At 47.3% G+C, this 72,089-nt stretch overlaps 1 long non-coding RNA gene across 3 annotated transcripts; it reads left to right on the top strand.

The window, feature by feature from the left end:
• Positions 1 to 24,192: 24,192 nt before the first annotated feature.
• On the top strand, positions 24,193 to 66,963 carry LOC130294462 (uncharacterized). 3 transcript variants are annotated; one of them, XR_008848507.1, is made up of 5 exons: positions 24,193 to 24,530; positions 37,102 to 37,307; positions 37,708 to 37,810; positions 61,511 to 61,730; positions 66,949 to 66,963. It is a non-coding gene; the product is annotated as an uncharacterized LOC130294462 (long non-coding RNA). The 3 variants fall into 3 exon arrangements; XR_008848506.1 differs by lacking the exon at positions 66,949 to 66,963 and adding an exon at positions 62,674 to 64,225 and having other exon boundaries at positions 24,195 to 24,530; XR_008848505.1 differs by lacking the exons at positions 61,511 to 61,730; positions 66,949 to 66,963 and having other exon boundaries at positions 24,384 to 24,530; positions 37,708 to 37,851.
• The last annotated feature ends 5,126 nt before the right edge of the window (positions 66,964 to 72,089 follow it).

Here is a 72,089-nt window from a genome sequence, read left to right as displayed (position 1 = left end):
TAAAGATTAGCAACATTAGAGCAGCGATCCTGAATATGTTTGCCGCTCTGGCAGAACGCTTATCTGGGATCCCTGCTCTCATAATCAGTGGGGTCCTAAACATCTGACCCAAACATTTTTCTAGGTATCCTTCTAGACCAGTGGTCTCAAACTGTGGCCCTCCAGATGTGGCAAAACTTAAACTCCCAGCATGCCCGGACAGCCAAAAACCTGTTTGCCGTCTCCAGAGGATCCACTCTGTCCCTGGAAGGTAAATCAAGGCCTTTTGTGCAGTGGTCTTCAAACTGCAGTCCTCCAAATGTTGCTAATCTTTAACTCCCTGCATGCCCGAACAGCCAGAATACTGTCTGCCTTCTCCAGAGGATCCACACTGTCCCTGAAAAGGTAAAATCAAGGCCTTTGTGCAGTGGTCTTATAAACTACAGTCCTCCAGATGTTTCAAAACTTCAACTCCAAGCATGCCCAGACAGTCAACGCTGGGAGTTGTAGTTTTGCAACAGCTGGAGGCACACTGATTAGGTAACACTGCCGCAGATTATATAGGTTAGTCTGTGTCACTTTGCGGAATGTCTGCACAGAGAATTTCTGGATTTATCAGACAATCCAATGTGTGAATATAGCCTTACCCTCCTTGGGAAGAAGATCTGAAATAATACTAAAAGAAAACCTGCTCTCACCGAATTCCACCCAAACCAGTCTAGGTGTAGCGGACGCTTTATATGGGTACTGTGTGGTGGTATTATTTAAATACTCTCATCGATCTTGGTATTTGCCACTGTACGGTGGTATTATTCTGACATCATAAGGCGGTATTATTCAAATACCAGGTGGTATTATTCTGACACTGTTGTTAGGCGGTATTATTCAAATACCAGGTGGTTTTTATTCAGATACTGTAAGGTGGAATTATTGAAATAGCAGGTGGTATTAGTCAGACACCATAAGGCGGTCTTATTGAAATACCAGGTGGTATTATTCAGACACTGTTAGGTGGTATTATCATTCAGACACTGTAAAGAGGTAATACTCAAATACCAGGTGGTATTATTCAGACGTTGTAAGGCGGCATTGTTCAAATACCAGGTGGTATTATTCAGACACCGTAAGGCGGTATTATCATTAAGACACTGTAAGGCAGTATTATTCAAATACCAGGTGGTTTTATTGTGACAACATAAGGCGGTATTATTCAGATACCAGGTGGTATTATTCAGACACCGTAAGGCGGTATTATCATTAAGACACTGTAAGGCAGTATTATTCAGATACCAGGGGGTATTATTGTGACAACGTAAGGCGGTATTATTCAGATACCAGGTGGTATTATTAAGACAACGTAAGGCGGTATTATTCAGATACTAGGTGGAATTATTCAGACATTGTAAGGTGGATTATTCAGACACCATAAGGCGGTATTTTTGGGCCAGCATGACTCTCCTACTACACTCATCTGGAATTACAACCTAAACATTAATACGCTTTGTCTGTGTTGCTTCCCCAATTACGGCAGAACTTATGCGCCCGATGACATCTACACCGAAAGGAACCGCATCCTAATTTACAGAGAACTGTTTTTCGGGAGAAAAAAATGGATTACAAGCCAAATAAATTATGCGGGCAGGACACTCTCGGGTTCCCTTTATTGCGGTGTAATTAGACCTGGCGGAGCGGCTTGTTTTCCTCCTGCTCCTTTTAGGTCTAAATATTTAATAAGCAGATTCGGTGAATTTAACAAGACAGATTAAAAACACCACCCCGGACAATTGACACCCTCCGCTTTATGTTTTACACAGAGAGCAATTATGGAGCCTGAAATGCGCGGTGAGTCTCCATGGCTGGAAGCGGCAGCGCGGCAGAAAGCTCTTCATTGTCAGGAATTCATATTCTTCTTCTCCCTGTCTGTATGCGTCCGCAGGCTTCACGTGTCTCGCTCGCTGCCACTCAAACTCCATGCCGGACGGGACAATGAACGTCTGTTTCATGGGCGGCGAGATAATTAAACATCAGAGCGAGGAAAAAATCCGTCCCTTGTGGTCATTTCTAAAGCCAAAAATACAATCACAATCCTTTAATTTCGGCTGGTCCTAACTGGGTGCAGCAGACCCGCTCCAGATCTGAGCAAGTTCACCATGGCGGCGGCCTCTATGCGGTCGCCATTTCATGCCTTTGCTTATGGCTGTATTTAGGAGACGATTTATTTGTGTTTTTACGCTTCTGGGATGCACAAGTAACTGTGGCTTCTGCTGCGAAGTGGCTCCAGCTGTTGCAAAACTACAACTCGGTATTATTCAAACACTGTAAGGCGGTATTATTCAAATATCAGGTGGTATTATTCAGACACCATAAAGGTGGTATTTTTCTAATACCAGGTGGTATTATTCAGACACTGTTAGGCGGTATTATTTAAATACCAGGTGGTATTATTCAGACACCGTAAGGCGGTATTATTCAGACACTGTAAGGCGGTATTATTCAGACAACATAAGGCGGTATTATTCAGACAACATAAGGCGGGATTATTCAGACAACATAAGGCGGTATTATTCAAATACCAGGTGGTATTATTCAGACACCTTAAGGCGGTATTATTCAGACACTGTAAGGCAGTATTATTCAGACACTGTAAGGCGGTATTATTCAGACACTGTAAGGCGGTATTATTCAGACACTGTAAGGCGGTATTATTCAGACACTGTAAGGCGGTATTATTCAGACACTGTAAGGCGGTATTAGTCAGACACTGTAAGGTGGTATTAGTCAGACACTGTAAGGAGGTATTATTCAAAAACCAAATGGTATTTGGTTCTATCTGGGTGCAGCAGACTCGCTCCAGATCTGAGCGAGTTCACCATGTCGGCAGCGCCGGCCTCTATCCAGTCGCCATTTCATGCCTTTGTTTATGGCTATATTTAGGAGACTATTTATTTGGGTTTTTACGCTTCTAGGATGCACAAGTAACTGCTGGTTATGCTGCATTCGTCTTACACAGTGTTCCCCAACCAGGGTGCCTCCAGCTGTTGCAAAACTACAACTCCCAGCATGCCCGGACAGCGGCACCCTGGTTGGGAAACACTTGTCTAACGCGTAGAACTCCAGCTGTATGTACAGAACCACGGGCACGCCTGGTCATGTGAAGAGCGGTACTCGGGCATGCCTGGTCACTGATGTGTAATGGTCTCCCTGCGGTTCCAGCTTTCAGTGTGGGATTCAGCGACAAAGCTGAACAAATGGCATTTACCACAATGATTTCATATGTAAACTTCAGGGTGTCCATTCTCTCTGGTGATAATTTACGCCTGTGCGTTGGCTTCTCAGATTTACGGATCATTTACATGCCGCATTGAGGCGCATAATCTTATTGGTCTGTGGTGCTGGGAAAAAAGGTCTGTAATTATGCCGGCTGGTCACAAGATGGCAGAACTTGGCTTCACCTACAGCAGTTACCTTACCTGGGTCCTAACAATGGCTGTAAGTACTCAAATACCCCCAGGACTTAAAGAAACCATATCATCAGAGGGCAGCATAAAACTGGTCGTGATCCTGGCACACTATAGATTAATCATCACTTATAATTGAAAATGTGCAATATATCTCAGTACCAGCAAAGTGGACTGTATAGCAAATAATAGTCAAGCTATCACCGAATAATACTGCTATACAAGGAATAACAACCATCATACTGTTACTGAACAATACTGCTATACAAGGAACGAAAAAACCCATCATACGGTTACCAAATAATACTGCTATACAAGGAACAAAACCCCCTCATACTTTTACCAAATAATACTGCTAAACAAGGAACAACCACCATCATACTGTTACTGAATAATACTGCTACACAAGGAACAAACACCATTATAGGGTTACCGAATAATACCGCTACACAAGGAACAACCACCATCATACTGTTACCGAATAATACCGCTACACAAGGAACAACCACCATACTGTTACCAAATAATACCGCTATACAAGGAACAACCACCATCATACTGTTACCGAATAATACTGCTATACAAGGAACAACCACCATCATATTGTTACCGAATAATACTGCTATACAAGGAACAACTACCACCATCATACTGTTACTGAATAATACTGCTATACAAGGAACAAACACCATTATATGGTTACCGAATAATACCGCTACACAAGGAACAACCACCATCATACTGTTACCAAATAATACCACTATACAAGGAACAACCACCATCATACTGTTACCAAATAATACTGCTATACAAGGAACAAAAACCACCATCATACTCTTACCAAATAATACTGCTATACAAGGAACAACTACCACCATCATACTGTTACTGAATAATACTGCTATACAAGGAACAACCACCATCATACTGTTACCAAATAATACCACTATACAAGGAACAACCACCATCATACTGTTACCAAATAATACTGCTATACAAGGAACAAAAACCACCATCATACTGTTACCAAATAATACTGCTATACAAGGAACAACTACCACCATCATATTCTTACTGAATAATACTGCTACACAAGGAACAAACACCATTATATGGTTACCGAATAATACCGCTACACAAGGAACAACCACCATCATACTGTTACCAAATAATACTACTGTACAAGGAACAAAAACCACCATCATACTGTTACCAAATAATACTGCTATACAAGGAACAACTACCACCATCATACTGTTACTGAATAATACTGCTATACAAGGAACAACTACCACCATCATACTGTTACCAAATAATACTGCTATACAAGGAACAACTACCACCATCATACTCTTACCAAATAATACTGCTATACAAGGAACAACTACCACCATCATACTGTTACTGAATAATACTGCTATACAAGGAACAACTACCACCATCGTTACTGAACAAAACCCACTTTATGAAGACCAATATTCTAGAAAAGACAAAAAATACAACCAAAAATGAACGCCACATAATGACTAAATTATCAAAATATAGATCCTGCATAAAGCCCAGCATATACAATAGACAAATAATACCGCCACATACGGACCACATATTACTGCTGCGTAACGACTCCATACTGAAAAAAACACTATACACAGATCAACATTACACCATCCAGTGAGGTCTGATCGCGGGGGTCGGATGCGGGGCGGAGACTCATGATGTCACTGCCATGCCCCCCTACCGACGTCACAGCCACGCCCCCTCAATGCAAGTCTGAGAGTGGACGTGGCTGCGGTCACGTCCCCTCTCATAGACTTGCACTGAGGGGCCATGACGTCACGAGCCTCTGGCGCTAAACCCGACGCTCTAAACGAATGCCGGGTGCAGCTCGGAGATGGCGATCGCGGGAGACCCCTGCGATCAGACATCTTATCCTCTATCCTTTCGATATGGAATAAGATGTCTGGGGGCAGAGTACGCATTTAAGGTGAAAGCCTGCGATAGCTGTGAGCTGTGTCTGTGTCCTGAAGACACAGATGCAATCGGTGGCACTCCTGTGCAGTACAATGCTAGAGATCCACATTCGGTTAGGTTAGTACAGGAGCAGGGCCTCCTGTCTATCGCCTGGCTCCCTGCTCCTGTACTGTAGCGAGTGGCCATACATACAATATATACATAGCTGCTCGGCCCTAAACTAAGGAGCAAAAAAGAACAAGATAAAACTGGCAGAAAACATAGGCAACTACATAAGAATAATGTAGAGAGAGAGCTCACAGTGTCACTGCTCTTACAGTAAAGAATCTGTCTGTGATGATGGTGAAACCTTCTTTCCTCTAGATCAGTGGTTCTTAAAGGGGTATTCCAGGCCAAAACTTTTTTTTATACATCAACTGGCTCCGGAAAGTTAAACAGATTTGTAAATCACTTTGATTAAAAAAATATTAATCCTTCCAATAGTTATTAGCTTCTGAAGTTGAGTTGCCATTTTCTGTCTAACTGCTCTCTGATGACTCACGTCCCGGGAGCTGTGCAGTTCCTATGGGGATATTCTCCCATCATGCACAGCTCCCGGGACGTGACATCATCATTGAGCAGTTAGACAGAAAACTTCAGAAGCTAATAACTATTGGAAGGATTAAGATTTTTTAATAGAAGCAATTTACAATTCTGTTTAACTTTCCGGAGCCAGTTGATATATAAAAAAAAAGTTTTTGCCTGGAATACCCCTTTAACCTGGGTTTGATCGAACCCCAGGGGTTCGGCGAGTCAGTCCCGGGGGAGGTCTCAACAGGACAGGGAAACCAAGCAATTGCTTGGGGCCCCGAGCAGAGCCGTTGTTTGCCCGTCCTGTAGCGACGGGGCAACTCCCCCCATCACTATTAACTCCCTGTGGCCCCGCGTTAAGTTTAAAAATGCAGGGCCGCCGGGACATAGCGCACGCCGGGACGCCACTGACGTCTCATGCGTGCGCCCATGGAAACGAAGGCGCCGAGGACTGGAGGATAGAGAAGGAGGAAGACGCGCGCGCGCTGGCCAGCTTGGTAAGCGACCAGCGGCACGTCATCTTCGGTGCTCCGACCACCGGTCCCGAGACCTACTGCTATAGCCGTAGCGGTGGTCGGAGCACTGAAGTGGGCAGTACACAGGCATACACTGTATATGGCTGGAGGCTGAATATCTGTGGGGGAACACTGCCTACATCAGTGGTCTTCAACCTGCGGACCTCCAGATGTTGCAAAACTGCAACTCCCAGCATGCCCGGACAGCCGTTGGCTGTCCGGGCATGCTGGGAGTTGTAGTTTTGCAACATCTGGAGGTCCGCAGGTTGAAGACCACTGGCCTACATAATGTGGGGGAACACTGCCATTGTTGCGAAAATGACATGAGAGTGGCACGCGCCAAGGTAAAGCCGCGCATTTCTGAACTGGTCTCTGAAACACAACAGCAGAAGTCACTGATTTGCAGTAAATATTCATTATGTATTTGTGTGAAAATCATGTTTTCATGGTTTTGTTCATTTTGTGCTCCTATGTATAAATATATACTTATATATATACCTCCTATGCTTTGAATTTGAAAAAAATCATATTTTGTTTTTCCCAATTAAGAGGGGTTCGGTGAATGCGCATATGAACCTGGTGGGGTTCAGTACGTCCAACAAGGTTAAGAACCACTGCTCTAGATGTAGAGGATGCCCCCTTGTCATGGTTACCAGCCTAGGTATAAGAAGAGCCCTATAAAGATCCCTGTACTGTCCCCTTCATATACCTGTACATTGTGATCACATCACCGATAAATAACCACAAGTCTGGTGAAGTCTCTGCCGGGCAATGACTGAAGGGTCTATAATACTACAACACCGGCAACATCTAATACCAGCTTCATCTACATGTTCTATGACCCCACTAATCTGCTGCCAAGAATAAATCCTGTGGCCAGAACTGAGAGACACTGTCCGGCAGCGCACACGTTCCCCCTGGCTCATCAAGCGCTGACGGATGGGCCACCACAACATTACCACCATTACGATTTCACACCTAACAAATCCCACATGAGCAGCGCTCATCATATCATCTGGCCTTTACAGGAGAAAAGCAGCTAAGTGCACTTCAGGGACCCCTGCAATTGGGGCTTATTTATGGTGAGGGCTCCTGGGTGGGATAGAAACATATGGCATGACATCCGCAGCACGAAACCGGGTCCTGCTGAGCTGAAGCTGTGATTATCCCAAGGAAGACCGACAATCCTCAATCATAAGAGGAAATCTAGACACCAACAGCAATCCAGTGGAATACTATAATACTGCCCTATACAACTGCTATATATATATATATATATATATATATATATATATATATATATATACACACATACACACACACACACATATACGCACACACACACACACTATAATACTGCTCCTATATACAAGAATATAACTACTATAATACTGCCTCCTATATACAAGAATATAACTACTATAATACTGCTCCTATATACAAGAATATAACTACTATAATACTGCTCCTATATACAAGAATATAACTACTATAATACTGCCTCCTATATACAAGAATATAACTACTATAATACTGCTCCTATATACAAGAATATAACTACTATAATACTGCCTCCTATATACAAGAATATAACTATTATAATACTGCTCCTATATACAAGAATATAACTACTATAATACTGCTCCTATATACAAGAATATAACTACTATAATACTGCTCCTATATACAAGAATATATCTACTATAATACTGCTCTTATATACAAGAATATGACTACTATAATACTGCCCCTACATACAAGAATATAACTACTATAATACTGTTCCTATATACAATATAACTACTATAATACTGCTCCTATATACAAGAATATAACTACAATAATACTGTCTCCTATATACAAGAATATATCTACTATAATACTGCTCCTATATACAAGAATATAACTACTATAATACCGCTCCTATATACAAGACTATAACCACTATAATACCGCTCCTATATACAAGACTATAACCACTATAATACCGCTCCTATATACAAGACTATAACCACTATAATACTGCTCCTATATACAAGAATATAACTACTATAATACTGTCTCCTATATACAAGAATATAACTACTATAATACTGCTCCTATATACAAGAATATAACTACTATAATACTGCCTCCTATATACAAGAATATAACTACTATAATACTGCTCCTATATACAAGACTATAACTACTATAATACTGCTCCTATATACAAGAATATAACTACTATAATACTGCTCCTATATACAAGAATATAACTACTATAATACTGCTCCTATATACAAGAATATAACTACTATAATACTGCCTCCTATATACAAGAATATAACTACTATAATACTGTCTCCTATATACAAGAATATAACTACCATAATACTGCTCCTATATACAAGAATATATCTACTATAATACTGCTCCTATATACAAGAGTATAACTACTATAATACTGCTCCTATATACAAGAGTATAACTACTATAATACTGCTCCTATATACAAGACTATAACTACTATAATACTGCTCCTATATACAAGAATATAACTACTATAATACTGCTCCTATATACAAGACTATAACTACTATAATACTGCTCCTATATACAAGAATATAACTACTATAATACTGCTCCTATATACAAGACTATAACTACTATAATACTGCTCCTATATACAAGACTATAACTACTATAATACTGCTCCTATATACAAGACTATAACTACTATAATACTGCTCCTATATACAAGACTATAACTACTATAATACTGCTCCTATATACAAGATTATAACTACTATAATACTGCTCCTATATACAAGAATATAACTACTATAATACTGCTCCTATATACAAGAATATAACTACTATAATACTGCTCCTATATACAAGACTGTTACGCCGAGCGCTCCGGGTCCCCGCTCCTCCCCGGAGCGCTCGCTACACTTCCCTCACTGCAGCGCCCCGGTCGGTTCCACGGACCCGGGGCGCTGCGTTACCACCTCCGGCCGGGATGCGATTCGCGATGCGGGTAGCGCCCGCTCGCGATGCGCACCCCGGCTCCCGTACCTTACTCGCTCCCCGTCAGTTCTGTCCCGGCGCGCGCGGCCCCGCTCCCTAGGGCGCGCGCGCGCCGGGTCTTTGCGATTTAAAGGGCCACTGCACCGCTGATTGGTGCAGTGGTTCCAATTAGTGTTTACACCTGTGCACTTCCCTATATCACCTCACTTCCCCTTCACTCCCTCGCCGGATCTTGTTGCCCTAGTGCCAGTGAAAGCGTTCCTTGTGTGTTCCTTGCCTGTGATTCCAGACCTTCTGCCGTTGCCCCTGACTACGATCCTTGCTGCCTGCCCCGACCTTCTGCTACGTCCGACCTTGCTTCTGTCTACTCCCTTGTACCGCGCCTATCTTCAGCAGTCAGAGAGGTTGAGCCGTTGCTAGGGGATACGACCTGGTCACTACCGCCGCAGCAAGACCATCCCGCTTTGCGGCGGGCTCTGGTGAAAACCAGTAGTGACTTAGAACCGATCCTCTAGCACGGTCCACGCCAATCCCTCTCTGGCACAGAGGATCCACTACCTGCCAGCCGGCATCGTGACAGTAGATCCGGCCATGGATCCCGCTGAAGTTCCTCTGCCAGTTGTCGCTGACCTCACCACGGTGGTCGCCCAGCAGTCACAACAGATTGCGCAACAAGGCCAACAGCTGTCTCAACTGACTGTTATGCTACAACAGTTACTACCACAGCTCCAGCAATCATCTCCTCCGCCAGCTCCTGTACCTCCTCCGCAGCGAGTGGCCGCTTCTGGAATACGACTATCCTTGCCGGATAAATTTGATGGGGACTCTAAGTTTTGCCGTGGCTTTCTTTCCCAATGTTCATTACACTTGGAGATGATGTCGGACCAGTTCCCCACTGAAAGGTCTAAGGTGGCTTTCGTAGTCAGCCTGCTGTCTGGAAAAGCCCTGGCTTGGGCCACACCGCTCTGGGACCGCAATGACCCCGTCACTGCCTCTGTACACTCCTTCTTCTCGGAAATTCGAAGTGTCTTTGAGGAACCTGCCCGAGCCTCTTCTGCTGAGACTGCCCTGTTGAACCTGGTCCAGGGTAATTCTTCCGTTGGCGAGTATGCCGTACAGTTCCGTACCCTTGCTTCAGAATTATCCTGGAATAATGAGGCACTCTGCGCGACCTTTAAAAAAGGCCTATCCAGCAACATTAAAGATGTTCTGGCCGCACGAGAAATCCCTGCTAACCTACATGAACTCATCCATCTTGCCACTCGCATTGACATGCGTTTTTCCGAACGGCGTCAGGAGCTCCGCCAGGATATGGACTCTGTTCGCACGAGGCGTTTCTTCTCCCCGGCTCCTCTCTCCTCTGGTCCCCTGCAATCTGTTCCTGTGCCTCCCGCCGTGGAGGCTATGCAGGTCGACCGGTCTCGCCTGACACCCCAAGAGAGGACACGACGCCGCATGGAGAATCTCTGCCTGTACTGTGCTAGTACCGAACACTTCCTGAAGGATTGTCCTATCCGTCCTCCCCGCCTGGAAAGACGTCCGCTGACTCCGCACAAAGGTGAGACAGTCCTTGATGTCTACTCTGCTTCTCCACGTCTTACTGTGCCTGTGCGGATGTCTGCCTCTGCCTTCTCCTTCTCTGCTGTGGCCTTCTTGGACTCTGGATCTGCAGGAAATTTCATCTTAGCCTCTCTCGTCAACAGGTTCAACATCCCGGTGACCAGTCTCGCCAGACCCCTCTACATCAATTGTGTAAACAATGAAAGATTGGACTGTACTATACGTTTCCGCACGGAGCCCCTTCTAATGTGCATCGGATCTCATCACGAGAGGATTGAACTGTTGGTCCTCCCCAATTGCACTTCTGAAATCCTTCTTGGACTTCCCTGGCTTCAACTCCATTCCCCAATCCTGGATTGGTCCACTGGGGAGATCAAGAGTTGGGGGCCCTCTTGTTCCAAGGACTGCTTAAAACCGGTTCCCAGTAAACCTTGCCGTGTCCCTGTGCTTCCTCATGTAACCGGTCTCCCTAAGGCCTATATGGACTTTGCGGACGTTTTTTGCAAAAAACAAGCTGAGACTCTACCTCCTCACAGGCCTTATGATTGTCCCATTGACCTCCTCCCGGGCACTACTCCACCCCGGGGCAGAATCTATCCTCTGTCCGTCCCAGAGACTCTTGCCATGTCTGAATACGTCCAAGAAAATTTAAAAAAGGGCTTTATCCGTAAATCCTCCTCTCCTGCCGGAGCCGGATTTTTCTTTGTGTCCAAAAAAGATGGCTCTCTACGTCCTTGCATTGACTACCGCGGTCTTAATAAAATCACGGTTAAGAACCGCTACCCCCTACCCCTCATCTCTGAACTCTTTGATCGTCTCCAAGGTGCCCATATTTTTACCAAACTGGACTTAAGAGGTGCTTATAATCTCATCCGCATCAGAGAGGGGGATGAATGGAAAACGGCATTTAACACCAGAGATGGACACTTTGAGTATCTGGTCATGCCCTTTGGTCTATGCAACGCCCCTGCCGTCTTCCAAGACTTTGTTAATGAAATTTTTCGTGATCTACTATACTCCTGTGTTGTTGTATATCTGGACGATATCCTGATTTTTTCTGCCAATCTTGAAGAACACCGCCAGCATGTCCGTATGGTTCTTCAGAGACTTCGTGATAATCAACTCTATGCCAAAATAGAGAAATGTCTGTTTGAATGCCAATCTCTTCCTTTTCTAGGATACTTGGTCTCTGGCCAGGGACTACAAATGGACCCAGATAAACTCTCTGCCGTCTTAGATTGGCCACGCCCCTCCGGACTCCGTGCCATCCAACGTTTTTTGGGGTTCGCCAATTATTACAGGCAATTTATTCCACATTTTTCTACCATTGTGGCTCCTATTGTGGCTTTAACAAAAAAAAATGCCGATCCCAAGTCTTGGCCTCCTCAAGCGGAAGACGCCTTTAAACGACTCAAGTCTGCCTTTTCTTCGGCTCCCGTGCTCTCCAGACCTGACCCATCTAAACCCTTCCTATTGGAGGTTGATGCCTCCTCAGTGGGAGCTGGAGCTGTCCTTCTACAAAAAAACTCTTCCGGGCATGCTGTTACTTGTGGTTTTTTTTTCCAGGACCTTCTCTCCGGCGGAGAGGAACTACTCCATCGGGGATCGAGAGCTTCTAGCCATTAAATTAGCACTTGAGGAATGGAGGCATCTGCTGGAGGGATCAAGATTTCCAGTTATTATTTACACCGATCACAAGAACCTCTCCTACCTCCAGTCTGCCCAACGGCTGAATCCTCGTCAGGCCAGGTGGTCTCTGTTCTTTGCCCGATTTAATTTTGAAATTCACTTTCGGCCTGCTGATAAAAACATTAGGGCCGATGCTCTCTCTCGTTCCTCAGATGCCTCTGAAATTGAACTCTCTCCTCAACACATCATTCCTCCTGACTGCCTGATTTCCACTTCTCCAGCCTCCATCAGGCAAACTCCTCCAGGAAAGACCTTTGTTTCTCCACGCCAACGCCTTGGGATCCTCAAATGGGGTCACTCCTCCCATCTCGCAGGTCATGCGGGCATCAAGAAATCTGTGCAACTCATCTCTCGCTTCTATTGGTGGCCGACTCTAGAGACTGATGTGGTGGACTTTGTGCGAGCCTGCACTATCTGTGCCCGGGATAAGACTCCTCGCCAGAAGCCCGCTGGTTTTCTTCATCCTCTACCTGTCCCCGAACAACCTTGGTCTCTGATTGGTATGGATTTTATTACTGACTTACCCCCATCCCATGGCAACACTGTTATTTGGGTGGTCGTTGATCGATTCTCCAAAATGGCACATTTCATCCCTCTTCCTGGTCTTCCTTCAGCGCCTCAGTTGGCTAAACAATTTTTTGTACACATTTTTCGTCTTCACGGGTTGCCTACACAGATCGTCTCGGATAGAGGCGTCCAATTTGTGTCTAAATTCTGGAGGGCTCTCTGTAAACAACTCAAGATTAAATTAAATTTTTCTTCTGCATACCATCCTCAATCCAATGGACAAGTAGAGAGAATTAACCAGATCTTGGGTGACTATTTACGACATTTTGTTTCCTCCCGCCAGGATGACTGGGCAGATCTTCTACCTTGGGCCGAATTCTCGTATAATTTCAGAATCTCTGAATCTTCCTCCAAATCTCCGTTTTTCGTGGTGTACGGCCGTCACCCTCTTCCCCCCCTCCCTACCCCCTTGCCCTCTGGTCTGCCCGCTGTGGATGAAATTTCTCGTGATCTTTCCACCATATGGAAAGAGACCCAAAATTCTCTCTTACAGGCTTCTTCTCGCATGAAGAGATTCGCAGATAAGAAAAGAAGAGCTCCTCCCATTTTTTCCCCTGGAGACAAGGTATGGCTCTCCGCTAAATATGTCCGTTTCCGTGTCCCGAGCTATAAGTTGGGACCACGCTATCTTGGTCCTTTTAAAGTTTTGTGTCAAATTAATCCTGTCTCTTACAAACTTCTTCTTCCTCCTTCTCTTCGTATCCCTAATGCCTTTCACGTCTCTCTTCTTAAACCTCTCATCCTCAACCGTTTTTCTCCTAAATCTGTTCCTCCCACTCCTGTTTCCGGCTCCTCGGACATCTTCTCTGTCAAAGAGATTTTGGCCTCTAAAAAGGTCAGGGGAAGAACTTTTTTTTTAGTGGATTGGGAGGGTTGTGGTCCAGAAGAGAGGTCCTGGGAACCTGAGGACAATATCCTGGACAAAAGTCTGATCCTCAGGTTCTCAGGCCCCAAGAAGAGGGGGAGACCCAAGGGGGGGGGTACTGTTACGCCGAGCGCTCCGGGTCCCCGCTCCTCCCCGGAGCGCTCGCTACACTTCCCTCACTGCAGCGCCCCGGTCGGTTCCACGGACCCGGGGCGCTGCGTTACCACCTCCGGCCGGGATGCGATTCGCGATGCGGGTAGCGCCCGCTCGCGATGCGCACCCCGGCTCCCGTACCTTACTCGCTCCCCGTCAGTTCTGTCCCGGCGCGCGCGGCCCCGCTCCCTAGGGCGCGCGCGCGCCGGGTCTTTGCGATTTAAAGGGCCACTGCACCGCTGATTGGTGCAGTGGTTCCAATTAGTGTTTACACCTGTGCACTTCCCTATATCACCTCACTTCCCCTTCACTCCCTCGCCGGATCTTGTTGCCCTAGTGCCAGTGAAAGCGTTCCTTGTGTGTTCCTTGCCTGTGATTCCAGACCTTCTGCCGTTGCCCCTGACTACGATCCTTGCTGCCTGCCCCGACCTTCTGCTACGTCCGACCTTGCTTCTGTCTACTCCCTTGTACCGCGCCTATCTTCAGCAGTCAGAGAGGTTGAGCCGTTGCTAGGGGATACGACCTGGTCACTACCGCCGCAGCAAGACCATCCCGCTTTGCGGCGGGCTCTGGTGAAAACCAGTAGTGACTTAGAACCGATCCTCTAGCACGGTCCACGCCAATCCCTCTCTGGCACAGAGGATCCACTACCTGCCAGCCGGCATCGTGACAAAGACTATAACTACTATAATACTGCTCCTATATACAAGACTATATCTACTATAATACTGCTCCTATATACAAGAATATAACTACTATAATACTGTTCCTATATACAATATAACTACTATAACAATGTGATTTTTATGATGGTCTCCGGTATTTTGTGTCTCTCCATTCATCCTCCACAACAATTCTGGCTCCAATGAGTTCGGGCAGTATGACTTGTGCTGAGTTTTAGGACGTCCTGTATATCAGAGCTGTATAGGAGCGGGTGAGACCCCATGAATATACCGCGGTGACCAGAGGTCAGTGGGGAAGGATTTAATCAGATTAGAATCTTGTGACCATTTAGCAGTAATAGCCTGATGTTATGGATCGGGCTGGATAACAGGTCGGCGTTTATCTTCACATATCATAAAGAAATGAGTCCATGAGCAGAAAATGTTATTTAAATGGGATAAATAGTGCGGTGATGTTTATTTTGTGTATGTGGTAATAGTCTACACATGGTCACATGACCTGTACATGACCTGTACTCCCTAATAGGACGGAATTCTCACCATAAATTGCCGCTTGTTTCATGGACAATCACACGATGATTAGTCATCAGCGGCGGCTCGAGCCTTAATATACAGCACGGACAGAAAGTATTCAGACCCCGTCACGTTTCGTTTTTTTTGTTGTGTTGCAATCTTAAAAAAAAATCCTTGTGTCTCCCCATCATCCTGCACTCAATACCCCATAATGTTACAAAACTAAAATTTGGTGGGCGGCAGCTCTAGGAAGAGTCCTGGTTGTTCCTCCTTCTCCCATGTAAGAATTATGGAGGCCGCCGAGCTCTTCTGAACTTTCAGTGCAGCAGAATTGATTTGTCCCCTTCTCCAGATCTGTGCCTCCACACTCCTGTCTCTGAGCTCTACAGGCAGTTCTTTCCCCTCTCATGACTTGGTGTTTGCTCTGATATACATTGTCAGCTGTGAGACCTTATATAGACAGGGCAGTATAAAGTAATGTGGAGACTAGTGCACACAGTGATGTCACAGTATGTAGTAATGTGGAGACTAGTGCACACAGTGATGTCACAGTATGGAGTAATGTGGAGACCAGTGCACACAGTGATGTCACAGTATGGAGTAATGTGGAGACTAGTGCACACAGTGATGTCACAGTATGGAGTAATGTGGAGACCAGTGCACACAGTGATGTCACAGTATGGAGTAATGTGGAGACTAGTGCACACAGTGATGTCACAATATGAGGTAATGTGGAGACTAGTGCACACAGTGATGTCACAGTATGGGGTAATGTGAAGACTAGTGCACACAGTGATGTCACAGTATGTAGTAATGTGGAGACTAGTGCACACAGTGATGTCACAGTATGTAGTAATGTGGAGACTAGTGCACACAGTGATGTCACAATATGAGGTAATGTGGAGACTAGTGCACACAGTGATGTCACAGTATGTAGTAATGTGGCGACTAGTGCACACAGTGATGTCACAGTATGTAGTAATGTGGAGACTAGTGCACACAGTGATGTTACAGTATGGGGTAATGTGGAGACAAGTGCACACAGTGATGTCACAGTATGGGGTAATGTGGAGACTAGTGCACACAGTGATGTCATAGTATGGGGTGATGTGGAGACTAGTGCACACAGTGATGTCACAGTGTGGGGTAATGTGGAGACTAGTGCACACAGTGATGTCACAGTATGTAGTAATATGGAGACTAGTGCCCACAGTGATGTCACAGTATGTAGTAATGTGGAGACTAGTGCACACAGTGATGTCACAGTATGGGGTAATGTGGAGACTAGTGCACACAGTGATGTCACAGTATGGGGTAATGTGGAGACTAGTGCACACAGTGATGTCACAGTATGGGGTAATGTGGAGACTAGTGCACACAGTGATGTTACAGTATGGGGTAATGTGGAGACTAGTGCACACAGTGATGTCACAGTATGTAGTAATGTGGAGACTAGTGCACACAGTGATGTCACAGTATGTGGTAATGTGGAGACTAGTGCACACAGTGATGTCACAGTATGTAGTAATGTGGAGACTAGTGCACACAGTGATGTCACAGTATGTAGTAATGTGAAGACTAGTGCACACAGTGATGTCACAATATGAGGTAATGTGGAGACTAGTGCACACAGTGATGTCACAGTATGTAGTAATGTGAAGACTAGTGCACACAGTGATGTCACAATATGAGGTAATGTGGAGACTAGTGCACACAGTGATGTCACAGTATGGGGTAATGTGAAGACTAGTGCACACAGTGATGTCACAGTATGTAGTAATGTGGAGACTAGTGCACACAGTGATGTCACAGTATGTAGTAATGTGGAGACTAGTGCACACAGTGATGTCACAATATGAGGTAATGTGGAGACTAGTGCACACAGTGATGTCACAGTATGTAGTAATGTGGCGACTAGTGCACACAGTGATGTCACAGTATGTAGTAATGTGGAGACTAGTGCACACAGTGATGTTACAGTATGGGGTAATGTGGAGACTAGTGCACACAGTGATGTTACAGTATGGGGTAATGTGGAGACTAGTGCACACAGTGATGTCACAGTATGTAGTAATGTGGAGACTAGTGCACACAGTGATGTCACAGTATGTGGTAATGTGGAGACTAGTGCACACAGTGATGTCACAGTATGTAGTAATGTGGAGACTAGTGCACACAGTGATGTCACAGTATGTAGTAATGTGAAGACTAGTGCACACAGTGATGTCACAATATGAGGTAATGTGGAGACTAGTGCACACAGTGATGTCACAGTATGTAGTAATGTGAAGACTAGTGCACACAGTGATGTCACAGTATGTAGTAATGTGAAGACTAGTGCACACAGTGATGTCACAATATGAGGTAATGTGGAGACTAGTGCACACAGTGATGTCACAGTATGGGGTAATGTGAAGACTAGTGCACACAGTGATGTCACAGTATGTAGTAATGTGGAGACTAGTGCACACAGTGATGTCACAGTATGTAGTAATGTGGAGACTAGTGCACACAGTGATGTCACAATATGAGGTAATGTGGAGACTAGTGCACACAGTGATGTCACAGTATGTAGTAATGTGGCGACTAGTGCACACAGTGATGTCACAGTATGTAGTAATGTGGAGACTAGTGCACACAGTGATGTTACAGTATGGGGTAATGTGGAGACTAGTGCACACAGTGATGTTACAGTATGGGGTAATGTGGAGACTAGTGCACACAGTGATGTCACAGTATGTAGTAATGTGGAGACTAGTGCACACAGTGATGTCACAGTATGTGGTAATGTGGAGACTAGTGCACACAGTGATGTCACAGTATGTAGTAATGTGGAGACTAGTGCACACAGTGATGTCACAGTATGTAGTAATGTGAAGACTAGTGCACACAGTGATGTCACAATATGAGGTAATGTGGAGACTAGTGCACACAGTGATGTCACAGTATGTAGTAATGTGAAGACTAGTGCACACAGTGATGTCACAATATGAGGTAATGTGGAGACTAGTGCACACAGTGATGTCACAGTATGTAGTAATGTGGCGACTAGTGCACACAGTGATGTCACAGTATGGGGTAATGTGGAGACTAGTGCACACAGTGATTGTCACAGTATGGGGTAATGTGGAGACTAGTGCACACAGTGATGTCACAGTATGGGGTAATGTGGAGACTAGTGCACACAGTATATCACTGTATGTAATAATGTGGAGACTAGTGCACACAGTGATGTCACAGTATGGGGTAATGTGGCGACTAGTGCACACAGTGATGTCACAGTATAGGGTAATGTGGCAACTAGTGCACACAGTGATGTCACAGTATGGGGCAATGTGGCGACTAGTGCACACAGTGATGTCACAGTATGGGGTAATGTGGAGACTAGTGCACACAGTGATGTCACAGTATGTGGTAATGTGGAGACTAGTGCACACAGTGATGTCACAGTATGGGGTAATGTGGAGACTAGTGCACACAGTGATATCACAGTATGGGGTAATGTGGAGACTAGTGCACACAGTGATATCACAGTATGGGGTAATGTGGAGACTAGTGCACACAGTGATGTCACAGTATGGGGTAATGTGGAGACAAGTGCACACAGTGATGTCACAGTATGGGGTAATGTGGAGACAAGTGCACACAGGGATGTCACTATACAGAGATAATGCAAACAGTAATGTAGCACACAAGTTATACTGTAGACAGCAGAAACAACCACAGGGCTCAACAGAAGGGGGCCCAATCTCCCACACCAGTGGTGTCCAAACAGTGTGCCTCCAGATGTTGCAAAACTACAACTCCGAGCATGCCCGGACAGCCAAGGGATATCAGGGTAAGTTGGGAGTTGTAGTTGTGCAACAGCTGGAGAGCAATGGTTTGTGGATAAATGATTCATAAGCAGTGTTTTCAAACAAGGGTGTCTCCAGCTGTTGCAAAACTACAACTCCCAGCATGCCCGGTCAGCTAACGGCTGTCAAGGCATGCTGGAAGTTGTAGTTTTGCAACAGCTTTAGGCACCCTGGTTGGGAAACACAGGTCTGGATGCTACGTGGCCCTGTATATCACCAGCTACAAAGGCTTAGAGCAGTGTTTCCCAACCACTGTGCCTCCAGCTGTTGCAAAACTTCCAGCATGCCCCAACAGCCACATGCTGGGAGTTGTAGTTTTTCTGGTTGGGAAACACCAGCCCTGGGTATTGCAGAATGCAGTGATGTCCTCACGTCCTCTCAGTCCCAGTCGGTCACTTAATGATACACAAGGACGGGGATTATTTAGTGACTCCATTTAATCGGGTGCTGAACGCTCTCATTAATGTTTTATTACGGTCCCGGTCATGAGACGGACGCTCTGGAGCGGTGTCTCACACGGTCACATCTCATCCAGCTGGGACTGGTTCCAGGAGTGGATATTAGCTCTGCAGGGATTGTGCCGCCACATACTCCTCACTACCGCACATTGTACACATAGGAGGGTTTACTTCATTTAACCCTTCAGCCTCTTCACATGCAGGATTTTTATAGCTTGCAGTATTGGTGGATAGAGGTAATGTAGAAATGAATTATGTTTTCGTTCACACAATGCAGCTGAGCACTCCGGGCTGTCTACTCCACATCACTATACAGATTTATGTAAGTTAAAGGGGCACTCCAGGGACGTTCCAAAGCCATCAAACTACCTGGATATGTGCCCTATAAACCATCCTGTCTGATTTGCATAGCTCCTGTGGCCCCTGTTGTCTTCTTTGGCTTCCTTTGCCTACATCTCCCAGCAATCATTGCAGCTCTTCTCTGCCAGCCAGCTCACTCTCTGAGAGCAGCCCCCATCCTCTTGCCCAGTGTCTGATTGGCTAAGGCTGCACACACCTCCCAGTTTTCAGCACTAAGGAGAGCATGACATAAGTGCAGGGCAGAAACCACTTGGTCTGTGTCTTTCAGTAGGGTGGGGGCTGCTTTCAGAGAGGGATTTGAACAGACAGAGTGGATGGCTGGATGATGTTATTCCCTCACTTCATGCAGGTAAGTGACAACCAATGAGGGGAAACTGCTCTATATAGCTAACGAATGATATTTAGACAATTAAAAAGGTTGATGAGAGGGAAGGGATTGGCTATGGGTTTAGGTCCCCGGAGTACCCCTATAAGCTTACAGGAGTTTTGCATATTGATTCGCATTTAGGCTACGCAACAAGATCAGCTGCAAGTCTGTGTTGTGGCCAAAGATCGCCATATACTCTCCATCATTCATAAAGGAGGTGAACGCGGCCCCCGCTGCGGAGTGACACCACAGGAATTAGAAGTATCAGTGCTTCCTTTATATCTCCCATTCCTTTTGAATCCACTTTTGGTTTAGGTTCAAAAATTTTAACTCCGCACAACTTTTGTTTAGGGGGGAAGAAAACCACCGAAAAACTGCCCCTTCATTTTGCCCCAAGATGCATTTTTTTGTGGTGTTTTGTATTAGTGGGATTTAATATGGGCTTTTATACCCTGTATTTGTTTTTCCATCATGTACATGGTTAATGGGACAGATCATGTGACTCAAGGATTTGTATTAAGGAATTGGGGGGGGGGGGGCAGAAAAAAATTGCTAAATGTGAAATCCACATTAATGTTTTTTTTTTTGGTCTTTTCTCCTCCCATAGACGTCCAGCCAAGATTAGCTGAAAAAACACCATAAAAATGCTTCCCTATGGACTCCCAGGTAATGTCTGGTCACATATTATTGGGGGCATTTAAGGTTTATTCACACGTACAGGATTCTGCGCAGATTTGATGCGCAGGATTTCAAGCTGTGTTCAGTTTACATTGAAATCTGCAACAGAAAATCCTGCGCATCAAATCTGCGCAAAATCCTGTACGTGTGAATAGACCCTTAAAGGAAAATAAAAAATGCCAAGTGGAATAGGAAAAGTGTGGGAAAGTGTTTTCTAACCAGGGTGCTGTTTGGGAAATAATGGCGGAGGGCTTCACAGAGCAGGTGCTGCCCAAATGTTGTGCCCAGTGGCTGCACAATTCTTTTAGTGATGCAGCAAAAACTGTACAGATATTGACCCCCAAACGTGGGATTAATCCACCTGTAGCCACAGAGGAACCACCGACTGTCGAAAACCAACGCTCCTTTATCCAAGTCGGACGCGACCCGTATCTAGTGCATTTCAATGAGCCGATTGAAGTCAAACGCTGACTTCGGTTGGCACATTTTTGCCCCGTATTCGGTTTCCTAACCGGACCTATCCTGCTCTGGACAGTTCCTGACATGGACAGAGGTGTCAGCAGAGAGCACTGTGGTCAGACTGAAAAGAAATTAACTTCCTGTGGATCATACAGCTGCAAATAATTACTGTAAGGGTAAAAATTTTTAAATAGAAGTAATTTACAAATCTCTTTAAACTTTCTCGCACCAGTTGATGAAAAGATTTTGTTTTCGCCCGGAGTTCCCCTTTAAATGTATAATTTTGTAATGTTGCTGTAGATCCTCAGAGCGCTCACACACTTAATAATTGGCGTAGCCGTCTTATTTCATGGCGAGGATGCGTGAAGCTTGAATGTGAAGTTGTGATGGGTCATATGCCGGACGACTGACTGCGCAGAGTATGACGGCGAAATCAGAAGATAAAACAAGGGATCACGCTGCATTAGAAGAATATGTAGAGTTATATGATAAGAAATCATATGATAGAGACAGGATAGGCGGCCGCCCAGACCCCTGACGGGATAGACGGCAGTCCAGACCCCTGACGGGATAGACGGCAGCCCAGACCCCTGACGGGATAGACGGCAGCCCAGACCCCTGACGGGATAGACGGCAGCCCAGACCCCTGACGGGATAGACGGCAGCCCAGACCCCTGACGGGATAGACGGCAGCCCAGACCCCTGACGGGATAGACGGCAGCCCAGACCCCTGACGGGATAGACGGCCGCCCAGACCCCTGACGGGATAGACGGCAGCCCAGACCCCTGACGGGATAGACGGCAGCCCAGACCCCTGACGGGATAGGCGGCCGCCCGGACCCCTGACGGGATAGACGGCCGCCCAGACCCCTGACGGGATAGGCATCTGCTGGGCCAGAGAATAGCCCATTTACTATAGAAGATTACATGTGATCGACACCAGGATTTCTGTAAAACTGCAACAAATACTTTGACACAACCGCAACATGTGAACATAGCCCAATAGTCACAAACCCTCACACCAACCCTCACCCACTGCACCAACCCTCACACCAACCCTCACCCACTGCACCAACCCTCACACCAACCCTCACCCACTGCACGACCCTCACACCAACCCTCGCTCACTGCACCAACCCTCGCTCACTGCACCAACCCTCACACCAACCCTCGCTCACTGCACCAACCCTCACACCAACCCTCGCTCACTGCACCAACCCTCACCCACTGCACGACCCTCACACCAACCCTCACCCACTGCACCGACCCTCACCCAACGCACTAACCCTCACACAAACCCTCGCTCACTGCACCAACCCTCACACCAGCCCTCGCCGACATGTGTACACAGAGGGGAATGAAGTAAAACCGGGAGACTTACCAAATTCAGACGTTCTGACCCGGACATGACAGTCAGCGCTCCTCCCCCAATATAAACCCTAAAAAACATGAGGAAAATGTCATTTATTATCATCAGTAAAACCCTCAATCCTGCAGATTCTAGGAGAAACTCTATTCTTTTTAGTAAATTTACACCTAAAATAAAGTCACTTTATGGCAATGTTAAAAATTCAAGCAAATTCCAAGAGTGCACAATGGCTACAAAGGGCCGCGCGGGGACAGCCCCGTCCTCAGCCCCCTGCGGGGACAGCCCCGTCCTCGGGCCCCGTGGGGGATAGCCCCGTCCTCGGGCCCCGTGGGGGATAGCCCCGTCCTCGGGCCCCGTGGGGGATAGCCCCGTCCTCGGGCCCCCGTGGGGGATAGCCCCGTCCTCGGGCCCCCGTGGGGGATAGCCCCGTCCTCGGGCCCCCGTGGGGGATAGCCCCGTCCTCGGGCCCCGTGGGGGATAGCCCCGTCCTCGGGCCCCGTGGGGGATAGCCCCGTCCTCGGGCCCCGTGGGGGATAGCCCCGTCCTCGGGCCCCGTGGGGGATAGCCCCGTCCTCGGGCCCCGTGGGGGATAGCCCCGTCCTCGGGCCCCGTGGGGGATAGCCCCGTCCTCGGGCCCCGTGGGGGATAGCCCCGTCCTCGGGCCCCGTGGGGGATAGCCCCGTCCTCGGGCCCCGTGGGGGATAGCCCCGTCCTCGGGCCCCGTGGGGGATAGCCCTGTCCTCGGACTAGGCTACGTTCCCATGCAGGTTATATCGTGTGTACGCGTTTGGGACACTTTTTGGCTGTTCTATTTCCACAATACATAAAATATGTGCAAAAAACATGGGCGCCGCCGGTCACGTGAGCAGCGTGTAATAATCCCGGGGACTTATCTTTACAGTCTCGACAATATAAAAACGTTGTAAATATTTAGACAGCGGACGCAGAGCGATTATTGGGAATTCATTAGAATTAAATTAAAACATACAATAGGCTGTAAAATGGGGGTTTGTTTTGGGAACATACACGATATATGAGGAAAGTCTCCAGGGACTCACCGGGACACATCCCCTGGAGGACTACAAGTACCAGCTCTCTAGACCGTGTGTGGGGTCCCCAGAGGCCTCACTCCTCATACACAACATGATCCAACCACTAGGAGGCGCCCTCCTGGCTCAGCTTCATTCTTCGCCCTCACAGAGTCCGCCATGGAATCAGCCTTCTGTCATGTGATGTTCTGCGGGACTGTGCCGATATGTACTACAAGTCCCAGCATTCTCCAGCGCTGTGACTTCCCGCTCACCTGTGCCCCTCCACCAATCATTGAGCCCAGACACCGTCACATGACCTCCTGACCTGTTGATCACGGAGCACAGCTGGTGGAGGTTTTGTTGTAAATTCTGTCACATTCCCCTCTGGGCTCCCGGACGGTGTTTGTATCTTCTTGGCGGTAATTTTCATATGAGAAATAAAGACGGCGCTAACACTGTACATCAGCTGTGGGGGCGACTGCAGGGACCGGGGGGACTGAGGGGGGACTGGAGGGAAATGAGGGGGGACTGGAGAGAACTGGGGGGACTGGAGAGAAATGAGGGGGGACTGGAGAGGAGTGAGGGGGGACTGGAGAGGAGTGAGGGGGGACTGGAGAGGAGTGAGGGGGGACTGGAGAGGAGTGAGGGGGGACTGGAGAGGAGTGAGGGGGACTGGAGAGGAGTGAGGGGGGACTGGAGAGGAGTGAGGGGGGACTGGAGAGGAGTGAGGGGGACTGGAGAGAAATGAGGGGGGACTGGAGAGGAGTGAGGGGGGACTGGAGAGGAGTGAGGGGGGACTGGAGAGGAGTGAGGGGGACTGGAGAGGAGTGAGGGGGGACTGGAGAGGAGTGAGGGGGGACTGGAGAGGAGTGAGGGGGGACTGGAGAGGAGTGAGGGGGGACTGGAGAGGAGTGAGGGGGACTGGAGAGGAGTGAGGGGGGACTGGAGAGGAGTGAGGGGGGACTGGAGAGGAGTGAGGGGGGACTGGAGAGGAGTGAGGGGGGACTGGAGAGGAGTGAGGGGGGACTGGAGAGGAGTGAGGGGGACTGGAGAGGAGTGAGGGGGGACTGGAGGGAAAGGAGGGGGGACTGGAGAGGAGTGAGGGGGACTGGAGAGGAGTGAGGGGGACTGGAGAGGAGTGAGGGGGGACTGGAGAGGAGTGAGGGGGACTGGAGAGGAGTGAGGGGGACTGGAGAGGAGTGAGGGGGGACTGGAGAGGAGTGAGGGGGGACTGGAGAGGAGTGAGGGGGACTGGAGAGGAGTGAGGGGGACTGGAGAGGAGTGAGGGGGGACTGGAGGGAAATGAGGGGGGACTGGAGAGGAGTGAGGGGGACTGGAGAGGAGTGAGGGGGGACTGGAGAGAACTGGGGGGACTGGAGAGGAGTGAGGGGGGACTGGAGAGGAGTGAGGGGGGACTGGAGAGGAATGAGGGGGACTGGAGAGGAATGAGGGGGACTGGAGAGGAATGAGGGGGACTGGAGAGGAGTGAGGGGGACTGGAGAGGAGTGAGGGGGGACTGGAGAGGAGTGAGGGGGACTGGAGAGGAGTGAGGGGGGACTGGAGAGGAGTGAGGGGGGACTGGAGAGAACTGGAGAGGAGCGAGGGGGGACTGGAGAGAAATGAGGGGGGACTGGAGAGGAGTGAGGGGGGACTGGAGAGGAGTGAGGGGGGACTGGAGAGAACTGAGGGGGGACTGGAGAGAACTGAGGGGGGACTGGAGAGGAGTGAGGGGGGACTGGAGAGGAGTGAGGGGGGACTGGAGAGGAATGAGGGGGACTGGAGAGGAATGAGGGGGACTGGAGAGGAGTGAGGGGGACTGGAGAGGAGTGAGGGGGGACTGGAGAGGAGTGAGGGGGGACTGGAGAGAACTGGAGAGGAGCGAGGGGGGACTGGAGAGGAGTGAGGGGGGACTGGAGAGGAGTGAGGGGGGACTGGAGAGAACTGAGGGGGGACTGGAGAGGAGTGAGGGGGGACTGGAGAGGAGTGAGGGGGGACTGGAGAGGAGTGAGGGGGGACTGGAGAGGAGTGAGGGGGGACTGGAGAGGAGTGAGGGGGGACTGGAGAGGAGTGAGGGGGGACTGGAGAGGAGTGAGGGGGGACTGGAGAGGAGTGAGGGGGGACTGGAGAGAAATGAGGGGGGACTGGAGGGAACTGGAGAGGAGTGAGGGGGGGACTGGAGAGAACTGGGGGGACTGGAGAGGAGCGAGGGGGGGACTGGAGAGGAGCGAGGGGGGGACTGGAGGGAACTGGAGAGGAGCGAGGAGGAACTGGAGAGGAGTGAGGGGGGACTGGAGAGGAGTGAGGGGGGACTGGAGAGAAATGAGGGGGGACTGGAGGGAAATGAGGGGGGACTGGAGAGAAGTGAGGGGGGACTGGAGAGAAGTGAGGGGGGACTGGAGAGGAGTGAGGGGGGACTGGAGAGGAGTGAGGGGGGACTGGAGGGAACTGAGGGGGGACTGGAGGGAACTGAGGGGGGACTGGAGAGAAGTGAGGGGACTGGAGGGAACTGAGGGGGGACTGGAGGGAACTGAGGGGGGACTGGAGAGGAGTGAGGGGGGACTGGAGAGGAGTGAGGGGGGACTGGAGAGGAGTGAGGGGGGACTGGAGGGAACTGAGGGGGGACTGGAGAGAAGTGAGGGGACTGGAGAGGAGTGAGGGGGGACTGGGGAGAAATGAGGGGGGACTGGAGAGGAGTGAGGGGGGACTGGAGGGAAATGAGGGGGGACTGGAGGGAAATGAGGGGGGACTGGAGGGAAATGAGGGGGGACTGGAGGAAAATGAGGGGGGACTGGAGAGGAGTGAGGGGGGACTGGAGAGGAGTGAGGGGACTGGAGAGGAGTGAGGGGACTGGAGGGAAATGAGGGGGGACTGGAGAGGAGTGAGGGGACTGGAGGGAAATGAGGGGGGACTGGAGAGGAGTGAGGGGGGACTGGAGAGGAGTGAGGGGGGACTGGAGAGAACTGAGGGGGGACTGGAGAGGAGTGAGGGGGGACTGGAGAGGAGTGAGGGGGGACTGGAGAGGAATGAGGGGGACTGGAGAGGAATGAGGGGGACTGGAGAGGAGTGAGGGGGACTGGAGAGGAGTGAGGGGGGACTGGAGAGGAGTGAGGGGGGACTGGAGAGAACTGGAGAGGAGCGAGGGGGGACTGGAGAGGAGTGAGGGGGGACTGGAGAGGAGTGAGGGGGGACTGGAGAGAACTGAGGGGGGACTGGAGAGGAGTGAGGGGGGACTGGAGAGGAGTGAGGGGGGACTGGAGAGGAGTGAGGGGGGACTGGAGAGGAGTGAGGGGGGACTGGAGAGGAGTGAGGGGGGACTGGAGAGGAGTGAGGGGGGACTGGAGAGGAGTGAGGGGGGACTGGAGAGGAGTGAGGGGGGACTGGAGAGAAATGAGGGGGGACTGGAGGGAACTGGAGAGGAGTGAGGGGGGGACTGGAGAGAACTGGGGGGACTGGAGAGGAGCGAGGGGGGGACTGGAGAGGAGCGAGGGGGGGACTGGAGGGAACTGGAGAGGAGCGAGGAGGAACTGGAGAGGAGTGAGGGGGGACTGGAGAGGAGTGAGGGGGGACTGGAGAGAAATGAGGGGGGACTGGAGGGAAATGAGGGGGGACTGGAGAGAAGTGAGGGGGGACTGGAGAGAAGTGAGGGGGGACTGGAGAGGAGTGAGGGGGGACTGGAGAGGAGTGAGGGGGGACTGGAGGGAACTGAGGGGGGACTGGAGGGAACTGAGGGGGGACTGGAGAGAAGTGAGGGGACTGGAGGGAACTGAGGGGGGACTGGAGGGAACTGAGGGGGGACTGGAGAGGAGTGAGGGGGGACTGGAGAGGAGTGAGGGGGGACTGGAGGGAACTGAGGGGGGACTGGAGAGAAGTGAGGGGACTGGAGAGGAGTGAGGGGGGACTGGGGAGAAATGAGGGGGGACTGGAGAGGAGTGAGGGGGGACTGGAGGGAAATGAGGGGGGACTGGAGGGAAATGAGGGGGGACTGGAGGGAAATGAGGGGGGACTGGAGGAAAATGAGGGGGGACTGGAGAGGAGTGAGGGGGGACTGGAGAGGAGTGAGGGGACTGGAGAGGAGTGAGGGGACTGGAGGGAAATGAGGGGGGACTGGAGAGGAGTGAGGGGACTGGAGGGAAATGAGGGGGGACTGGAGAGGAGTGAGGGGGGACTGGAGAGGAGTGAGGGGGGACTGGAGAGGAGTGAGGGGGGACTGGAGAGGAGTGAGGGGGGACTGGAGAGGAGTGAGGGGGGACTGGAGAGGAGTGAGGGGGGACTGGAGAGGAGTGAGGGGGGACTGGAGAGGAGTGAGGGGGGACTGGAGAGGAGTGAGGGGGGGACTGGAGAGGAGTGAGGGGGGGACTGGAGAGGAGTGAGGGGGGGACTGGAGAGGAGTGAGGGGGGACTGGAGAGGAGTGAGGGGGGGACTGGAGAGGAGTGAGGGGGGACTGGAGAGGAGTGAGGGGGGACTGGAGAGGAGTGAGGGGGGACTGGAGAGGAGTGAGGGGGGGACTGGAGAGGAGTGAGGGGGGGACTGGAGAGGAGTGAGGGGGGGACTGGAGAGGAGTGAGGGGGGGACTGGAGAGGAGTGAGGGGGGGACTGGAGAGGAGTGAGGGGGGGACTGGAGAGGAGTGAGGGGGGGACTGGAGAGGAGTGAGGGGGGGACTGGAGAGGAGTGAGGGGGGACTGGAGAGGAGTGAGGGGGGACTGGAGAGGAGTGAGGGGGGGACTGGAGAGGAGTGAGGGGGGGACTGGAGAGGAGTGAGGGGGGACTGGAGAGGAGTGAGGGGGGACTGGAGAGGAGTGAGGGGGGACTGGAGAGGAGTGAGGGGGGACTGGAGAGGAGTGAGGGGGAACTGGAGGGAACTGAGGGGGAACTGGAGGGAACTGAGGGGGGATTGGAGGGAACTGAGGGAATAGAGGGACTGGAGAGAACTGAGGGGACTGGAGAGAAATGAGGGGGGATTGGAGAGAAATGAGGGGGGACTGGAGGGAACTGAGGGGGGATTGGAGATAACTAAGGAGACTGGAGAGAACTGAGGGGGGGCTGGAGGGAACTGAGGGGGGATTGGAGAGAAATGAGGGGGACTGGAGAGAACAGGGAATAGAGGGACTGGAGAGAACTGAGGGGAATGGAGGGATCTGAGGGGACTGGAGAGAACTGAGGGGGGACTGGAGAGAACTGAGGGGGGACTGGAGAGAACTGAGGGGGGACTGGAGAGAACTGAGGGGGGACTGGAGAGAACTGAGGGGGGCTGGAGAGAACTGAGGGGAATGGAGAGAACTGAGGGGAATGGAGAGAACTGAGGGGGAATGGAGAGAACTGAGGGGGACTGGAGAGAACTGGAGGGAATTGAGGGGGACTGGAGAGAAATGAGGGAATAGAGGGACTGGAGAGAACTGAGGGGAATGGAGAGAACTGATGGACTGGAGGGATCCAAAGAATAGAAGAATCCATGGCACTCGGTGTTCTGATGCAATTAAAATGGTTTATTGCAGCATAGCAGGACAATAGCGAGGTGGAACAGAGCGCCAACATGCGCTTAGTTTCGCGTCATGTGACGTTTTGTCAAGGCATGGCACTGAGGGGACTGGAGGGATCTGAGGGGGGACTGGAGGGATCTGAGGGAGGACTGGAGGGATCTGAGGGGGGACTGGAGAGATCTGAGGGGGGACTGGAGAGATCTGAGGGGGGACTGGAGAGATCTGAGGGGGGACTGGAGAGAACTGAGGGGGGACTGGAGAGAACTGAGGGGGGACTGGAGAGATCTGAGGGGGGACTGGAGAGAACTGAGGGGGACTGGAGGGATCTGAGGGGGGACTGGAGAGAACTGAGGGGGACTGGAGAGATCTGAGGGGGGACTGGAGAGATCTGAGGGGGGACTGGAGAGATCTGAGGGGGGACTGGAGAGATCTGAGGGGGGACTGGAGGGAACTGAGGGGGAATGGAGAGAACTGAGGGACTGGAGAGAAATGAGGGAATGGAGAGAACTGAGGGAATGGAGAGAAATGAGGGAATGGAGAGAACTGAGGGACTGGAGGGAACTGAGGGAATGGAGGGAACTGAGGGGACTGGAGGGAAATGAGGGGGGACTGGAGGGAACTGAGGGAATGGAGGGAACTGAGGGACTGGAGAGAACTGGGGACTGGAGGGAACTGAGGGACTGTAGGGAACTGAGGGGAATGGAGAGAACTGAGGGGAATGGAGAGAACTGAGGGGAATGGAGAGAACTGAGGGGAATGGAGAGAACTGAGGGGAATGGAGAGAACTGAGGGGAATGGAGAGAACTGAGGGGAATGGAGAGAACTGAGGGGAATGGAGAGAACTGAGGGGACTGGAGGGAAATGAGGGGGGACTGGAGGGAACTGAGGGAATGGAGGGAACTGAGGGACTGGAGAGAACTGGGGACTGGAGGGAACTGAGGGACTGTAGGGAACTGAGGGGAATGGAGAGAACTGAGGGGAATGGAGAGAACTGAGGGGAATGGAGAGAACTGAGGGGAATGGAGAGAACTGAGGGGAATGGAGAGAACTCAGTGGGGACTGTATTGTTCCTTCATTGATCCCTGTATTGTTCCTTCATTGATCCCTGTATTGTTCCTTCATTGATCCCTGTATTGTTCCTTCATTGATCCCTGTATTGTTCGCTCATTGATCCCTGTATTGTTCGCTCATTGATCCCTGTATTGTTCCTTCATTGATCCCTGTATTGTTCCTTCATTGATCCCTGTATTGTTCCTTCATTGATCCCTGTATTGTTCCTTCATTGATCCCTGTATTGTTCCTTCATTGATCCCTGTATTGTTCGCTCATTGATCCCTGTATTGTTTCTTCATTGATCCCTGTATTGTTCCTTCATTGATCCCTGTATTGTTCCTTCATTGATCCCTGTATTGTTCCTTCATTGATCCCTGTATTGTTCCTTCATTGATCCCTGTATTGTTCGCTCATTGATCCCTGTATTGTTCCTTCATTGATCCCTGTATTGTTCGCTCATTGATCCCTGTATTGTTCCTTCATTGATCCCTGTATTGTTCCTTCATTGATCCCTGTATTGTTCCTTCATTGATCCCTGTATTGTTCCTTCATTGATCACTGTATTGTTCCTTCATTGATCCCTGTATTGTTCTCTCATTGATCCCTGTATTGTTCCTTCATTGATCCCTGTATTGTTCCTTCATTGATCCCTGTATTGTTCGCTCATTGATCCCTGTATTGTTCCTTCATTGATCCCTGTATTGTTCCTTCATTGATCCCTGTATTGTTCGCTCATTGATCCCTGTATTGTTCGCTCATTGATCCCTGTATTGTTCCTTCATTGATCCCTGTATTGTTCCTTCATTGATCCCTGTATTGTTCGCTCATTGATCCCTGTATTGTTCCTTCATTGATCCCTGTATTGTTCCTTCATTGATCCCTGTATTGTTCCTTCATTGATCCCTGTATTGTTCCTTCATTGATCCCTGTATTGTTCCTTCATTGATCCCTGTATTGTTCCTTCATTGATCCCTGTATTGTTCGCTCATTGATCCCTGTATTGTTCGCTCATTGATCCCTGTATTGTTCCTTCATTGATCCCTGTATTGTTCGCTCATTGATCCCTGTATTGTTCCTTCATTGATCCCTGTATTGTTCCTTCATTGATCCCTGTATTGTTCGCTCATTGATCCCTGTATTGTTAGTTCATTGATCCCTGTATTGTTAGTTCATTGATCCCTGTATTGTTAGTTCATTGATCCCTGTATTGTTCCTTCATTGATCCCTGTATTGTTCCTTCATTGATCCCTGTATTGTTAGTTCATTGATCCCTGTATTGTTAGTTCATTGATCCCTGTATTGTTCCTTCATTGATCCCTGTATTGTTCCTTCATTGATCCCTGTATTGTTCCTTCATTGATCCCTGTATTGTTCCTTCATTGATCCCTGTATTGTTCCTTCATTGATCCCTGTATTGTTCCTTCATTGATCCCTGTATTGTTCCTTCATTGATCCCTGTATTGTTCCTTCATTGATCCCTGTATTGTTCCTTCATTGATCCCTGTATTGTTCCTTCATTGATCCCTGTATTGTTCCTTCATTGATCCCTGTATTGTTCCTTCATTGATCCCTGTATTGTTCCTTCATTGATCCCTGTATTGTTCCTTCATTGATCCCTGTATTGTTCGCTCATTGATCCCTGTATTGTTCCTTCGTTGATCCCTGTATTGTTCCTTCGTTGATCCCTGTATTGTTCCTTCGTTGATCCCTGTATTGTTCCTTCATTGATCCCTGTATTGTTCCTTCATTGATCACTGTATTGTTCGCTCATTGATCCCTGTATTGTTCCGTCATTGATCCCTGTATTGTTCCGTCATTGATCCCTGTATTGTTAGTTCATTGATCCCTGTATTGTTCGCTCATTGATCCCTGTATTGTTCGCTCATTGATCCCTGTATTGTTCGCTCATTGATCCCTGTATTGTTAGTTCATTGATCCCTGTATTGTTAGTTCATTGATCCCTGTATTGTTAGTTCATTGATCCCTGTATTGTTCCTTCATTGATCCCTGTATTGTTCCTTCATTGATCCCTGTATTGTTCCTTCATTGATCCCTGTATTGTTCCTTCGTTGATCCCTGTATTGTTCCTTCGTTGATCCCTGTATTGTTCCTTCGTTGATCACTGTATTGTTCCTTCGTTGATCCCTGTATTGTTCCTTCATTGATCCCTGTATTGTTCCTTCATTGATCCCTGTATTGTTCCTTCATTGATCCCTGTATTGTTCCTTCATTGATCCCTGTATTGTTCCTTCATTGATCCCTGTATTGTTCGCTCATTGATCCCTGTATTGTTCGCTCATTGATCCCTGTATTGTTCGCTCATTGATCCCTGTATTGTTCGCTCATTGATCCCTGTATTGTTCGCTCATTGATCCCTGTATTGTTCGCTCATTGATCCCTGTATTGTTCGCTCATTGATCCCTGTATTGTTCCTTCATTGATCCCTGTATTGTTCCTTCATTGATCCCTGTATTGTTCCTTCATTGATCCCTGTATTGTTCCTTCATTGATCCCTGTATTGTTCCTTCATTGATCCCTGTATTGTTCCTTCATTGATCCCTTTATTGTTCCTTCATTGATCCCTGTATTGTTCTTTCATTGATCCCTGTATTGTTCCTTCATTGATCCCTGTATTGTTCCTTCATTGATCCCTGTATTGTTCCTTCATTGATCCCTGTATTGTTCCTTCATTGATCCCTGTATTGTTCCTTCATTGATCCCTGTATTGTTCCTTCATTGATCCCTGTATTGTTCCTTCATTGATCCCTGTATTGTTCCTTCATTGGTCCCTGTATTGTTCCTTCATTGATCCCTGTATTGTTCCTTCATTGATCCCTGTATTGTTCCTTCATTGATCCCTGTATTGTTCCTTCATTGATCCCTGTATTGTTTGTGCGGCTCACATCCCCTATTAAACCGGTCAAAGTGTGGCCGCCAAACAGCGATTTATATACAGCCAATGAATGAACGTTTGGTTGGTCAGCTGACTGCTGGGCCTATTGGGAAATGATTGTCCCGTGTAATAGGGCCCTAAATCCTGGATTCTGCTATGATTTCTGATAGGCTTCCCACCTGGCCGGTATTTATCCAACCAATCCTCCAACTCCCGAAATGTTGCACCATATACTATATCAGTGTTTCCCAACCAGAGCACCTCCAGCTGTTGCAAAACTACAACTCCCAGCATGTCTGGACAGCCAACGGCCACTTTCTTTTGAGGTGGGGGGGTATTACAAGGGTTGGACCACTTTCTTTTGAGGTGGGGGGGTATTACAAGGGTTGGACCACTTTCTTTTGAAGTGAGGGGGTATTACAAGGGTTTGACCACTTTCTTTTGAGGTGGGGGGGTATTACAAGGGTTGGACCACTTTCTATTAAGGTGGGGGAGTATTACAAGGGTTGGACCACTTTCTTTTGAGGTGAGGGGGTATTACAAGGGTTGGACCACTTTCTTTTGAGGTGAGGGGGTATTACAAGGGTTGGACCACTTTCTTTTAAGGTGGGGGGGTATTACAAGGGTTAGACCACTTTCTTTTGAGGTGGGGGGGGGGGTATTACAAGGGTTGGACCACTTTCTTTTGAGGTGGGGGAGTATTACAAGGGTTGGACCACTTTCTTTTGAAGTGAGGGGGATATTACAAGGGTTTGACCACTTTCTTTTGAGGTGGGGGGGTATTACAAGGGTTGGACCACTTTCTCTTAAGGTGGGGGAGTATAACAAGGGTTGGACCACTTTCTTTTGAGCTGAGGGGGTATTACAAGGGTTGGACCACTTTCTTTTGAGGTGGGGGGGGGGTATTACAAGGGTTAGACCACTTTCTTTTGAGGTGGGGGGGTATTACAAGGGTTGGACCACTTTCTTTTGAGGTGGGGGGGTATTACAAGGGTTGGACCACTTTCTTTTGAGGTGGGGGGGTATTACAAGGGTTGGACCACTTTCTTTTGAGGTGGGGGGGGGGGTATTACAAGGGTTAGACCACTTTCTTTTGAGGTGGGGGGGTATTACAAGGGTTGGACCACTTTCTATTAAGGTGGGGGAGTATTACAAGGGTTGGACCACTTTCTTTTGAGGTGAGGGGGTATTACAAGGGTTGGACCACTTTCTTTTGAGGTGAGGGGGTATTACAAGGGTTGGACCACTTTCTTTTAAGGTGGGGGGGTATTACAAGGGTTAGACCACTTTCTTTTGAGGTGGGGGGGGGGTATTACAAGGGTTGGACCACTTTCTTTTGAGGTGGGGGAGTATTACAAGGGTTGGACCACTTTCTTTTGAAGTGAGGGGGATATTACAAGGGTTTGACCACTTTCTTTTGAGGTGGGGGGGTATTACAAGGGTTGGACCACTTTCTCTTAAGGTGGGGGAGTATAACAAGGGTTGGACCACTTTCTTTTGAGGTGGGGGTATTACAAGGGTTGGACCACTTTCTTTTGAGGTGAGGGGGTATTACAAGGGGTGGACCACTTTCTATTGAGGTGGGGGGGGGTATTACTAGGGTTAGACCATTTTCTTTTGAGGTGAGGGGGTATTACAAGGGTTGGACCACTTTCTATTGAGGTGGGGGGGTATTACAAGGGTTGGACCACTTTCTTTTGAGGTGGGGGGGTATTACAAGGGTTGGACCACTTTCTTTTGAGGTGGGGGGGTATTACAAGGGTTGGACCACTTTCTTTTGAGGTGGGGGGGGGGGTATTACAAGGGTTAGACCACTTTCTTTTGAGGTGGGGGGGTATTACAAGGGTTGGACCACTTTCTATTAAGGTGGGGGAGTATTACAAGGGTTGGACCACTTTCTTTTGAGGTGAGGGGGTATTACAAGGGTTGGACCACTTTCTTTTGAGGTGAGGGGGTATTACAAGGGTTGGACCACTTTCTTTTAAGGTGGGGGGGTATTACAAGGGTTAGACCACTTTCTTTTGAGGTGGGGGGGGGGTATTACAAGGGTTGGACCACTTTCTTTTGAGGTGGGGGAGTATTACAAGGGTTGGACCACTTTCTTTTGAAGTGAGGGGGATATTACAAGGGTTTGACCACTTTCTTTTGAGGTGGGGGGGTATTACAAGGGTTGGACCACTTTCTCTTAAGGTGGGGGAGTATAACAAGGGTTGGACCACTTTCTTTTGAGGTGGGGGTATTACAAGGGTTGGACCACTTTCTTTTGAGGTGAGGGGGTATTACAAGGGGTGGACCACTTTCTATTGAGGTGGGGGGGGGTATTACTAGGGTTAGACCATTTTCTTTTGAGGTGAGGGGGTATTACAAGGGTTGGACCACTTTCTATTGAGGTGGGGGGGTATTACAAGGGTTGGACCATTTTCTTTTGAGGTGCGAGGGGTATTACAAGGGTTGGACCACTTTCTTTTGAGGTGGGGGGTATTACAAGGGTTAGACCATTTTCTTCTGAGGTGGGGGGTTATGACAAGGGTTGGACCACTTTCTTTTGAGGTGGGGGGGGTATTACAAGGGTTAGACCACTTTCTTTTGAGGTGGGGGGGGTATTACAAGGGTTAGACCACTTTCTTTTGGGGTGGGGGGGGGGTTGTGCCTATATACTTGTGACATGGTGATACTGTGCGCTGCTATGATGGGCCCCTATACATCTTACTAAGCAGTGGTCTGTCAGGAAGATATAGTGGGGCAGGTGTGCGGAGCCGTCGCAGCGTGCGGTGACATCACACATTGAGATTAAACTCTTCAGCTGTTGGGAGATTTCACTGGAGATGTACTGGGCCCGGTGTCCGTGACACCCTGAGGGTTATCAATCTGCGCTGTCTACCGCTTAGTGGGTCAGTGACGGTGGCTGGTGGCTGTGACATCACTTCTCTGCGGGGCCCGATAACACGACTACTACAAATATAATGAAGCGTGGAGCACGTTCCCACGCACCGGAGAGGAGGTAAAAATCCTCAGAAGAAACGTGAGCAGAAGTGTCTCCCCGAGGGTAACATTAGGACAGAGGGGCTTCGTTCTTACATCATAAGACGCTTATCATATGTGACATCTAAGGCTGCATTCACACTATGAAAAGTAGCCGTTATAAAATAGCGGGCGATCGCGGGGTTAAACGGCCATCAGAAAATCCCTAAAGGACGTTAGAAAATCCCATTATAGTCTATGGGATTTTTCTAATAGCCGTTTTAACCCATTATCGCCTGTTATTAATAACGGATGTTATTTTGTGACCGGCGATTGAACAGAAGAAATTGTGCATATACAAAATAACGTCCGTTATTAATAACAGGCGATAACGGGTTAAAAAACGGCTATTAGAAAAATCCCATAGACTATAATGGGATTTTCTAACGTCCTTTAGGGATTTTCTAATGGCCGTTTAACCCCGCGATCGCCCGCTATTTTATAACGGGCACTTTTCATAGTATGAAAGCAGCCTTAGCTCCAACCAGGACAGCGACTGGTGCATCATGGGAAATATTACCAGATTGTTCTCCATTTATTATAGGAGTCATCAGTTTGAGGCTACGTTGATGTGACGCCCAAATGCACCATAGAGGCAGGAAACACCGCTGTATAGGGCCTGACGGGAAGAGGGGGTCTGTCTGCGTATTAGGGACAGGAGTTCCTGATCCCTGGTAAAGCACTGCTGTCGACTGCGCCTGATTGACTACAGCGGGGACCAGGAGCCAACAGGGAACAAGGGAGAGGCGGGTGAGTGTGTTTTTTTTTATAGGCCCTACAGCAGTGGTCTCCAACCTGCGGACCTCCAGATGTTGCAAAACTACAATTCCGAGCATGCCAGACAGCCAACGGCTGTCCGGGCATGCAGGGAGTTGTAGTTTTGCAACATCTGGAGGTCCGCAGGTTGAAGACCACTGCCCTGCAGTATGGGGGCATTGTGAGGGGTCTACTACTAGAAAGGGTTCACAAAGGGGAGCGACTTCTACAATATGGTGGGCACAGAGGGGCAGTATAGGGGCCTTGTACTATATAGGTGCAGTGTGGGGCCTAACTACTATATAAGGGGACTAATACTGTGTGGGAAATGGGGAGTTTGTATAGAAGTGGGGATGGTGCTGGAGAACGATGCCTAAAATGTTTTGTCTTTCAGATTCTGTGGAGTCACGTCTTGGCGGGGAGAAGTCCTCATGACAGTCTGGGCTGGACAGAGAAGAAAAGGAAAAGTCAACAATATGTAAAGAGCCGATGACAAGGTTTGGCCATGAGCATACACAATTGCTGCATTATTTGTGCAGCCCTCTGCTGCTCCTGACAGTTCCTGACACGGACAGAGGTGTCAGCAGAGAGCACTCTGGTCAGATTATCCACATTTTCAGGTTTTATTACCATGTAAATCTGCACCTGCCTCCACCTCAAACCCCATTACTCCCCAATTCCCTGGATTTAAATTTTTTTTTTAAATCAACTGGTTTCAGAAAGTTAAACAGATTTGTAAATTCTATTTAAAAATCTTAATCCTTCCAGTACTTATCAGCTTCTTTTTGCCCCACAGGAAGTTCTTTTGTTTATGAATTTCCTTTCTTTCTGACCACAGTGCTCTCTGCTGACATCTCTGCTCATTTTCGGAACTGTCCAGAGTACAAGCAAATCCTGCTCCAGACAGTTCCTAAAATGGACAGAGGTGTCAGCAGAGAGCACTGTGGTCAGACAGAAAGGAAATTCAAAAAGAAAATAATTTTCTGTGGAGCATATAGCAGCTGATAAGTACTGGAAGGATTAAGATTTTTAAATAGTAAGTAAGTAATTTACAAATCTGTTTAACTTTCTTGCACCAGTTGATTTAGAAAAAAAAAAAAAGTTTTCCAGTGGAGTACCCCTTTAAGCAATATTGGGAGGAAACTTGGCAGATCTGGGGTAATTTTCTTCCAGTGAGATCTTCGCTCTGACTATTGAAATGGCGCCACCATGTTTATCATCTTCTGTGACGCGTCTTCTGTCATCAGATAAAGCAGGTTGTATTTTCGCCGTTCTGCCTGATCCTTCGCCCCCGATCATTCATGTTAGTTGCTCCCCGTGCGGCTCTTATGTCGTCTTGTAATATTTCTCAGACAGTTACATGTTCTTCCATTGACAGTGATTTATCTTCTGCACTTTAATTCGCTCCAGATCCGTGCGCGCCTCCTAAATACGTGTCACATGTGACTTATTCCCGTTCCCTTGAATTAGAGGCGTCCAGGTTGTAGGTTTCAGAGTGAAGACGTGTAACTCTATAGGAATGAATTCTGTAACATTAAATTATTATTTACCGTCCCCCTCAGGATTCTCTCCAGCAGACGCCATATTACCGGCTCCTGGACTCCATCGGGGGCCACACATCAGGATCACACAGATCAGGACATGGGACACACACGTGTTTATGTGGCTTGTGGGGTTTGTGTTTTCTCCATAAATGTCCTGCCAAAAACTTCATTAAATCCCAGAAGAGAAAAAATTAAAGTGGTACTCCGGTGGAAAACTTTTTATTTATTTTTATTTTTTTTTTAAATCAACTGGTGCCAGAAAGTTAAACAGATTTGTAAATTGCTTCTATTAAAAAATCTTAATCCTTCCAGTACTTATTAGCTGCTGAATACTACGGAGGGAATTCTTTTCTTTTTGGAACACAGTGCTCTCTGCTGACACCTCTGTCCATTTTAGGAACTGTCCAGAGCAGCATATGTTTTCTATGAGGATTTTCTCCTACTCTGGACAGTTCTTAAAATGGACAGAGATGTCAGCAGAGAGCACTGTAGTTATGATGTCAGCAGAGAGCTCTGTGTTCCAAAAAGGAAAGAATTTCCTCTGTAGTATTCGAAGTAGACAGGAAAAACAGGGGATTTGGAGTGGAGTGCTGCTGCTTGTAAAGAACAGGACTCGGAAGCTGCGGTTGCACAGGACAAAAGGATTTATTGAATAGAAAATGATAGGACAACGTGTTTTGGCGCTAACAAGCGCCTTCCTCAGGTCCACAGAGATCAAGTGAGTGCGTCCTGTAGGTGTTTGCTGTGCATAGGCGGCGACTCGCCGCCTATGCACAGCAAACACCTACAGGACGCACTCACTTCCGAGTCCTGTTCTTTACAAGCAGCAGCGCTCCACTCACATTCACATTTCCGTACCTTTGATGATACGGAAGAGGGGAAGTGAGCTGCATACTGCTAAGATCCTACTCACCCTTCTCCCCGCAGAGGTTTTCAGTTTTGCTCTGCTGTAATCTCCCGGCGGACCACGACGAAACCCAAGACGGGGTGGCGAGTTGGGCCCCTTCGTTCCTCCTATTATGGACCAGAGAGCGCCCTTTTCGTTTTTTTACCTCTGCCTCTGCTCTGTAGTATTCAACAGCTAATAAGTACTGGAAGGATTAAGATTTTTTAATAGAAGTAATTTACAAATGTGTTTAACTTTCTGGCACCAGTTGATTAAAAAAATAAAAAGTTTTCCACCGGAGTACCCCTTTAAGTAAAGGTTTTCTACTCCGTTCAGACCTTAAATCCAGTTACGTAAAAGCTATATGTGTCCACCTAAAGAGAACATGTGCAGAGATATGGTGTATTCTGTAGGTGTCCACCTTGACACCTCCATTGCAGTGTCGCCCTCAGTGCACCTATCACAGCCCCCCTATAACAGTGACGATCTCTTGTTGTTGCCCATGGAGAATCCACTGCTTTAGTATATCGTTGCCATAAGTAACGTGAAGCGCTTTATCCATCCTCCACCTGACTAGGGCGGAAGTAGGTCCAGTGACTGACGTATATCTCACTAACCTTAGACCAGTGTTTCCCAACCAGGGTGCCTCCAGATGTTGCAAAACTACAACTCCCAACATGCCTGGACAGCCGAAGGCTGCTGGGAGTTGTAGTTTTGCAACACCTGGAGGCACCCTGGTTGGGAAACACTGCCTTAGACAGTGATTCTAGATAAATCTGCTATGAAGACGTGATAAATAGAAATCAGTCTGAAGAGAGTCTAACAAGGTACAAATGTGACTAAGAGAGTCACTCAGAGAGGGGGAGCAGGACGCCGGAGCTTGGGGGGGGTCCTACTACTATTATGGGTAATACAGGGGGTTTAATACTAAATGGGGGCAGTGTGAGGGCCCTACTACTATATGAGAGCAGAGAGGGGCTTAAAGGGGTACTACCCTGGAAAAACACTTTTTTTTTAAACTGGTGCCAGAAAGTTAAACAGATTTGCCAATTACTTATATTTAAAAATCTTAATCCTTCCAGTACATATCAGCTTCTATTTGCTCCCTAGTGCTCTCTACTGACATCTCTGTTCATTTTAGGAATTGTCCAGAGTAGGAGCAAATCCCCATAGCAAACCTCTCCTTTTCCAGACAGTTCCTGATATGAACAGAGATGTCAGCAGAGAGCACTCTGGTCAGACAGAAAGGAAATTCAAAAAGAAAATAACTTCCTGTGGAGCAAATAGAAGCTGATAAGTACTGGAAGGATTAAGATTTTTAAACAGAAGTTATTTGCAAATCTGTTTAACTTTCGGGCACCAGTTGATTTAAAAAAATAAAAATAAAAATTTCCAGGGGAGTACCCCTTTAACTACTATATGGGGCACAGAAGGGGACTAATACTCTGTTGGGGCACAGAAGGGGACTAATATTCTAAATGGGCACAGGGGGTTCACAACTACATGGGGGCATAGAGGAGGTTCAATACTATATGGGGGCAGTGTGAGGGGCCTACTACTCTATGAGGGCAGAGAGGGGCTTAACTACTATATGGGAAACACAAGGGGACTAATACTCTATTGGGGCACAGAAGGGGACTAATACTCTATTGGGGCACAGAAGGGGACTAATACTCTATTGGGGCACAGAAGGGGACTAATACTCTATTGGGGCACAGAAGGGGAATAATATTCTAAATGGGCATAGGGGGGTTCACAACTACATGGGGGCATAGAGGAGGTCTAATACTATATGGGGGCAGTGTGAGGGCAGAGAGGGGTTTAACTACTATATTGGGCACAGAAGGGGAATAATATTCTAAATGGGCATAGGGGGGTTCACAACTACATGGGGGCATAGAGGTGGTCTAATACTAAATGGGGGCCTAATATTATGTGAGGTCACAGAGGAGCCTACTATATTGGGGGGGACAGAGGTGCCTAATAACTTTATGGGGCACTATTAGGCTATAAGGCACATTTCCGAGCGGTCCTAGTGCCCCAGTGTGAACATGGCCTTACTGGTTTTATTGGTAACATTGTTCTCAATATTCTCGATTTGGTCATGAACAATATGGCGGGATGTATCCTGCATAGAAAATTGTCTCAGCGATTGTTAATATGTGTTTTTTTCTTTCCATTTTTAAATATACCCTTTAATTGTTGGGATGGGCAGGGCCAGAATTTGTCCTAAGGACTCTAGTCCCCCCCCCCCCCCCCTTTTTTCGCTATATCTGTCAGGAAGCAGACAGGATGGAGCGATGTTCTGCAGGGTTGTAATAATCTGCAGGATAAGATGAATATGTAGCCAGTATAGCGCCTGTTCTCTAGGAGGATTACACTTCATCTTCTTTATATGATAATACAGGACGTCCTCGCAATCTTCGCTTTTCTACAAGCTCTTCATGTCGCCAAGTGACGGCAGGAAGGAAATGTGTGGAAATAAAGATTTGAGGAAATAATCTACGGCAATTTAGTTTAGATACATGAGGCTGGTATAACGCGAGCGCCGAGGGCCGAATTGTAAGAGGATTTATGTTTATAAACACCACGAGGCTGAACGTTTAACCGTACGGATTGCGGTGACAGCTCTCGCCACCAGATGGCGGTTGTTAGACACATTGCACAAGTTTGGGGGCGACCAGTCACGTTATAGGAAGCATTTGTGTCCTGAATTAATACAAATGTAACGATCTGTGAAAACGCGGAGTCCCCGAATGCTGCATATAAATACAGGAAAGCAGCGAGTATATAATAATGGGGTCTACTGTACAGAACCGGGGGGATGCCATATTACAGCGCAAATTCACTTAACATAACTAGACCTGGTTGTACAGTATAGTTCTACAGGAAATTACCAGGGTGCCTTCAGCTGTTGAGAAACTACAACTCCCAGCATACCCGGACAGCCGTTGCATCAATGCATTTCATTAGTGTCACTGGGTCATGTGATCCCCAGTCTGACCCACAGAAAATCCCAATGCTTTTCCAACCAGGGTGCCTCCAGCTGTTGAGAAACTACAACTCCCAGCATACCCGGACAGCCGTTGCATCAATGCATTTCATTAGTGTCACTGGGTCATGTGATCCCCAGTCTGACCCACAGAAAATCCCAATGCTTTTCCAACCAGGGTGCCTCCAGCTGTTGAGAAACTACAACTCCCAGCATACCCGGACAGCCGTTGCATCAATGCATTTCATTAGTGTCACTGGGTCATGTGATCCCCAGTCTGACCCACAGAAAATCCCAATGCTTTTCCAACCAGGGTGCCTCCAGCTGTTGAGAAACTACAACTCCCAGCATACCCGGACAGCCGTTGCATCAATGCATTTCATTAGTGTCACTGGGTCATGTGATCCCCAGTCTGACCCACAGAAAATCCCAATGCTTTTCCAACCAGGGTGCCTCCAGCTGTTGAGAAACTACAACTCCCAGCATACCCGGACAGCCGTTGCATCAATGCATTTCATTAGTGTCACTGGGTCATGTGATCCCCAGTCTGACCCACAGAAAATCCCAATGCTTTTCCAACCAGGGTGCCTCCAGCTGTTGAGAAACTACAACTCCCAGCATACCCGGACAGCCGTTGCATCAATGCATTTCATTAGTGTCACTGGGTCATGTGATCCCCAGTCTGACCCACAGAAAATCCCAATGCTTTTCCAACCAGGGTGCCTCCAGCTGTTGAGAAACTACAACTCCCAGCATACCCGGACAGCCGTTGCATCAATGCATTTCATTAGTGTCACTGGGTCATGTGATCCCCAGTCTGACCCACAGAAAATCCCAATGCTTTTCCAACCAGGGTGCCTCCAGCTGTTGAGAAACTACAACTCCCAGCATACCCGGACAGCCGTTGCATCAATGCATTTCATTAGTGTCACTGGGTCATGTGATCCCCAGTCTGACCCACAGAAAATCCCAATGCTTTTCCAACCAGGGTGCCTCCAGCTGTTGAGAAACTACAACTCCCAGCATACCCGGACAGCCGTTGCATCAATGCATTTCATTAGTGTCACTGGGTCATGTGATCCCCAGTCTGACCCACAGAAAATCCCAATGCTTTTCCAACCAGGGTGCCTCCAGCTGTTGAGAAACTACAACTCCCAGCATACCCGGACAGCCGTTGCATCAATGCATTTCATTAGTGTCACTGGGTCATGTGATCCCCAGTCTGACCCACAGAAAATCCCAATGCTTTTCCAACCAGGGTGCCTCCAGCTGTTGAGAAACTACAACTCCCAGCATACCCGGACAGCCGTTGCATCAATGCATTTCATTAGTGTCACTGGGTCATGTGATCCCCAGTCTGACCCACAGAAAATCCCAATGCTTTTCCAACCAGGGTGCCTCCAGCTGTTGAGAAACTACAACTCCCAGCATACCCGGACAGCCGTTGCATCAATGCATTTCATTAGTGTCACTGGGTCATGTGATCCCCAGTCTGACCCACAGAAAATCCCAATGCTTTTCCAACCAGGGTGCCTCCAGCTGATGCAAAACTACAACTCCCAGCATGCCCGGACAGCCGAAGGCTGTCCGGGCATGCTGGGAGTTGCAGTTTTGCAACAGCTGTTGGCCCGGTGGTTGGTGAACACATCTAGTCTATAGTCCACAACATGATTCCTCGTGCCTCGCACGCACAACGTTACTGTCATCGCACGTCTGTCCCAGTGGTAAATGAGTGTGTGTGGTTACTGTATTTCTCCTACTTAATGTAATGATGCATGGGGCATAAATCTGACATACTGGACAGGACACGTAAACTACTCCATATTTATTGCCTCTCCGGATCGCCTTCAAAGGACACCTTGTTTCCCCCCCAGATAGTCGTGTAATGCGGCCGGGAGACTCCTGCAGAATAGTCATGGGAGACGCCTGTACCTACACATTCTGTATAATCTTATACACTGCTCAAAAACATAAAGGGAACATAAACAACACAATGTAACAACACAATGTAACTCCAAGTCACTGACACTTGTGTGAGATCCCACTGTCCACTCAGGAAGAACACTGATTCACAATCAATTCCACATGGAACAGACAACATGTGGAAATTATAGGCAATTAGCAAGACACCCCCAATAAAGGAGTGGTTGTGCAGGTGGTGACCACAGGCCACTTCTCAGTTCCTATGCTTCCTGGCTGATGTGTTGGTCACTTTTGAATGCTGGCGGTGCTTTCACTCTAGTGGTAGCATGAGACGGAGTCTACAACCCACACAAGTGGCTCAGGTAGTGCAGCTCATCCAGGATGGCACATCAATGTGAGCTGTGGCAAGAAGGTTTGCTGTGTCTGTCAGCGTAGTGTCCAGAGGATGGAGGCGCTACCAGGAGACAGGTCAGTACATCAGGAAACGTGGAGGAGGCCGTAGGAGGGCAACAACCCAGTAGCAGCACCGCTACCTCCGCCTTTGTGCAAGGAGGAGTGTCACGATGCCGGCTGGCAGGAGGTGGATCCTCTGTGCCAGAGAGGGATAGCGAGGACCGTGCTAGTGGACCGGTTCTAAGCCACTACAGGTTTTCACCAGAGCCCGCCGCAAAGCGGGATGGTCTTGCTGCGGCGGTAGTGACCAGGTCGTATCCACTAGCAACGGCTCACCTCTCTGGCTGCTGAAGATGCTGAAGATAGGCGTGGTACAAGGGAGTAGGCAGAAGCAAGGTCGGACGTAGCAGAAGGTCGGGGGCAGGCGGCAAGGATCGTAGTCAGGGGCAACGGCAGGAGGTCAGGAACACGGACTAGGAACAGACAAGGGAACGCTTTCACTAGGCACAAGTGCAACAAGATCCGGCAAGGGAGTGCAAGGGAAGTGAGGTAATATAGGGAAGTGCACAGGTGATTACCAATTAAGCTAATTGGAAAGATTGGGCCAGGCACCATCATTGGTGCACTGGCCCTTTAAATCGCAGAGACCCGGCGCGCGCGCGCCCTAGGGAGCGGGGCCGCGCGCGCCGGGACAGGACCGAGGGAGAGCGAGTCAGGTACGGGGGCCGGGGTGCGCATCGCGAGCGGGCGCTATCCGCATCGCGAATCGCATCCCGGCTGAAGGCGGGACCGCAGCGCACCCGGTCAGTGGATCTGACCGGGGCGCTGCAACAACGAAGATGAGGCGGGCGCTCCGGGGAGGAACGGGGACCCGGAGCGCTCGGCGTAACAGTACCCCCCCCCTTGGGTCTCCCCCTCTTCTTGGGGCCAAAGAACCTGAGGAAAACAAACTCAATTTTTCCGTGATGAGGTCCGATGCAAATTAGGAGGGGTTCTGTGTGGAAACGTACGAGACAGTCCAATCTTTTATTGTAAAAACAATAGATGTAGAGGGGTCTGGCGAGACTGGTCACAGGAACGTAGAACCTGTTGATGAGAGAGGCCAAAAAAATTTTTCCTGCAGATCCGGAGTCCAAGAAGAGCATAGTAGAGAAGGAGAAGGTAGAGGCAGATATCCGCACAGGCACAGTAAGGCGTGGAGAAGCAGAGTTGACATCAAGAACTGTGTCACCTTTGTGCGGAGTCAGCGTACGTCTTTCCAGGCGGGGAGGACGGATAGGACAATCCTTCAGGAAGTGTTCGGTACCGGCATAGTACAGGCAAAGATTCTCCATGCGGCGTCGTGTCCTCTCTTGAGGTGTCAAGCAAGACCGGTCAACTTGCATAGCCTCCGCGGCGGGAAGCACAGGAACAGATTGCAGAGGACCAGAGGAGAGAGGAGCCGGAGAGAAAAAACGCTTCGTGCGAACAAAGTCCATATCCAGGCGGAGCTCCAGACGCCATCCGGAAGAACGCATGTCAATGCGAGTGGCTAGATGAATGAGTTCATGTAGGTCAGCAGGAGTCTCTCGTGCGGCCAGAACATCTTTAATGTTGCTGGATAGGCCTTTTTTAAAGGTCGCGCAGAGAATCTCACTATTCCAGGACAACTCGTAAGCAAGAGCACGGAACTGAATGGCGTACTCGCCCACGGAAAAAACACCCTGGGCCAGGTTCAGCAGGGCAATCTCGGCTGAAGAAGCTCGGGCAGGTTCCTCAAAGACACTTCGAATTTCCGAGAAGAAGGAGTGTACAGAGGCAGTGACGGGGTCATTGCGGTCCCAGAGCGGTGCGGCCCATGACAGGGCTTTACCAGACAGAAGGCAGAACACGAAAGCCACCTTAGACCTTTCAGTAGGAAACTGGTCCGACATCATCTCCAAGTGCTGGGAACATTGCGAAAGAAAGCCACGGCAATACTTAGAGTCCCCATTAAATTTGTCCGGCAAGGACAGGCGGAGGCTAGGAGTGGCCACTCGCTGCGGAGGAGGTGCAGGAGCTGGCGGAGGAGAAGATTGCTGGAGAAGTTGCGACTGAAGTTGGTGCGAAATGGTGGACATTTCCGACAGCTGACGGGTTAGAAGGGCGATCTGTCGGGCTTGCTGGGCGGCCACCGTGGTGAGGTCAGCGACAACTGGCAGAGGAACTTCAGCGGGATCCATGGCCGGATCTACTGTCACGATGCCGGCTGGCAGGAGGTGGATCCTCTGTGCCAGAGAGGGATAGCGAGGACCGTGCTAGTGGACCGGTTCTAAGCCACTACAGGTTTTCACCAGAGCCCGCCGCAAAGCGGGATGGTCTTGCTGCGGCGGTAGTGACCAGGTCGTATCCACTAGCAACGGCTCACCTCTCTGGCTGCTGAAGATGCTGAAGATAGGCGTGGTACAAGGGAGTAGGCAGAAGCAAGGTCGGACGTAGCAGAAGGTCGGGGGCAGGCGGCAAGGATCGTAGTCAGGGGCAACGGCAGGAGGTCAGGAACACGGACTAGGAACAGACAAGGGAACGCTTTCACTAGGCACAAGTGCAACAAGATCCGGCAAGGGAGTGCAAGGGAAGTGAGGTAATATAGGGAAGTGCACAGGTGATTACCAATTAAGCTAATTGGAAAGATTGGGCCAGGCACCATCATTGGTGCACTGGCCCTTTAAATCGCAGAGACCCGGCGCGCGCGCGCCCTAGGGAGCGGGGCCGCGCGCGCCGGGACAGGACCGAGGGAGAGCGAGTCAGGTACGGGGGCCGGGGTGCGCATCGCGAGCGGGCGCTATCCGCATCGCGAATCGCATCCCGGCTGAAGGCGGGACCGCAGCGCACCCGGTCAGTGGATCTGACCGGGGCGCTGCAACAACGAAGATGAGGCGGGCGCTCCGGGGAGGAACGGGGACCCGGAGCGCTCGGCGTAACAAGGAGCACTGCCAAAGCCCTGCACAATTACCTCCAGCAGGACACAAATGTGCATGTGTCCACTCAAACGGTCAGAAACAGACTCCATGAGGGCCCGATGTCCACAGGTGGGGGTTGTGCTTTCAGCCCAACACCGTGCAGGACGTTTGGCATTTGCCAGAGATCACCAAGATTGGCAGCAAATTCACCACTGACGCCCTCTGCTCTTCACAGATGAAAGCAGGTTCACACTGAGCACGTGTGACAGAGTCTGAAGACGCCGTGGAGAACGTTCTGCTGCCTGCAACATCCTCCAGCATGACAGATTTGGCGGTGGGTCAGTAATCGTGTGGGGTGGCATTTCTTTGGGGGGCCGCACAGCCCTCCATGTTCTTGCCAGAGGTAGCCTTACTGCCATTAGGTACCGAGATGAGATCCTCAGACCTCGTGTGAGACCATATGCTGGTGCAGTTGGGTTCCTCCTAATAAAAGACAATGCTAGAACTCATGTGGCTGGAGTGTGTCAGCAGTTCCTACAAGAGGAAGGCATTGATGCTATGGACTGGCCGCCCGTTCCCCTGAATCCGATTGAGCACATCTGGGACGTCTCACTCCATCCACCACAGACTGTCCAGGAGTTGGTGGATGCTTTAGTCCAGGTCTGGGAGGACATCCCTCAGGAGACCATCCTCCACCTCATCAGGATCATGCCCAGGCGTTGTAGGGAGGTCATACGGGCACGTGGAGGCCACACACACTACTGAGCCTCATTGGGACTTGTATTAAAGACATTACATAAAGTTGGATCGGCCTGTAGTGGGGTTTTCCACTGTGATTTTGAGTGTGACTCCATATCCAGACCTCCAGGGGTTGATGATTTCCATTGATAATTTTTGTGTGATTTTGTTGTCAGCGCAGTTAACTATGTAAAGACCAAAGTATTTCATACGATTAGTTCATTCAGATCTACGATGTGTTATCTTAGGGTTCACTTTGTTTTTGAGTAGTTGTATTTACTACTCCTTACCTTTATAAAGGGGTTCAGCCTTATATAAGACTCTGTTTTATATCTCCTCTTAGGCCATGTTCACACGGTTGAATTTCTGCTCAAATTCAGCTCAGTAAAGCAGACTGTATTTTTCGGAATTTGAGCAGAATCTCAAACACTTTCAAAACACTGATTCTGCATAAGTCCGGAGACCTATTAACCTCAGTGAGCTTTGCATGGAATTCTGCAAAATTTAAATGGGCACTCTCATTAAAACTAATTTTTGCTATTGCACTCCTTATGGTAAATAAAAAATATTTCTAATTTACTTTGTTTAAAAAAAAAAAAGAAGTTTTCCATGTTTTATTTGTGTTTAAAAAAACTGCCACTAGGTGTCTCCCTACTTATCCAGAGCACATTTCCCCCCCATCTCTTACACAGACTTTGGAATCCTGCTGGCCTGGCAGAAGTCCAAAAACAGGAAATGCTAAGGGGGGGGGGGGGTGCAGCCTTTTCTAATCATAGCTCATCTCGCACTGAACTGCTCTGGACTGTGTGTAGCAGAGTGAGGGAGGAAGTTCTCCCCTGTATGGCTTCACATGATGTCACGCCTGCTGGGGAACGCCCCTTCCCAGTCTGTGAATCGGACTGAGACTGAGCAGAAAATACAGAGAAATATCAAGGTAGAAAACTAACAAATAATAAAAAAAATAAAAGCAGGGGGTGGTTTATCATGATGGGGGCAGTGACCGGGGGGATTATAAAATGTAACAAGATATGAGAGGTTCTTTTTAAAGACATGTCATGTATAATTTTGCAGAATCCTGAATGTGGAATTTTCGTGGCAGAAATTCTGCTGTGTGATCAGGACAGGGGAATCTTCAGTGAAGATAATGTGCGCTAAAATGTGGAGAATTTTGGAGCAGCCTTTAAAATAGCCTAAGGGACTTTAAACAAGTAGGGATTGTCCAAAGCAGAGAACCGTTTAGGCTCACTCTCAGGTGTAGATGGTGAACTGGAACCACCAAAAACACCAGAAAGAAGAACCTGTTCAAGGGGAACCTGTCTGTGCTTCAATGGGTGGAGCTACCACTGGGGGGGGGGGGAGCTTTGTCCACAGGGCTGCAGGGATTTGTAGTTTAAACCACAGCACAGCATGGAAGGGAGCTCAGGTGTGCTTCAATGGGTGGGGTGTTGGAAGGAGAAAAGTGACCTCACACTTACAAACAAGGGATCCTGGAACTTGTAGTTGGAGGGAGGGAACTCCATCTGGAAATAGCCATTTCACATTAAGAAGACAGCAGTGTTATGGTGGACTCAGAACATAGTCAATTAGCCCCAAGACAAGGGCAGATCCTTCCTAAGCATGTCCATTACTGTCTGGCAGGTCCTGAAATCACCTTACAGTGGAGAACCCCTTTAACAATAAGCATTTCTTCTCCCCGCTTCTCGTCTGGTTACCCGAGGGGAAGGTGCTTCCGGTGTCTTCGTATTTCCCCCCCCTGAGAGGCTTTATAGTTTTATCTTTCTTATTTTGACTTGTATATAAGATGCAGCACTAGTTCAGCTCTGTCAGAACCACCTCTGTCCACCAGGTGACAGTATCGCCCCAGAGCTGACGCTTATGGTAGAAATACTTGTAATAAAAGAGAATTAAGGAACATCACATCCGACCCTCCGCACCCGCCGTTTCCTTTCACGGTTCACTTCTTGGGATAAAAATTCAGACAGGTCTCTGGAGTAGACACAAAACAACCAACCTTACCCATATAACAGTGAATGCTGACACTGCTCAACCTGTAAATACAGAAGTGTGGCCATGGCGCTACATCCCGCACACAATACTCCGGCCTCTAATCTTGTGACATTTGCTGCCCTTGTCTCCTGCGAGCCGCTCCCCATGGTGTCACAAGGCCGAAGTATAAGCGGTGGATAGTCGATGACTGCCTTATTGTTCTACGGCTGACACTGAAATTGGGTTAGATAACGCGACCGTCCTACAACCAAACTTATTGTACCACGAAACCGCAGAGCAGCACAAACTGTTGTAAAGTAACGTCATAGCGGATCCGAATGTTCTTTCCCGTGAGTCGTTCCGTGCCAGAGATGGAGAGTTTTATATATGGAACCTTAAAGGAGTACTCCGGTGGAAAACTTTTTTTATTTTTTTAATCAACTGGTGCCAGAAAGTTAAACAGATTTGTAAATTACTTCTATTAAAAAATCTTAATCCTTCCAGTTCTTATTAGTAGCTGTATACTACAGAGGAAATTCTTCTCTCTTTGGATTTCTTTTCTCTCACGACCACAGTGCTCTCTGCTGACACCTCTAGTCCATGTCAGGAACTGTGCAGAGTAGGAGAAAATACCCATAGCAAACATATGCTGCTCTGGAGAGTTCCTAAAATGGACAGAGGTGTCAGCAGAGAGCACTGTGGTCGTGACAGAAAAGAAATCCCAATAGAAAAGATTTTCTTCCGTAGTATACAGCCACTAATAAGTACTGGAAGGATTAAGAATTTTTAATAGAAGTAATTTACAAATCTGTTTAACTTTCTGGCACCAGTTGATTTAAAAAAAAAGTTTTCCACTGGAGTACCCCTTTAACCCCTTCATGACCTGGGCATTTTTTGAAAATCTGACCACTGTCACTTTAAACATTAATAACTCTGATGCTTTTACTTATCATTCTGATTCCGAGATTGTTTTTTCGTGACATATTCTACTTTATGTTATTGGTAAAATTTCACTGATATTTGTATCCTTTCTTGGTAAAAAATCTAAACATTTCATGAAAATTTTGAAAATTTAGCATTTTTCTAACTTTGAAGCTCTCTGCTTGAAAGGAAAATGGATATTCCAAATAAATTACATATTGATTCACATATACAATATGTCTACTTTGTGTTTGCATAAAAAAAATTGACAAGTTTTTACTTTTGGAAGACACCAGAGGCTTCAAAGTTCCGCAGCAATTTAAATTTTTCTCAAGATTTTCAAAATCGTAATTTTTCAGGGCCCAGTTCAGGTTGGAAGTGGATTTTAAGGGTCTTCATATTAGAAATACCCCATAAATGACCCCATTATAAAAACTGCACCCCCCAAAGTATTCAAAATGACATTCAGTAAGTGTTTTAACCCTTTAGGTGTTTCACAGGAATAGCAGCAAAGTGAAGGAGAAAATTCTAAATCTTCATTTTTTACACTCGCATTTTCTTGTAGACCCAATTTTTGAATTTTTACAAGGGGTAAAAGGAGAGAAATCACCCTAAAATTTGTAACCCAATTTTTCTCGAGTAAGGAAATACCTCATATGTGGATGTAAAGTGTTCGGCGGGCGCAGTAGAGGGCACAGAAGGGAAGGAGCGGCAATGGGATTTTGGAGAGTGAGTTTTTCTGAAAGGGTTTTTGGGGGGCATGTCCCATTTAGGAAGCCCCTATGGTGCCAGAACAGTGGACCCCCCCCACATGTGACCCCATTTTGGAAACTATACCCCTCATGGAATTTAATAAGGGGTGCAGTGAGCATTTACACCCCACTGGCGTTTGACAGATATTTGAAACAGTGGACTGTGCAAATCAAAAATTTTATTTTTCATTTTCACAGACCACTGTTCCAAAAATCTGTCATACACCAGTGGGGTGTAAATGCTCACTGCACCCCTTATTACATTCCGTGAGGGGTGTAGTTTCCAAAATGGGGTCACATATGGATATTTATTGTTTTGCGTTTATGTCAGAACCGCTGTAACAATCAGCCACCCCTGTGCAAATCGCCTCAAATGTACATGGCGCACTCTCCCTTCTGGGCCTTGTTGTGTGCCCCCAGAGCACTTTGCGCCCACATATGGGGTATCTCCGTAGTCGGGAGAAATTGCGTTACAAATTTTGGGGGTCTTTTTTCCCTTTTACCTCTTGTGAAAATGAAAAGTATAGGGCAACACCAGCATGTCAGTGTAAAAAATTTATTTTTTTACACTAACATGCTGGTGTAGACCCCAACTTCACCTTTTCATAAGGGGTTAAAGAAGAAAAAGCCCCCCAAAATTTGTAAGGCATTTTCTCCCGAGTACGGCGATACTTCATATGTGTCCCAAAACTGTTGCCCTGAAATACGACAGGGCTCCAAAGTGAGAGAGCGCCATGCGCATTTGAGGCCTGAATTAGGGATTTGCATAGGGGTATTCTACGCCAGTGATTCTCAAACAGGGTGCCTCCAGCTGTTGCAAAACTCCCAGCATGCCTGGACAGTCAATGGCTGTCCGGCAATACTGGGAGTTATTATTTTGCAACAGCTGGAGGCTCCGTTTTGGAAACAGTAGCGTACCAGACGTTTTTCATTTTTTGGGGGGAGGGGGGCTGTGTAGGGGTATGGGTAGTGTTTTTTACTTTTTATTTTTGGTTAGTGTAGTGTAGTGTTTTTAGGGTACAGTCACATGGGCAGAGGTTCACAGCAAGTTTGCCGCTGGAAGTTTGAGCTGCAGCGCAAAATTTGCGCCATCTCAAACTTGCAGCACTCACTGTAAACCTCCGCCCATGTGAGTGTACCCTGTACATTCACATTGGGGGGAGGGGGCAAACATCCAGCTGTTGCAAACTCCGAGCATGCCCTTTGGCTGTCCGTGCATGCTGGGAGTTGTAGTTTTGCAACAGCTGGAGGAACGCTGGTTTGGAAACACTAAGTTAAGTAATAAACTTTCAAGTGTTTTGCAACCAAACTTAGTGTTTCCAAACCAGTGTGCCTCCAGCTGTTGCAAAACTACAACTCCCAGCATGCATGGTCTGCCAGTTCATGCTGGGAGTTATAGTTTTGCAACAATTGCAACAGCTGGAGGCACTGAGGTAGGAAACGGACAATGTTTCCCAACTAGTGTGCCTCCAGTTGTTGCAAAACTACAACTCCCAGCATGCCCAGACTGCCCAGGCATGCTGGAAGTTGTAGTTCGGCAATATCTGAAGGATCAGATGTTGCCGAACTACAACTTCCAGCATGCTTGGGCAGTCTGGGCATGCTGGGAGTTGTAGTTTTGCAACATCTGGAGGTCCACAGTTTGGAGACCACTGTATAATGGTCTCCAATCTGTGCTCTTCCAGATGTTAGAGAACTACAACTCCCAGCATGCCTGGACAGACTGAGCATGCTGAGATTTGTAGTTTTGCAACATCTGGAAGAGCACAGATTGGAGACCATTATACAGTGGTCTCCAAACTGTGGACCTCCAGATGTTGCAAAACTACAACTCCCAGCATGCCCAGAAAGCCAAAGGCTGTCTGGGCATGCTGGGAGTTGCAGTTTTGAAACTCTCAGAGGCAGCAGTGAGATCGCTTTACGGCGATCTCACTCCTGCCAATGAAGATGCCGCACTGCTGCCGGAAACTCACCTCCGGGACGCAGCGCAGCCAGGACCGCATGGAGGACGCCGGGACCGCTCGGGACACCGCTCGGACGGGTAAGTGACGCCGGGGGACGGGTCAGGGACACTTAGCAGAGCGGTGTGTGTCCTGATCCCCGTGATCGGGACTCACACACCGCGCTGCTAACAGCTAGTCAGATTTGACTAGCTGATAGCAGCGATCGCTGGGGGGGGGGGGGGGATGAAACCCCCCGTGGTCGCACGGTAAGATGGCTGGCTATCAGTGATAGCCACCATCTTTCCGGGGGCGCTGCGGGATGCCGCGAGTAGCGGCAGTAATGTTCATGACGTACCTGTATGTCATGGGTCGGGAAGGGGTTAATTTTATTATAGCGTCATCGTCAGGACAAACTGCTACTTTATAATAGGGTTAATAAATATGGCGCCAATTATCCTGTGAGATTTCTAATGACTTTCTCCTAATACAGAAGGCTGTAGTTTTGCAACAGCTGGAGGCATCCTGGTTGGGAAACACTGCGTTAATGTATAGACGTCCTTCCATTGGGTGAAATGTAACCTTGGAATATATGGAGACTTCCCTGGATTTTTAATATGTAAGTGAAGACTTGTCTTTGGGTGTCTGGGCATGCTGGGAGTTGTACTTTTGCAACAGCTGGAGGCACCCTGGTGTATACACTGCCGTATAAGATGTCAGATTGTTGTATTTCCCTTCCTATATGTTTTTACGTTCCAGTCTTTGCTGCCAGAGACAATGGATAACAAGGTCCTTGTCCGGGGTCCTCACAGACCCCCATTCACACCTTACAGTCCACACAGCAGTCCTTGCCCTGCAGAGCTTACTGTCTGTCTCTCTCTGTGACCGGAGGTCAGACGCTCGTCATAGTGGGGTCTCACTTCAGGGTCCTCATCCCGTCTGGGTCATTTGTAACCTCTGGGCTTTATTATATAAGTACAGAGACTAGTGGCTGGGACCTGGGACTTTTATTGCTTGTATTCCCAATAAAGGGGACTACACAAAGACCAGTTCACGACCTGTAGGGAGTACGGAGAACGCGGCTTTGAACTGATGCGATTACAAGGCCACAAAACTGGAACAATGGTATTAGAAGATGGGTTACAATCAATATGGCCGCCACTGGGGTCCACAGGGGAAGTGAAGCCTTACGTAGGGTCCATTCACATCAATGGATTGTCTGTATAATACGGGACAGTATATAGGGTTATGAAGATGGGATTTCTACACGGAGGATAACCCCTATATACGGGCTCTATTTAAAGGGGTACTCCGTCCCTAGGCATCTTATCCCCTATCTAAAGGATAGGGGATAAGATGTCTGATCACAGAGGTCCTGCAGCTGAGACCCCCGCAATCTCCCTGCTGCACATGCTGTGCAGTGCCAGAGGCTCATAACATCACGAGCGGGGGGCGCGGCCGTGACATCACGAGATTCCACCTCACATCGCCGGTCATCCGGCACAGAGAAAAGTTCGCTCCGTGCACCGGATGTCTGGGGTGCCGCAGTGGCAGGACCCCTGTGATTAGACATCTTATCCCCTGTCCTTTGGATAGGGGATCAGATGTCTAGGGGCGGAATACCCCTTTAAGGCTAAGTTCCCATCGCCGATGGGAGTTTAGCAGAGAAAAAAATAGTTCATGCAGCGCCACCGCTGGTAAACTACCGGATCGCCGTCAAACCCCATTCAAGTTACCAAGATCTGTCAGGACCCGGTGGTCACGTGTTGTTTTAATTTGTGCTCCAACCCGTTTTGGGGGCCGTACAGTGCAAAAAAACATCCGAATGGACCCAGAACGGAATGGAGCACAATGGCTGAGTGAACGTAGCCTAAGGCTATGGTCATATCATGTAAGATGTTGATTTGCGTACAAAGTAAGTGAGTGCGCTCTTCACAGCCCAGTGCACATTCATCGCAAAACTCCTGTGGAGGCCCCATGGATTGTACCAGCTGTGGAGGCCCCATGGATTGTACCAGCTGTGGAGGCCCCATGGATTGTACCAGCTGTGGAGGCCCCATGGATTGTACCAGCTGTGGAGGCTCCATGGATTGTACCAGCTGTGGAGGCCCTATGGATTGTACCAGCTGTGGAGGCCCCATGGATTGTACCAGCTGTGGAGGCCCTATGGATTGTACCAGCTGTGGAGGCCCCATGGATTGTACCAGCTGTGGAGGCCCCATGGATTGTACCAGCTGTGGAGGCCCCATGGATTGTACCAGCTGTGGAGGCCCCATGGATTGTACCAGCTGTGGAGGCCCCATGGATTGTACCAGCTGTGGAGGCCCCATGGATTGTACCAGCTGTGGAGGCCCCATGGATTGTACAAGCTGTGGAGGCCCCATGGATTGTACCAGCTGAGGAGGCCCCATGGATTGTACCAGCTGTGGAGGCCCCATGGAGGAATTATGTCTGCCAATCCAATCCAACAGTCTAGGCTTACACCATAATAAATTCCCCCTATGTATCGTACAGGAGGCGGCAAAGAATGGGCTCAGGAACGGTTGCGTCAGCGCCATATTCTTCCTGGTTACAAGTAAACAATTTGTTCTTGCAGGTGATAATGGCAGAAGGTTCTGTGCCAACCTAGGACTCAGACAGAGATATTCGGCACTTCAGCTCCAATGAACGTGCATTGTGTGGCGGCTTTTTCTTTATATGGCGGTGGACAAGTTATTGCAGGTGTTGTGGGTTTCACGCTCCACAATCTGATACACTAATCCCCGGCGTCCTTCGTGGAGATACAAGGAACGTCTCTCCTTGGTATTCCTGATTACATAGCGGCTGATGGGCAGTGCCAATGTCTATAGCTAAACGGCGCAATCATGTATGTACAGGCCGCGGGCACAAAGAGTCCCAGGGTGTCATCTGCGTGACACTGCAATCTACATCACAGGTTTGTAAATCTGCTTAAAGGGGTACTCCAGTGGAAAACATTCCGCACCGAATCAAACATGTGTACATGGCCTTAAAGGGGTACTCTGGTGGAATTTTATTTTTATTTTTTTCAAATTAACTGATGCCAGAAAGTTAAACAGATTTGTAAATTACTTCTATTTAAAAATCTTAATCCTTCCAGTACTTATCAGCTGCTGTATGCTCCACAGGAAGTTGTGTAGTTCTTTTCTGTTTGACCACAGTGCTCTCTGCTGACACCTCTGTCCATGTCAGGAACTGTCCAGAGCAGGAGAGGTTTGCTATAGGGATTTTGCTCCTACTCTGGACAGTTCCTTACATGGACAGAGGTGTCAGCAGAGACAGGGTCAGAATGGAAAGAAGTACACAACTTCCTGTGGAGCATACAGCAGCTGATAAGTACTGGAAGGATTAAGATTTTTAAAAAGTCATTTACAAATCTTTTTAACTTTCTGGCACCAGTTGATTTGAAAAAAAATAAAATCCCACCAGAGTACCCCTTTAAGGCCACGTTCACATGTTTGATTCTGCACGGAAAATGTTCACCTGTAAAACTCGGGCCGACGTTCCGCACATTCGAATGTTCCGGCGGTTGCTAGGACTGCCCGAAATACGCCTTCTCATAGACTACAATCCATTTCCCAGCGGAATCCGCAGACATGTCTATTCTTTCTGTGGGCACCGGAATCAGGATTAAGGAAATTCTGCCATTGAAATCAATGGGACCCTGCTGCAGCAGAATTTCTGAGCAAAATGTTCCCATGGAATTCTACTTGGTGAACATAACCTCAAGGTTCACTAGATATAACTTAAAGGGGTATTCCGGGATTTTTTTTATTTGACTATACTACAGGGGCTGTAAAGTTAGTGTACTCCATAATATAGTGTCTGTACCTGTGTTTAATGCCCGGTCTCGCAATTCTTTTGTGATTTTCACCCCAATGTTTATTTTTTACAACATACAAAATGAGTGTCATCTTAGGTTTTCCAGGTTGCAGTGCAGCCCGAGACATTACATCCCTAGTCAGGAGTGCAAAAGGAGCCAGTCTGTGCTTCAATGGGTGGAGCGACCGCTGCGTGGGAGGGAGATCATTCTGCAACTACCATATATGTATTTCTGCAACAACTGGTACCCTGGTCAGAAAACACTGGTCTATGGAATGGAATGCAACTCATTTGTGTTTCAATTGGTGGGGTGGCTGATGTGTGGGAGGGAGGAAAGTGACCTCACACTTACAAATAAGGAATCATGGGATTTGTAGTTTGACAGAACAAACTCCAACAGGAAATACCCAGTTCACAAAAAGATAGCCACAGTGTTATGGTAATCTCACAACATAGCCATTTAGCCACAAGACAAGCACAGATCCTTCCTAAGCATGTCCATTACTGTCTGCCAGATAAGTACTAAAATCACCTCATGGTGGAGAACCCCTTTAAATTTTATATCCAAGATGTCCGAAATCACCTGTTGTGTTTATTAAGAATGGTAATTCCTGGGTTTCTTCATGACTTTATCCTCCAGAAACACAGTTCAAAATAACTTCAGATCTCCCTAGGGCAGTGTTTTCCAAATAGTTTGCCTCCAGCTGTTGCAAAACTACAACTCCCAGCATGCCCGGGAGTTGTAGTTTTGCAACAGTAGGGGGGAACCTTGGTTGGGAAACACTGCATTAAGCACTGTGCTTTTTCTATGGGTCAGACTGGTGATCACATGACCCAGTTACAATCATGAAATGCATTGATGCAAAGGCTGTCCGGACATACTGGGAATTGTCGTTTTGCAACAGCTGGAGACACGCTGGTTGGAAAACACTGCTACAAGACTATGACAATGAGTAAAACATATTACAGGGAATATTATAATGTTACAGTGATTTAGGTAAATGTTGTCCCCCCTGAAATGTTTCTATAAAGTGAAGTATTCCTCACAGGAAAGGATTGCAGTAACACATGTTTTGCTATACACATGTTTATTCCCTTTGTGTGTATATATATATATATATATATATATATATATATAGATCTCCTCTCCTCTGTATATATATATTGCAGTAACACATGTTTTGCTATACACATGTTTATTCCCTTTGTGTGTATATATATATATATATATATATATATATATATATATATATAGATCTCCTCTCCTCTGTATATATATATATATATATATATATATATATATATATATATTGCAGTAACACACTTTTTGCTATACACATGTTTATTCCCTTTGTGTGTATATATATATAGATCTCCTCTCCTCTGTATATATATATATATATATTGCAGTAACACAGGTTTTGCTATACACGTGTTTATTCCCTTTGTGTGTATTGGAACTAAACCAAAAAAGGAGGAAAAAAAGCAAATTGGGCATAATGTCACCAAACTCCAAAAATGGGCTGGACAAAATTATTGGCCCCTTTGAAAATTGTGGATAAATAAGATTGTTTCCAGCATGTGATGTTCCTTTATACTCACCTGGGGCAAGTAACAGGTGGGCAATATAAAAATCCTGCTGGAAGACCCAAGATCTCGGACACAAACCCATCTTTGTGACACTGGGCTGTACAGTGCGACACAAAATCCATTGGTAATCCTCAGATTTCATGATGTCTTGTACACATTCAAGGCCCCCAGTACCAGAGGCAGCAAAACAACCCAAAACATCACTGACCTCCCCCATATGTCACTATAGGTCCTGTGTTCTTTTCTTTGTAGGCCTCATTCCGTTTTCGGTAAACAGTAGAATGATGGGCTTTACCAAAAAGCTCTATCTTGTTCTCATCTGTCCACAAGACGTTTTCCCAGAAGGATTTTGGTTTCTCAAGTTCATTTTGGAAAAATGTAGTCTTGTTTTTTAATGTCTCTGTGTCAGCAGTGGGGTCCTCCTGGGTCTCCTCCATAGTGGGGTCCTCCTAGGTCTCCTCCATAGTGAGGGTCCTCCTGGGTCTCCTCCATAGTGGGGTCCTCCTGGGTCTCCTCCATAGTGGGGTCCTCCTGGGTCTCCTCCATAGTGGGGTCCTCCTGGGTCTCCTCCATAGTGGGGTCCTCCTGGGTCTCCTCCATAGTGGGGTCCTCCTGGGTCTCCTCCATAGTGGGGTCCTCCTGGGTCTCCTCCATAGTGGGGTCCTCCTGGGTCTCCTCCATAGTGGGGTCCTCCTGGGTCTCCTCCATAGTGGGGTCCTCCTGGGTCTCCTCCATAGCGTTTCATTTCATTTAAATGTTGACGGATAGTTCGCGCTGACACTGATGCTCCCTGAGCCTGCAGGACAGCTTGAATATCTTTGGAACTTGTTTGGGGCTGCTTATCCACCATCCGGACTATCCTGCGTTGACACCTTTCATCAATTTTTCTCTTCCGTCCACGCTCAGGGAGATTATCTACAGTTCCATGGGTTGTAAACTTCTTGATAATGTTGCGCACTGTGGACAAAGGCAAATCTAGATCTCTGGAGATGGACTTGTAACCTGGAGACTGTTGATATTTTCCCACAATTTTGGTTCTCAAGTCCTCAGACAGTTCTCTTCTCCTCTTTCTGTTGTCCATGCTTAGTGTGACACACACAGACACACAATGCAAAGACTAAGTGAACTTCTCTCCTTTTATCTGCTTTCAGGTGTGATTTTTATATTGCCCACACCTGTTACTTGCCCCAGGTGAGTATAAAGGAACATCACAGGCTGGAAACAATCTTATTTATCCACAATTTTGAAAGCTGCCAATAATTCTGTCCGGCCCATTTTTGGAGTTTGGTGACATTATGTCCAATTTGCTTTTTTCCTCCTTTTTTGGTTTAGTTCCAATACGCGCAAAGGGAATAAACATGTGTATAGCAAAACCTGTGTTACTGCAATATATATATATATACAGAGGAGAGGAGATCTATATATATATACACAGAGGAGATCTATATATATATATACAGAGGAGAGGAGATCTATCTATATATCTATAATATATATATATACAGAGGAGAGGAGATCTATCTATCTATCTATAATATATATATATACAGAGGAGAGGAGATCTATATACACACACAAAGGGAATAAACATGTGTATAGCAAAACCTGTGTTACTGCAATCCTTTCCTGTGAGAAATACTTCATTTTATAGGAACATTTCAGGGGGCGCCAACATTTACGGCCATGACTGTAGAAATTAGAATTTTTCTAAATATAATTCGGTTTTCATTTTAGTTTTAATTTTGGTAAATTCCAAAGCGTAATTTCCTTTCAGCGTCTTCCATTCTTGCGGGGCTTGTCTGGTGGAGTCCGCGGCTGGCCCGTCTGTATATATCACACCCTCCGTGTCTGTAACTGTATCTCTGTACACCTGGACGTTACGACAGACAGACAATGGCGCGCTAATCCGGTCCGCTCCTAATCATCCAGCAGATTACCTGCCTCGCCGCCGGGACACAAATCCTCCCATCTCACCGCCTACCACATTCACAAAGGTATTTCTACTTTTCAGTATTTCAGGAAACATCGGAAAAGATTTGTCCTTAAAGGGGTACTCCGGTGGAAAACAAATGTTTTTTTATATCTACTGGTGACAGAAAGTTATACAGATTGGTAAATGACTTCTCTTTAAAAATCGTAATCCTTCCAGTACTTATGAGCTGCTGTATGCTTTATAGGAAGTTGGATAGTTCTTTCCAGTTTGACCACAGTGCTCTCTGCTGCCACCTCTGTCCGTGTCAGGAATTGTTTAGAGCAGTAGCAAATCCCCATAGCAAACCTCTCCTGCTCTGGACAGTTCCTGACACGGACAGAGGCGGCAGCAGAAGGGTACTCTGCCCCTATACTTATCCAAAGGACAGAGGATGAGATGTCTGATTGCGGGGGTTCTGGACACTGGGACCCCCTGTGATCTCCGTGCCATAGTACACACGCGTCATCCATTAATGTCTATGGGAGATATATGGAGGGGGTGACAGCTGTGGATGTGGGGCTGGAGATCATGGGGGGGGGGGGGTCCCAGCAGCGAGACCCCCATGATCAGACATATTATCCCCTATCCTTAGGATAGGGGATAAGATGTCTAGGGGTGGAGTACCCCTGTAAGATTGTTAAATAGAAGTAATTTAAAAGCTGTACAACTTTTCTGGCACCAGTTGATTTAATAAAGAAAAAAAAATCCCACCAGAGTACCCCTTTAAACCTGTTCTAGGGGATGGGGAAAAAAGTTGTTTATCAGAGGCCATAAAGGCGCAGAAGTAAAGCGGCAGATACATGAATGCTCCATGTGGAGAGCGCTGTACTTGTAAATATCCTTCCCTGCTGTTTATACATTGCTGTAGTAAATATGGAGCTGAACGCGGCAGGAGACCTCACAGAGGGACACGGGCCTGAGGGTTTCGGCATCTCGAGCCCTTTTCTTTTTATGTATTTCTCTAGATCAAAAACAATTTACAAGAAGGGAACGGGCGCAGGTCTATTTAGGTGCTGTATGTGTACAATGCAACAATGTATCTGGGGACGGAACAGGAACAGAGCTGAATGATCAATATAAAGATACAATGTATCCGGGGACAGAGAAGGAACAGAGCTGAATAATCATTATAAAGACACAATGTATCCAGGGGCGGAGAAGGAACAGAGCTGAATGATCAATATAAAGATACAATGTATCGAGGGAACAAGAAGAAACAGAGCTGAATGATCAATATAAAGATACAATGTATCCAGGGGCGGAGAAGGAACAGAGCTGAATGATCAATATAAAGACACAATGTATCTGGGGACAGAGAAGGAACAGAGCTGAATGATCAATATAAAGATACAATGTATCCAGGGACAGAGAAGGAACAGAGCTGAATGATCATTATAAAGACACAATGTATCCAGGGCCGGAGAAGGAACAGAGCTGAATGATCAATATAAAGATACAATGTATCCGGGGACAGAGAAGGAACAGAGCTGAATGATCATTATAAAGACACAATGTATCCAGGGAACAAGAAGGAACAGAGCTGAATGATCAATATAACGATACAATGTATCCAGGGGCAGAGAAGGAACAGAGCTGAATGATCAATATAAAGATACAATGTATCCAGGGACAGAGAAGGAACAGAGCTGAATGTTCAATATAAAGACACAATGTATCCAGGGACAGAGAAGGAACAGAGCTGAATGATCAATATAAAGATACAATGTATCCGGGAACAGAGAAGGAACAGAGCTGAATGATCAATATAAAGATACAATGTATCCAGGGACAGAAGGAACAGAGCTGAATGATCAATCCAACGACACAATGTTTCTGGGGACAAAGAAGGAACAGAGCTGAATGATTAGTCTAAAGAGACAATGTTTCTGGGGACGGAGAAGGAAAAAGCTGAATAATCAGTCCAACGACACACTGTATCCGGGGACGGAGAAGGAACAGCGCTGAATGATCAGTCCGACTACACAATGTATCCGGGACGGAGAAGGAACAGAGTTAAATGATCCATCCGGGGACACAATGTATCTGGGGACGGAGAAGGAACAGAGCTGAATGATCAGTCCGACTACACAATGTATCCGGGACGGAGAAGGAACAGAGTTAAATGATCCATCCGGGGACACAATGTATCTGGGGACGGAGAAGGAACAGCGCTGAATGATCAGTCCGACTACACAATGTATCCGGGACGGAGAAGGAACAGAGTTAAATGATCCATCCGGGGACACAATGTATCTGGGGACGGAGAAGGAACAGAGCTGAATGATCAATCCGACGACACAATGTGATCCCCAAAGATCAAACTCCTTCCGACACCTTCCTGTACGGCCACATAGAAGGAATAAACAGATTATATGAGGGAACATATATTTGGGAAATCTCTTTAGTAACGTTTCCACAGTTTCCTTCATTAGCAGTCGTGTTTGGAACCTCCTCATGTAACCCTGCTGCCGAGTTATACTGCCCTATGGTTAGTACAAAAAAGGAAAAGAGTAGAGTCAGCTCACCATCTGGTGCAATCACATCTGAGTCCTGGAGGATCTGTATTCCTTTCAAGGAAGCACGGAGGGATAGAGGGCCGATTCCCAGGTAATCAGCAATGGAAAATGTGCAAAATCCAGCTTCCTAAAGCTTCAATGCTTTATTTTGATAATTAAAAATCAACAAAAAAGTGCATATTAAAAGCCAAGAGAAACGCTGATGCGTTTCGGTTTGTGAAGGTTTTTCACAAACAGAAACGCATCAGCATTTCTCTTGGCTTTTAATGTGCACTTTTTAGTTGATTTTTAATGATCGAAATAAAGCATTGAAGTTTTAGGAAGCTGGATTTTGCACATTTTCCATTCCCATGGTTAGTAGTATGGGAGGAAAGCAGGCAGCATGGTGGCCCAATGGCTCGCATGGTACAGTGGGTGATTGGAAACAGAGGGTGGGGATCAATTGTTATCTGATTGGGTTGAAGTTCATAGCAGGTACCAAAGGGGGCAGTAATGTGTAAACTTTTTAGATGACATTAAACTGGGTAAAGTGATCATCACAGAGAAGGATAATGTAATATTACAGAGGGATCTGCGAAAGCTAGAGGTGACATGGCAAATTAACTATGACGTAACGTGGATAAATGTAACTTTATGGACTTGTGCTGAGCAACAGGATGTATGGCTACGGTCTAAGTTATAAAACATTAGGGAAAACAACTACGGACCAGGACATGGGGGACTCGTGGATTGTAGACTTAGGTTTAGTGATCAGTGCCAGGCAGCAGCTGCCAAGGCTAAGGAAGACATGGGGTGTATCAAGTGAGGGATAGAGGCTTGTGACAGGGACGTAGTTTTCTAGAGTGATCTTTTTATACCTAGGCCGGTAACCATGACAAGGGACATCCTTCACGTCTAGAGGAAAGAAGGATTTACCATCATCATATACGAGGATTCTTCACGGTAAGAGCAGTGAGGCTAGGAAACTCTCTGCCGCATGATGTTGTGGTGGTTGATTCATTACACAAGTTCAAGAAGGGCTTTGATGCCTTAAAAAAAAATATATCATATATTTAATAGATTTAGGGGGACAGAACAGTGATCCATTTATGACATTTTTGAAACATCTACAAAGAGTCATCCTTAAAGGGGTACTCTGGTGGAAAACAAATGTTTTTTTTTATATCTACTGGTGACAGAAAGTTATACAGATTGGTAAATTACTTCTATTTAAAAATTGTAATCCTTCCAGTATATATGTATATATATATATATATATATATATATATATATATATATATATATATATGTATATAATATATGTACTGGACAATTGGCATCAGCCTCCTTTTCCCTTCCTCTGGATGAACACCGGAGGTTATAGGTTACACATGATGGACACTTGGGAATGAATGCAGCTCATTTGTGCTTCAGTGGGTAGGGTGGCTGATGTGTGGGAGGGAGGAAAGTGATCTCACACTTACAAACGAGGAACTATGGGATTTGTAGTTCGAGAATACGAACTCCAACAGGAAATAGCCTGTTCACTAAAAGATAGCCACAGCATTATGGTAATCTCATAACATAGCCATTTAGTCCCAAGACAAGCGCAGATCCTTCCTAAGCCATTACTGTCTGGCAGGAACGTACTAAAATCACCTTCTGGTGGAGAACCCCTCTAAATGTAGTGTCCAAAATGTCTGAAATCACCTGTTGTGTTTATGAAGAAGGATAATTCCCGGGTTTCTTCATGAAAGTAACCTCCAGAAACACAGTTCAAGATAACTCCAGATCTCCTTAGGGCAGTGTTTTCCAAACAGTGTGCCTCCAGCTGTTGCAAAACTACAACTCCTAGCATGCCCGGACAGCCAACGGCTGTCCGGGCATACTGGGGGTTGTAGTTTTGCAGCAGCTGGAGGCACCCTGGTTGGGAAACTGCATTAAGCACTGTGATTTTTCTATAGGTCAGACTGGTGATCACATGATCCAGTTACAGTCATGAAATGCATTGATGCAAAGGCTGTCCGGGCATGCTGGGGGTTGTAGTTTTGCAACAGCTGGAGGCACCCTGGTTGGGAAACACTGCATTAAGCACTGTGATTTTTCTATGGGTCAGACTGGTGATCACATGACCCAGTTACAGTCATGAAATGCATTGATGCAAAGGCTGTCCGGACATGCTTGGAATTGTTGATTTGCAACAGCTGGAGACACGCTAAGTAAAGTAAAACATATTACAAGGAATATTATGATGTTACAGTGATTTTAGTAACAAAAATGCCTTTTTTAATTTTTTTTATTTTTTTGCTAAATAATATTTAGTTTATTTATTTTATTTTTTTGGTAAATTCCATGAAGGATGTGACTGTATCTGTGGGTTGGTATCGGCAGATTCAGAAGAATAATATTCGGGTCTTTCTAGCTGTGAATGTGACGTGTGATAGTAAATAATAATGGAGTCGATTCTTCTTTCTCATTTTCTGGGTGATGTTCTTCCCACTCAGCGCCCGCACGCCGCACACCATTAATTAACTCCACTTCTTTCATTACATTTTTGCATAAATTTTCAGAAGTGTAAAGCCAATTTCCCAATCCGCGGTGTAATCCTTCCTGCCCTGCGCGTTTCTTTCTTTACTCTATGAGGACGCAAGGTCAAAAGAGTCACATGTGCTTCCTCCTATATCGCCACCGATCCTACATTCTATTTCGTTTGGTTTAGTTTTCTTACATTTTGTTTCTTTACAGAATAAACTTTCCTAAAAATCAGGGCAGCAACTCAACGCATTTAGGCATGTAGACACGGTCAAGACAACTCGCCAAAGTTCAAACCGAGCATCAGAATGGGAAGAAAGGGGATTTAGGTGACTTTGAATGTGGTATGGTTGTTGGTACCAGACGGGCCGGATGGTGCCAGACGGGTTGGACCATCTCTAGGGTTTACAGAAAACGGTCAGAAAAAGAGGTAATATACAGTGAGCGGCAGATGTGTGGAGGAAAATGTCTTGTTGATGTATGAGGAGAAGGGGCAGACTGGTTTGAGATGACAGAAAGGTGACAGTAACTCAAATAGCCAGTCTGCAGAATACCATCTCTGATCCCACAACATGTCTGACCTTGAAGCAGATGGGCTACAGCAGCAGAAGACCACACCAGGGACCACTCTTGTCAGCTAAGAACAGGAAACTGAGGCTACAATTCACACAGGTCACCAGAACTGGACAATGGAAGATGGGAGAACGGTGTCTGGTCTGAGGAGTCTCCATTCCAGCGGTGACATCAGATGGGTCAGAATTTGGTGTAAGCAACCTAAAGCCTGGATCCCTCTGGCCCTGTATCAGCGGGGTGTAATGGTGGGGGGGGGGGGGACATTTTCTGGGCACGTTGGGCTCCTCAGTAACAATTGATCCTGGTATAAACCCCACAGCCGACCTGAGTATTGTCACTGACCATGTCTGTCCCTTTATGACCACAGTGGACCCATCTTCTGATACTTCCAGCAGGATAATGCCCCATGTCACATGACATCATCTCATACAGGACAATGAAGTCACATGACTCCAATGGCCTCCACAGTCACCAGATCTCATCCTATAGATCACCTCCACAGTCACCAGATCTCATCCTGTAGATCACCTCCACAGTCACCAGATCTCATCCTGTAGATCACCTCCACAGTCGCCAGATCTCATCCAATAGATCACCTCCAGTCACCAGATCTCATCCTATAGATCACCTCCACAGTCACCAGATCTCATTCTATAGATCACCTCCATGGTCACCTGATCTCATCCTTTAGGTCCCCTCCACAGTCACCTGATCTCATCCTATAGATCACTTCCACAGTCACCAGATCTCATCCTATAGATCACCTCCACAGTCACCTGATCTGATCCTATAGATCACCTCCACAGTCACCAGATCTCATCCTATAGATAACCTCCACAGTCACCAGATCTCATCCTATAGATCACCTCCACAGTCACCTGATCTGATCCTATAGATCACCTCCACAGTCACCAGATCTCATCCTATAGATAACCTCCACAGTCACCAGATCTCATCCTATAGATCACCTCCACAGTCACCTGATCTCATCCTATAGATCACCTCCACAGTCACCTGATCTGATCCTATAGATCACCTCCACAGTCACCAGATCTCATCCTATAGATCACCTCCACAGTCACCTGATCTCATCCTATAGATCACCTCCACAGTCACCTGATCTCATCCTATAGATCACCTCCACAGTCACCTGATCTCATCCTATAGATCACCTCCACAGTCACCTGATCTCATCCTATAGGTCACCACTGGGATGTGGTGGAACAGGAGATTCTCATCATGGATGTGCGGTCGACAAATCTGCAACGACTGTGATGTCATCATGTCCATATGGAGAAAATTCTCTTAGTAACGTGCTCACCAGCTTGAAGGAAGTTTGTACTGCAGAATGAAGGCAAAAGAAGGTCCAACCTGGGACTATCATAAAGTGGCAAATTAATGTAAACAATGTATCTCCCTATAACTATAAGGAAATGCAGTCACTATGTGTATATATATATATTGATCTGTATTCTGCACCAGAGATCTCGGACTCTTCCTACTAATTCTCAGCTGAATAAAAGTCCTGCACAATATATAGGAATACTCTATGTCCGAACGTCCGTGTGTTCCTGAAAGTGAGCGCAGTGTATGTGGTGTACGTGGGGTCGGAGGCGCAGATTCCTGGTAAATGGCGGAATACTAATAATAACATTACAGCCATAGACGTCCGTTCCACAGATTAATACCAGAGACACCGACTCCATCAGATAACACAGGATCCGATCCAGATAATGTGACAGGGCCCGAAATACATGAGAAACTTGGGAGTTGTTTTGATAAATATTCACTGGAAGAAGATGAAAGGACGAAACTGAGGAGAGAACAATCACATGTAGATACTATCATTAGGACACATTAAATAAGGAATTATCAAAGTGTCCAACACCACGAGGAGACAACGATAGGAAACCACTACGACTGTGACCATCCAAGTAATGTATGTACACAGTGACCTCACCAGCAGAATAGTGAGTACAGCTCTGGAGTATAATACAGGATATAACACAGGATCAGTACAGGATAAGTAATGTAATGTATGTACACAGTGACCTCACCAGCAGAATAGTGAGTACAGCTCTGGAGTATAATACAGGATATAACTCAGGATCAGTACAGGATAAGTAATGTATGTACACAGTGACCTCACCAGCAGAATAGTGAGTACAGCTCTGGGGTATAATACAGGATATAACACAGGATCAGCACAGGATAAGTAATGTAATGTATGTACACAGTGACCTCACCAGCAGAATAGTGAGTACAGCTCTGGAGTATAATACAGGATATAACTCAGGATCAGTACAGGATAAGTAATGTAATGTATGTACACAGTGACCTCACTAGCAGAATAGTGAGTACAGCTCTGGAGTATAATACAGGATATAACTCAGGATCAGTACAGGATAAGTAATGTAATGAATGTACACAGTGACCTCACCAGCAGAATAGTGAGTACAGCTCTGGGGTATAATACAGGATATAACACAGGATCAGCACAGGATAAGTAATGTAATGTATGTACACAGTGACCTCACCAGCAGAATAGTGAGTACAGCTCTGGAGTATAATACAGGATATAACTCAGGATCAGTACAGGATAAGTAATGTAATGTATGTACACAGTGACCTCACCAGCAGAATAGTGAGTACAGCTCTGGAGTATAATACAGGATATAACTCAGGATCAGTACAGGATAAGTAATGTAATGTATGTACACAGTGACCTCACCAGCAGAATAGTGAGTGCTGCTCTGGAGTATATTACAGGATAAAACTCAGGATCAGTACAGGATAAGTAATGTAATGTATGTACACAGTGACCTCACCAGCAGAATAGTGAGTACAGCTCTGGGGTATAATACAGGATATAACTCTGGATCAGTACAGGATAAGTAATGTAATGTATGTACACAGTGATCTCTCCAGCAGAATAGTGAGTACAGCTCTGGGGTATAATACAGGATGTAACTCAGGATCAGTACAGGATAAGTAATGTAATGTATGTACACAGTGACCTCACCAGCAGAATAGTGAGTACAGCTCTGGAGTATAATACAGGATATAACTCAGGATCAGTACAGGATCAGTAATGTAATGTATGTACACAGTGATCTCACCAGCAGAATAGTGAGTGCAGCTCTGGAGTATAATACAGGATATAACTCAGGATCAGTACAGGATAAGTAATGTAATGTATGTACACAGTGATCTCACCAGCAGAATAGTGAGTACAGCTCTGGGGTATAATACAGGATATAACTCAGGATCAGTACAGGATAAGTAATGTAATGTACACAGTGACCTCACCAGCATAATAGTGAGTACAGCTCTGGAGTAGGATATATGGATACATGTACAGTCTGAAGTGATGTCTACACCTGTGATGAACCTGTCTCTATAAAGTCTCAGGACACTTTCTGTTCCTCCCTGTTGCTTTACCCTGCAGCGCTGCTTTCCATTACAAAGTCAAAGGTCACAGACTATAAGTAACTGAACCCCCAGTGTGAAAATATATATTTATTGTCCTGAATAAAAATTTGACTCCTGCTTCAAATCGGTTCCCTACACGCATTTCTTTTCCTAAAAGCAGACACCAATATTATCTACATCTTGTCCGTGTTTATGAGCAGCGACCATGTCTAATATGGCTCCATAAGTCCTGTATTTTGGTGGTGATGTCCTCAGGCGCGGGCCCAGGAATCTGCTACATTTTCATCTGGAACCGTAGTTATGTTCCATTCTCTTCATTAACCAGAAGTACATTGTTTCCCAATCCGAACGTTTTCCATAGGGTCTGGATGTGAATGTGCGCTGGGTACATGTGACGCACCTCCCCCGCCATGTATGTGACCGCGGTTAATGATGGAACAGACGGAATCCTATGTACACCGAGTCCTGGATGGATTCATGCAGTAATTTATCCGGGAGGAATTAATAGACTGAACATTTATAAGTAAAATTTCAAAAGGACATCCAGCGCAGATAGATGCAGAATGGCGCTCTTTATTGCGATAAAACTTCAATACATGTAAGACATGGCCACTGGTGACGCGTTTCGGCCCTGGTGCCGGGCCTTAGTCATGTATGAAAAAGGCTGTATCAGGGCATGCTGGGAGTTGTGGTTAGTAACTAACTGCAAATTTCCAAATTTAATTAAAAAATACGATCAGAAATGTTAACGGTAAAAAGTACAGAGACCCATATAAGGAGAAATAAAAAAGTTATAGGGGTCAGAATAGGCCATAATTTCCCCTGCACATATGTATCCTGTGATGTCACGAATATATAATTCATTATGCAAATTACCATGGCCGTTTTTTTTAGCTTGAAAGGTGGCGCCCCTTCTCCCGACTCTGCAGCATTCGGCTCCTCGTGTCCCACCAGTCGCAGTCCGAGGCTTCATTACCCCAGATGATGAGATGACACCAGACACCACATTATAAAAGACAAACAGCATGTTACGGCGCCGAGGTGTCAGGGAAGGGTTAAGTGATCCTCCGGTCTACCTGACCTTCTGTAAATTGGATTTGATGGTCTCGGGGAGAGAACGCAGCGGCGTCAGCGTATAATATATTGGAGGTTTGTTTTTCATCTACGTTAAGGCAAATATTTATGAAGCATCGCGAGGACCAAAACCGCGTTCACACAGAGCGCCGCCGAGTGTTCCACGTAGAATAATGAGGATTAATGACCCGCTGATCGCACCGCCAAACCCTGCGCATTACTGAGACACTTCTGTGTTCTGTCCCCGTAATTACTTCTTAGTGCTCTTAATTCCT

Source organism: Hyla sarda, chromosome 10 (genome assembly GCF_029499605.1).
Source record: "Hyla sarda isolate aHylSar1 chromosome 10, aHylSar1.hap1, whole genome shotgun sequence".
In the NCBI taxonomy this organism is placed as follows: domain Eukaryota; kingdom Metazoa; phylum Chordata; class Amphibia; order Anura; family Hylidae; genus Hyla; species Hyla sarda.
The sequence above is the reverse complement of the archived record's forward strand: the minus strand, read 5'-3'. Positions and strand labels throughout refer to the sequence as shown.